Consider the following 72,089-nt stretch of genomic DNA (forward strand, 5'->3'; position numbering starts at 1 on the left):
TGAACAACATTGATTATATTGTTACAGTGACACTGATCAAGGATGTAATCAATGTTGTTCACTTCACATCTCAGTGCTTTTATAGTTCACCATTTCAAATCCCGCAAAGCAGCCATTCTCCAGTAAAGGACTTGTCGTTTCTATTATATCATTACAATGATGCCTATCAAGGGGGCAGCACAGTGGTGTAGTGGTTATCACTGTCACCTCACAGCAAGAAGGTTCTGGGTTCAAGCCCAGTGGCTGACGGGGGCCTTTCTGTGGGGAGTTTGCATGTTCTCCCTGAGTCTGTGTGGGTTTCCTCCATAGCATAAAACTATGCTCCAATTACTATGACATGTGAATCATTAGGGTCCACATGGACCCCAACCTGGTGATAGTGCTGGACAAGGAGGATGAAGGGAAAAAATAGAAAGACACCTATCAAGAGGTTGGATATATTAGGCAGTATGTGAACAGTCAGTTTGAACAGTCAGTTGTTGGCAGCAGAAAAATGGGCAAGCATAAGGATCTTAGCATCTTTGACAAGGGCCAAATTGCAATGACTAAATGACTGGGTCAACACATCTCCAAAATTGTAGATCATGGGGGTGTTCCTGGTATGCAGTGATTATTATCTATCCAAGCTCACCCTATCAGGGAGTTCTCTACAGATTTAGAGAGGTTGAGAAGCCTGGATATAAAGGAGTGTCCCTTCCATTGCATAATTAAGATGCCCAAGCACAGAAGCAATTCCCTTTTTGAAATTTCTTTTATCTCCGGCACTTCTCATGACCTCTCTGACTGCAATTAGATTTATTTCTGAGAGGCGGTGAAGCTTGCATCAGGTTGTGGTCGAAGGTGATGCCTAGAAATTCTATAGTCTGGAGAGGGCCTGATGTTTTCTCTTCAGATAGAGAAATACTCACATTTGTAAATGTATGTTTGAGTGCTGAGATACATTGGTCTGGCTTTGAATTGGTTTTGAAAACAGACCTACTGTTGCCGAGAAATGCAAAGTTGTAGAGGGAGCTGAACTGGAATCCAGGGCTTAGATTCTGGAGTTCATGGTCAATTCAAGTTTATTTTGTATAGCACTTTTAAAAACATTGTTGCAAAGCAGCTTTACAGAAAATTAAAGACTTTAAACAATAACTAATTTTATCCCTAATTTATCCCTGATGAGCAAGCCTGCAGTGACAATGGCAAGGAAAAACTCCCTCAGACGAACATGAGGAAGAAACCTTGAGAGGAATCAGACTCAAAAGGGAACCCATCCTTATTTGGATAATAACAGATAACATGATTATAAATAATTTGCTTCTATAACTGTGTCCTGTATAGTCACAAAGTACAACTGTGTAACCAGGAAATTCATTATTATTTTAGCATGAAATCTATTTTGTTGAAATTATTGACTGTTCATTGATGGAGACTTGAGTGCAAAACTGTTCATGACAACGGCAGTCCTAAGTTTGTCATGTCAACTGTAGTCCTCACCTATCATAGCAAAACTGTTAGTGTCCAGAGCCATCTTCGAAGTGCAACTTTCGACTGTCCCTATGGGGTCATCCTCCACAGGAGCAATGTGGTGAGACTCCAGCCAGACATAGGGCATCAGGATGGATCAGGCAAGTCCGAGAAGTAGATGAGGTCAGCATCATTGGTGTCTCAGGATCGACATGTAACTCAACAGAGAGAGCCAAACAGAGAGAGAGAGAGAGAGAGAGAGAGAGAGAGAGAGAGAGAGAGAGAGAAAGACAGGTTGTTAGGTATGCCCAGTGCCATCTAATGGTTAAGAATAGTATACACTTATGCATATTCAGTATGTAGTATCATGGTGGCAAGTGATACTAGATGCTGGACAAGGGTGACAAGGAGTCATTTGGGTCTGCAGGTGCGGCTACTGGGCTGAGACTCATGCTTTCTTGGGCAGCAGAGCAGCTGGGACTGCTTGGAGGTGTGGGCAGTGTTTTCATTTTCAGCGGCTTCCCTAGGAGCAGAGGAGCTGAAAAGATATGCTGCTGGGGGCTTGATGCAGATGCCCCCCACAACAATGCATGTAGCTCCTTGAGGGAAGCTCCAACTGCAGCCATGATGCTATTTTTTAACAAGATCTCCAGAAGCCTGGGCAGAGGCCATTCCTTAATCCTGGGAGCAGAGACTTCTACTTGCCAAATGAGAGCTCCAGCGAATGGAAATGGTACTCTCTTGCAAAATGGCTTCCAGAGGAAGCAGCAAAGGTAGGCAGGTTAAAGCAGCTTAAATAAGGTGCCCTATGAGAGATATGTCAATAGAAAGAAGGAAAGCACAACTTTATTCATCACACACTTGTGAAATTCCTCTCTGCATTTAACCCATCTGAAGCAGTGAACACACACATGCACACATGTGTGAGCAATAAGCACACACACAAAGCAGTGGGCAGTCATGCTAACAGCTGGGGAGCAGTTGGGAGTTAGGTGCCTTGCTCAAGGGCACCTCAGCCCAAGGCTGTCCCATATTAACCTAACCACGTCTTTGAACTGTGGGGAAAACTGGAGCACCTGGAGGAACCCCACGCAGACATGGGGAGAACATGCAAACTCCACACAGAAAGGCTCCCACCGGCCACAAGCCTCAAACCCAGAACCTTCTTGCTGTGAGGCAACCATGCTAACCACTTATACCACCATGCCGCCCATGAATGTATAGAAAGGAATGCATAGAAACGAATCAGCTGATGTGGGCTGGCTTGAGATCAGTTATAGTCAACTGATGTAGCTGGGATTGAGGACTAAGCTTGACTTTGTGGCCTGCCAGAACTACACTATGCTCAATTTATGAACATTTAATGAATTTACTTTTTATTAATTTATTTTCAATTTATTCAATCAAAACTTGTATTCCCCATGAAAACAAGTATAATAATTTATTTACAAAACTACTTAAAATGTAATGGAATAGCACATTACTACCCACCTCTGCTTCTCTTCGGCTTTTTACACCCTAGGGAATTATGCGTTGGAGTGATTTATGAGAAGCACTAGCATGCATTGCAGCCTAATTAAGGCATTTTCAGGACACTTTCAACATGTATGCTTTGATCTATTATATATGCAAATGACAGCACCCACGACTGGCATCGGCAATAATGTAAACACGCCCACCTCACCTGCCATAATTTCAAGCACAGTAGAGGATCCAATTCCTATCCACTCAACACTTTGCAAGCTGAAAGGAATTAAGAAGAATGAAGACATCATGTATCATCTATTAGGATTTCTGCCTGCAGTCAGGGTGTCTTAATATTTCTAATTTCAATTATCCAATAATTATCTAAGAGAAAGGGGGTTTCTCTATTTCAGATTAGACTGTCTTTTCACATTAATTTCACAACCAAAACATCCAATATTTAAATCCAGTATAAACACAAATTTCAATATCAACTGAACTATTTTGATCTTGGTAGTCCTCATTGCTTCCCATTATTCACACTAATTAGCTGAGTCAACCAAGAACTGCAGAGATAATCAGCTTTTATAAATGTTTTCCCCCTTAACATTCATTAATTTAATTTCATGACAAAATCTTTGATATCTTTATTTTTTTCCCCTCAGTGGAGCTAAGGTATCATTCTTTGTATCCAACATTCATTGTTATATAAAAGTAATGAATTGAGTTCCTGGAGTGTATTTTTTGAACAGGAAATTATTTCTCTTCACTTGTGTTTGATAAACTACTGAACTTTAGTTGTCCACAACTGGACAGTTGAAGACAGTGGAAAACATTACCTGGTCTTTTTCCCGTCTTCAGCTGTCCAGTTTTGGAGGATCTGTGTCTACTATATCCTCCAATTCCTGTTTTATCTGACCAAATTAGAACCCAATGCCTCAAGATTCAATGTGTTGTGTGTTCCAAAATGCTCTCTGCTCACTAAAATTGTTAGGAGTGGTTATTTGAGTTGCTATAGCCTTCCTGTCAGCTCAACCTAGTCTGGCCATTCTCCTCTGACCTCTCTCAACAAGGCATTTCTGCCCTCATAAGAGCTCATTGAATGATGTGTAAACTCTAAAGAAAAATGTGTGAAAAATTCCAGGAGGTCAGCAGTTTCTGAAATACTCAAACCAGTCCATCTGGGGCCAACAACCATGCCATGGTGAAAATCATCGAGATTTCCCCCCATTCACAAGCCACTGCCTTATTGAGTCTCAGCCAATTGGAGTAGTGTGACAGAAGCTGGTCAATTGGGTTTTCTTTGTCTCGGATATCGGTACCATATGCGACAACATTCCTTTTTACCACTTGGTTATCAAGTGGGTTAAACTGAAAATCAATGGGGTTAACTGGCCATTCGTCCTCTGCTTTGCTGAGAAAGGTTGGACCCTGTATCCATCACTTACATTCAACAAATTTATTGGTGCTTAATCCTCTGGATACATCATCGGCTGGATTTGACTTTGTGCCTACAAACCTCCATTGTGACATGCTGGTGTTCTCCTGGATCACAGCTATTCTACAAAGGTATGGAACAATGCATGTTCATTGGCAATATATTTCAGCACTGTCTGACTTATCAGTACAAAAGGCTGGTTTTTCAAGTTACATTTGCAGCTCTACCTTCAACATTTTGTCTACTCTCACTGACAACACTTAAGCTGTGAGCTCCATCCTGGGGACTGTGACCTATTTCAAGGGGGCCAGTCTACCTTTTCCCATTCTGAAGGAAACCGAAATTTCACCTCAGTCATTCTTCATCTGCAGGTAGCTCACAGTGCCATACTCATACTCAGTGGAGTCTGAGAAGTGATGCAGTTGGGCAAATGTTCGTTCTCCAGAATGTTTTTGTTTAGTGCAGCAGGGCACACTGAAGTCATTCAGCCTTTCAAGACTGGATGTCCACTCTGTCCATTTCTGAGATGTTGTGTGTGGAATTTTCTCATCCCAGCCATGCTTTTTTTGTACAGCTCTTGAAGTATATGCTTGACTGGTAGAGTGAGTTGGGCCAAGAATCCAAGTAGATCATTGTGGCAGCGGGGGTGTGGTCAAGCATCAGTCTGTGACCGGAGGGCAGAGTCAGGGAAGGTAAGTGGCAGAATCACTGCACCTGATGTGAGTTAACGTGTGTTTGTGTGTCTTCCCCAGTGACCGCGCCCTATATAAGGAGAGAGAGAGAGAGAGAGAGAGAGAGAGCAAGCAGAGCAGGGAGCTCTCTCCCCAACCAGATGACAAATGTGTGTGCACGTGTCTGTGTGGCTGGGAGAGTGTAACACTGAAAAGTGTCAAAATAAAGAGTTTTTGTAACTCAGTTCTGGCCTGCCATACTTCTGTGCTCCACCCACCCGCTCAAAGCGTTACAGTGGTGCTGAAACCTGGGATCGGAGCACAGAGAAGAACAGCCCCATGGAGTCCTCCCCCTTCGCGGACCTGGTCCACGCCCTCTCCATGGCCCAGCAGAGCCAGGAGCAGGCGCTAGTCGCCCTCCGGAAGGAGCAGAAGCCAACGTTCGAGGCCCTGGTGCTGGCGCAGCAGGAAGATCGTCAGGCATTCCGGCACCTCCTTGTGTCGGTGGGGTCCACCACCTCCACCGCCGCGGGCCCTCCCCACCTCACCCTAACAAAGATGGGCCTGCACGACGACCCTGAGGCCTTCCTCGCGCTCTTTGAACAAGCAGCAGAGGCCTCGGGCTGGCCGGTGGAACAGCGCGCAGTGAGCCTCCTCCCCCTGCTAATGGGCAAGGCGCAGCTGGCCACGCTACAGCTCCCCGCCGACAGCTGGCTGGTCTATACAGACCTCCACCAGGCCGTCCTCCAGCGTGTGGGGCGCACTCCAGAACAACATCGACAGCGCTTCTGCACTCTACGCCTGGAGGAGGTCGGCCAGCCATTTGCATTTGGCCAGCAACTCCGGGACGCCTGCCGGCGGTGGCTGAGGGCTGACGACCGCGACGCCAAGGGAATCGTCGATCTGGTGGTACTAAAAAAGGTCATCACCCGACTACCCAAAGGGACCGCAGAGTGGGTCCAGTGCCATCGCCCGGCGTCACTGGATCAGGCCATTGAGCTGGCAGAGGACCATTTGGCAGCTGTTCCGACGGCAGGACAGCAGATCTCCTCTTCTCCCCTCTCTCTCTCTCTCTCTCTCTCTCCCCCTCCCCTTCTGTGTCTCATCCTCGCCCTATTCCCCCACCACAGAGGCGGGGGCCGGTTCCACCCCAGCTGGCCCGCTGCACTTGCAGTGCCCTCCCGTTTCCCACTTCCATGTCTGTCTCTTCCCCCCCTCAGGTGAGTGAGCCCCAGAGTGCCGGTGCAGAGAGAAAGCCCGGGCCGGTTTGCTGGTGCTGCGGGGAGCCAGGCCACCTCCAGCAGCAGTGCTCAGCAATGGAGGTGGGCGTGGTGGTTTGGATCCCCGATGTGCCAGGAGCCGCCCTCGATCGGGCCGGAGCGTATCGCATACCAGTGAGTGTCCAAGGGGATACGTATCAGGCTTTGGTGGACTCTGGCTGTAATCACACCTCAATCCACCAAAGCCTGGTGCAAGACGAGGCATTGGAGGGAGCACAATTGGTGAAGGTGTTGTGTGTGCATGGGGATGTTCACGACTACCCTTTAGTGACGGTCCACATTCTATTTCAAGGGGAAAAATTTAGTGTAAAGGCAGCGGTTAATTCTTGCCTTACCCACTTGATAATTTTGGGGATGGATTGGCCGGGATTTCAGGAATTAGTGACTCATTTAGTTAAGAGTGGGTCCTGCCATAGTTCAGCAGGGGGAGGTCCCGGTGTGGCATTGGCGGGAGCAGCTGTCACAGAGCCATCTATGTCATCACCGCATCAGGTCGAGGAGCCACAGGCTCCTCCTCCTCCTCTCGGGGAATCCCTCATGGATTTCACATTAGAACAGTTGCGAAATGAGACTCTGCGGCATGCATTTGACCAAGTGAGAGTAATTGATGGTCAAACGCTCCAGCCAAATGCCAGCCCATCCTTCCCCTATTTCTCCATTATGAAGGATAGGTTATACCAAGTGATGCAGGACACTCAGACTAAGGAGCCGATTACACAACTTTTGATTCCAAAGAGCCGCCGGGAATTGGTATTCCAGGCGGCTCACTTTAATCCCATGGCTGGACACTTGGGGCAGGATAAGACACTAGCCCGAATAATGGCCTGGTTCTTGGGCCAGGGTTTCGCAGCGATGTCCGTAGGTGGTGTACGGCATGCCGCGAATGGCAGTTAGTAAATCCAGTGGCCATTCCAAAAGCACCTTTGCGCCCTCTACCATTGATCAAGATCCCGTTCGAAAGAATTGGGATGGATCTCGTCGGGCCATTAGATCGGTCAACACGAGGGTATCGCTTTATTTTAGTTCTGGTGGACTATGCAACGCGATACCCGGAAGCAGTGCCTCTTTGCAATATCTCAGCGCATAGTATTGCGGAAGCGTTCTTCCACGTCATCTCCCGAGTCGGAATCCCCAAAGAGATTCTGACTGATCAAGGCACCTCATTTATGTCACGCACACTGAGCGAACTGTATGGGTTATTGGGAATTAAGCCAATCCGCACCAGCGTTTATCACCCACAAATGGCCAGTTTAGTCGAACGGTTCAATCACACGCTCAAGAACATAATAAAAAAATTTGTTCGCGAGGATGCATGCAATTGGGATAAATGGCTCGAACCCCTGTTATTCGCAGTGCGAGAGGTCCCACAAGCCTCCATGGGGTTCTCCCCCTTCGAATTATTATATGGGCATAAGCCGCGCAGCATCCTAGATGTACTGCGGGAAAATTGGGAGGAGGGACCTTCCCCGAGCAAAAATGAATTCAATACGTTATTGACCTGCGCGCAAAACTCCACACACTCACACATCTAACCCAGGAGAATTTACAGCAGGCCCAAGAACGGCAAACCCGCCTGTACGACAGGGGTACGTGCCTTAGGGAGTTCGCACCAAGAGATAAAGTACTCATACTGTTGCCCACGTCGAGCTCCAAATTGGTCGCCAAGTGGCAAGGACCTTTTGAGGTCACACGGCGAGTCAGGGATGTTGACTATGAGGTGAGGCGAATGGACAGGGGTGGGGTGCTACAGATTTACCACCTCAATCTGCTCAAACTCTGGAACGAGGAGGTCCCCGTGGCGTTGATGACGTTGGTTCTGGAGAAGGCGGAGCTGGGGCCGGAGGTTCAAAAAGGGACATTGACATCGCTTACCTCTCTGATCCCCTGTGGAGACCACCTCTCCCCAACCCAACTCACGGAGGTTGCCCAGTTGTAGACCGAATTTTCGGACATGTTCTCGCCCCTGCCTGGCCACACCTGCCTCATAGAACACCACATTGAGATGCCCCCTGGGGTGGTAGTGCACAGCCGCCCTTACAGGCTACCCGAACACAAGAAAAAAGTGGTTCAGGAAGAACTTGCGGCCCTGCTCAAAATGGGCATCGTCGAGGAGTCCCACAGTGACTGGAGCAGCCCGGTGGTCTTGGTTCCCAAGGCTGATGGGTCGGTCCAGTTCTGTGTGGACTATAGAAAAGTCACCATGGTGTCTAAATTCGATGCCTACCCAATGCCTCATATTGACGAGTTGCTGGATCGACTAGGCATGGCTCGCTTTTATTCGACACTGGATTTAACAAAGGGATATTGGCAGATCCCCTTGACTCCACTATCCTGAGAAAAAATGGCCTTTTCCACACCGTTTGGCTTACACCAATTTGTCACACTTCCTTTTGGATTGTTTGGGGCGCCCGCTACGTTCCAGCGGCTTATGGACAGGGTCCTCTGCCCCCATGCCACCTATGCGGTTGCATACTTAGATGATATTATAATCTATAGTAATGACTGGCCGCAGCATCTACAACACCTGAGGGCCATCCTTGTGTCACTGAGGCGAGCGGGTCTCATGGCCAACCCGAAGAAGTGTGCGATTGGGCAGGTGGAAGTATGGTATCTGGGCTTCCACTTGGGCAATGGGCAGGTGCATCCCCAAATTAATAAGACAGCAGCGATTGTGGCCTGCCTGAGGCCCAAGACCAAAAAGGGGGTGAGACAGTTCCTGGGGCTGGCTGGCTACTATTGTAGGTTCATTCCTAATTATTCGGACGTCACCAGCCTGCTGACTGATCTCACTAAAAAGGGGGCACCAGATCCAGTCCAGTGGACGGAGCAATGCCAGCGGGCTTTCTCTGAGGTGAAGGCTGCACTGTGTGGGGGGCCACTGTTATACTCCCCTGACTTTTCTCTCCCCTTTATGTTGCAGACGGATGTGTAGGACAGAGGGCTGGGGGCTGTTCTGTCCCAGGAGGTGGAGGATCTCCCTGTGCTGTACATCAGCAGAAAGCTGTCGGTGTGTGAGGGGTGCTACAGCACAATAGAAAAAGAGTGCTTAGCCATCAAGTGGGTGGTCCTTGCCCTCCGCTACTACCTGCTGGGACGCCCTTTCACCCTCTGTTCGGACCACACGCCCCTCCAGTGGCTCCACTGCATGAAGGATGCCAACGCGCAGATCACCCGTTGGTATCTGGCACTCCAGCCCTTTAACTTCAAGGTGATCCACAGGCCGGGGGCGCAGATGGTCATGTCGGACTTCCTCCCCTGTCAAGGGGGGGGGGGGGGAGTCAGCTGCAGGCCAAATGGCTGCCCGGCCTGAGTCGGGCGGTGGGGGTATGTATGTGGCAGCGGGGGCGTGGTCAAGCGTCAGTCTGTGACCGGAGGGTGGAGTCAGGGAAGGTAAGTGGCAGAATCACTGCACCTGATGTGAGTTAACGTATGTTTGTGTGTCTTCCCCAGTGACCATGCCCTATATAAGGAGAGAGAGAGAGCAGAGGAGGGAGCTTTCTCCCCAACCAGACGACGAATGTGTGTGCGCATGTCTGTGTGGCTGGGAGAGTGTAACACTGAAAAGTGTCAAAATAAAGAGTTTTTGTAACTCAGTTCTGGCCTGCCGTACTTCTGTACTCCACCCACCCGCTCAAAGTGTTACAATCATATACTCAGCTTACCACAGACAATATTCCTCTTTGAGTGTGTGGTCTTTGTTTCACTATGATCTTGAACATGAACACATCATTTGCAACACATCATTGCAATCCAAGTGCCCTTTAAAGAGGCAGTTTCTTTTTGTTCAAATCCAACATTTTGACTTCTTTGGCTTCAACTTCCTCACGAATAGCAGAAAGCACAGTGCAGCTGTTACTCACCCATTTAGTGAGCTGAAATCCTCCCATGAGACAGGCAGTTGATAAGTCCTTAACCAGTTGTATGGCATCTGGATCTGAAGGCATGAACTTTAGATAATCATCAACGTAGATGTTGTTCTTAATAGTATCTATGACCTCTGGGTGAAAATGCCCATTGTTGTCTTTGGCTGTTCTCATCTCATTCTCATTATCTCTAGCCGCTTTATCCTTCTACAGGGTCGCAGGCAAGCTGGAGCCTATCCCAGCTGACTACGGGCGAAAGGCGGGGTACACCCTGGACAAGTCGCCAGGTCATCACAGGGCTGACACATAGACACAGACAACCATTCACACTCACATTCACACCTACAGTCAATTTAGAGTCACCAGTTAACCTAACCTGCATGTCTTTGGACTGTGGGGGAAACCGGAGCACCCGGAGGAAACCCACGCGGACACGGGGAGAACATGCAAACTCCGCACAGAAAGGCCCTCGCCGGCCACGGGGCTCGAACCCGGACCTTCTTGCTGTGAGGCGACAGTGCTAACCACTACACCACCGTGCCGCCCTTTTGCTGTTCTTTTTAATGTAAAGCTTGCACAGCCTTGTGAAGACACTGCCCCAAGCAAGTGAACAATCATGCAGTATTTAAGTATGCTTTGACTTACATCACCTTTAGGACACCGCAGAAATCTTAAAATTGCCATTTTTGATGACACCCTCACTTGGTGGAACATTGACTGGATTTGCCATTACAGCCACTGGCTCCTGCTTGAACCTTAAAAGCATTCTGACTAGTTTGCTCATTAAATCAGAGCCTTGTAGCAGCTAAGAGTTGAGTGACTTTCCTTGGTAGGATGTGCCACAATCGAAAATCACTCTTAAGATTTGTTTCTTGGGGTGATGTTGTAATGGAAACTTCTAATAAACACTTCAGAAGACTTAGCAGTTGTCTTTTCAGTTATTTATTATAGTAGATCATATAAAAGATATATAAAATAGGAAAGGAAAGAGAATTTGAGAAGAAGAAGACACCACTTCAGTGATGCCGAGAGTACGCGCGCACTCTGAGTTGTGTTTTAGTGGCTGTTATCTATATACTCTAAAGGCATTCGCTTACTGCTTGTGTCTTCACGTGATTGGCTCAAGATTTTCTATGAAGCTTTGTTAAAGCGTGCACCTGGCATGCTCTGCTATGTGCAGGAACTCAGACACCCTGCTTATCACCAGCCAAGGCCACAGAAAGGCGATTACATCATGTGGAAAACATCTCTTCTCAGTACACTAAGCCACTTGAGCTCAACATACAGAAACACAGAGAATAATAATGTTCGTCCATTAAATTTCCCTCACATTTCCCCCCTTTTTATCCTACAGGATAATAATTGCTAAAAGAAAGAAATGTACACAATTTCAGTGATAAGAGTTCCCAGAGAGATTCACCTTAACATGTCTTTGAGTGTACAGGGATAATGCTAAGGCTGTTTTGTAAGACATAGATGGCTTAAGTTAATGCTAGCAAGCTATATACATAGATCAGGAATAATAGAACAGGAAACAACCATAAATGAAAGTGTTTTAAGTTAGGGCTAATTTCATGTCAACTGTGCTGATGTCATCGAACGGTGGGTTATAGTCTTCATGTGGGTTTGGAGGCCAGTCAGGCAAGTCATCGGAGTCTATTTTCACCATCTGGTAACCAATATTTGTCAGCTGCCTCTGAAACACAGACATACAACATTGACAGAAAACAGGGAGCAAACATAGCATCACAATCACTAAACCTAGGACCAGTATGGTGGATAGAATCAGAGTCTTCCATCCACTAAACCAACTGTCTTCGACTCTGTCAGCCTGGGTTCCCTGTATCGACCACCACATGAATCCTCCCATGAGCCCCAGCAGGATCAGGATGCTCAGGCCCACGACTGGACCTAGCTTATAATGATTTACCCCCTTCATTTTATGTTAACTATGTCTCCAAGTTAACCCTTGCCCTTCTTGACGTTTGTTGGTGCTCAGAGGGCGGGCATGCCCTATCAGCCCTCGTCCCACCTCACCAAGACTTGGAGGAAACTCAAAACCCTAAGACTTATCTATTGGCTAGACACTAAAATACTCTTCCCTATTGAGGGTGCGTGCGTGATTGATGTGATACTCGCACTGTTCCATGTAGTGATGCCTTTCTTCCTCACGAGCTTTAGTCAGCGTCTGGGTCACTCAGGCCTCCTTTTTCCTCCTGCTCAGCTGGTTCAGGAACCCTCCTGCAGTGGCTAGCGTGGATCCACGTCACTCTGTGACCTTCACTGGTGTTGGGGTTGCGAGCAAGACCTGGAATGGGCCATTCCACCGTGGCTTGTTCCACTTGGTTCGTCGGAAGTCCTTCACCACTATCCAATCCCCTGGTTGTAGATCGTGCAGAGGTCCCTCAGTGGGTTTGGGAAGTGCTTCTTTTACCTGTTTGTGGATAGATTTCAAAGCAGAGGACAATGTTGCACAGTAATTCAACATTGCATCATCACACAGTCTGGTGTCCGGCAGTGTTCCTTGGGCTGGCCCTATCCCTGTGTTGGGTACTCGTCCAAACAGAATTTCGAATGGGCTTAACCCATGTTTAGGCCTAGTTTGCATCCTCATTTGTGTGAGTACTACAGGGAGGACCTTTGTCCATCCTAGCCCTGTTTCTGCACAAGCTTTGCTTAGTTTATTTTTAAGTGACCCATTTTCCCTCTCTACTGCTCCCACACTGGCAGGATGGTAGGCACAATGTTGTTTCAGGTCTATCCCTAGGAATGCTCCTATTTTCTTTAGGGCTGCATTAACAAAGGGTGTTCCATTGTCACTTGAGATTTTGCTAGGTATACCCCACCTAGGAATTATATCTCTCAGGAGTGCTTTGACTACCGCCTCTGAGACTTGTTTAGCTGTGGGAAATACTTCAACCCATTTTGAAAACATGTCAACTATTACCAGGCAATACCTTTTCCCTTCACTAGGTATCAGTTCAATGAAGTCCATTTGGAGAAGACCAAACGGTTTGTCTGGTATTGGGTGTGCTGCTTGAGTTAGTTTGATACCTTGACCTGCATTATGTTGTGCGCATATCAAGCATTGCTTGCAAAATTTCACAGTGTAATTTGAAACCCCCTTTGTGAACCATCTCTTTGTTACTTCTGCTACCATCCCCCCTTTTGACACATGGGTGAGCCCATGGGCCAATTTTGCATAGAAAGGGAACATGTGTTTTGGTAGACAGGGACAGTCCGAGGGACAAACCTAGACCAAGTTATTAAAGACACAACCGGCCTGTTTCCAGACTCGTCTCTCGTCCTGGGTGGCAGTGCCCTGAAGGTCCACTAGCTGTAAACAGGAGGTAGAAACCTGAGGAAAAGCAAGGTTAGAGGGTGAACTGGAAGCTGAGGCTGCACACTTAGCTGCCGCATCCACCCTGGCATTCCCTTGAGACACAAGATCAGTATTGTTAGTATGGGCAGCACACTTGCACACAGCAATGGCTCTAGGGAGTAGAATAGCATCCAACAACTCAGAGACCAGTTTATGATGTGCAGTGGGAGATCCTGTGCTAGTGAGAAAATTTCTGTGTTTCCAAATGGTGCCAAAATCGTGCACAATGCCAAATATGTACCTGCTGTCCGTAAAAACATTGACAGATTGCCCTGCAGCCAATTTGCATGCCTCAATAAGGGTACAGAGCTCTGCGGCCTCCGCCAACAGGTTTGAGGACAGACACGACGCCTTGAGGACTTTGTGATCTGACACTACGGCAAAACCTACTTTGTTCTTTCCCGTCTCTGAGTCTCTGGAGGCTGAACCATCCACATAGAGGACCATGTCTGGATTTTCCAAAGGGTCACTCTTTAAGTCTGCCCTGGGGGAACAAAAATAGTTAGTGAGAGCAACACAGTCATGTGGCTCTCCATCGTCCTCTGTATGGAGAAGAGGCAGGATTCAGAACAGTACGACATTTCACAATGATGTTAGGCATATCAAGTATGACAGTGTTATACTGTACTTCAACCATCTCTGTGCTGACAAATGTGATGTCTTTTTCTCCAACAGAAGCAGGGAGACAGCATGTGGGACCAAAAGGGTGAGGTTAGAATACCCCACAATATTTCTGGAGGCAGTTACCGCCTTTTCAGCTGCAGCAACTGCACACAGGCAAACAGGAAGTCCAGCCGCCACTGGATCCAGCCTGCTGGAGAAGTAGGCTACAGGTCTCAATCTATCCCCGTGTTTCTGCAAAAGAACAGAGGTCATAAACCCTTTTTTTCATCTACAGTTTGAACAAATGGTTTATTGGGGTCAGGCAGTCCCAGAGTGGATGTGGTCTGCAGAGCGCTCTTTAGGGACATCAGGTGCATGCGGAACAACCGCAGCATTGACTGCTTGCAGATCTTGGACAAACCTCCACTCATCGGGCTGGGACGGTTTTCTTGCCTTCTTAACTGGAAAAATAGGAGTGCACACCGGAGAGTCCTGGCAAGAGACAATTACATCTGCCTTCAGCAACGAATCAAAGACCGGTCTTATATTAACGAATAAAGACCAGTCTGCAATTGCTTCTGGTTTAAGTGGGTATTGGGTCTGTTTAGGCCTGAAATCTGATTTGGGGGTGATCACCACTGGTTTAGCATTCTTTATTAGGCCTACATCATGTTTACCCTTCGCCCAAACGGAATTTGGAACTCCCGCCAATTTGGGGTGCACCTCTGCTGGAGTTATGCCTGTGGAAACAGAGACAAACAGGCCACTATGGCCGGGGTCCCCAGGATCCTGGTCATCAGTGGCTAACATTATGTTGCGCTTAACATGCACACACATAGCATGACTTTGTTTGTAGACCCCAAGCTTTGGCAAAACAACACACTAGGGTCCTCTGTTTGGGACCATTCATTGCCATTGACTGCGCACTTCTTGACCCATTTCCCCATGTCTTTCCAATGGGCGGCTCGTGGCCTTGCTAATGAGACATGGGATATAGAATTAATGATGTCAAAGAAATCATGTTGGCAGCAGCCAACCTCAGAGCCCTCTGACACGAGGCCGCGTATAACATGTTTGAGAACACTGCGATGAACACTGATGCAGCTGTTTGGACAACGAGTAAAATGGACCTGCACAGCTCAATAATGTTTAGACCAATATGTAGTTTTGAGAGTCAATCTTTCACGTGCGTGGGGGTCTGCAAACCAAGTCTTTTCAAACTCTACATCTTGCTCTTAGTGAACATCCACTGTACAATGCAAATCTTCCTCTTTCATATAATCTCTGTCAACTGATGAGGTGTTTGTGGTGAAGTGTGTGAGCTGTACAAGGTGTTTGGGAGTTTGCGCAAGTTGATCTGAGCAGAGCCACCAGAAATAGACATACAGGGGGCTTTCAAACCCATAATGCACACCACACATTTCAGTTACTTCAATAGTTAGTCCATCTGGAGTGGATGTGAGATTTACTCCTACTTTGCACATTAAATCGCATGCTAACAAATTTACTGGACATGTATGTGAGATGAGGAATGAGTGGGACGTAACTATTCCTCCCTCGCTTTTACACGGGAGGTTGACTGAGAAAGTTTCAGTTACAGGTCGTCCTGAGACCCCCATCATCTGAATTTAATTTGAGCTGAGCGGTGGGTCTACTGGAAGTACCCCATGTTGTATGACTGAGTGTCCTGCTCCAGAATCTACTAAAAAGGTTAACACATGCCCACACACAGTGAGGGGCATACAAAGGAGTTTAGAGAAGGGAGTAGTTGTGTATTTTAACAAACTTAATGCAAATTCAGGTGTATCTATTTGGACTGGTGTATCAGGCGTTTCTGTGTAGTCTTGCTGTTGCATGCAGGTGCTGCAGTTAATATGTTTAACGTTATGTGAATGCTCCTGTCTATGTGTATCATTAGGTGTGTGTGTGTTACCTCCCCTCTTCTCTGTGTGGGACCCGTTCTTGGAGTCCGCCCATCAGTCTGCTTTGCTGTACTACTCACAGGGCCTCTGGCTGCTACTGTGGAGACAATTTCAAGCAATGTGTCCCTTTTGATTGCAGTTGTAGCAGGTTGTGCCTTTTATCCAGGATGGATCATCCCAGGTCATCCTGCCTCAGGCCCCTTCCTTGACCTCTTCCTCTAGGTCCAGGCTGAGCAGTCTGGAGAAGAGTGAGAGTGGCGGCGTGTCGGTCTTGGTCTCTTTGTGTTGACTTTGTCTTCTCCTTCTCTTTCAGCAGCCTTTCTGCATGCACAGCGTACTGCTCGTTCTTGGTGAGGCTCAGGAGTGCCCTCCACTGTAGCCAGGGTCACGGGCCTGGTCAGGCCACTGTGTTTCTCATGCACGGTTGTGAGACGGGCGAGAAACGCTGACACCACTTCACCATCTTCTTGCTTACACATACTGATCTTAGTAATGTCTATGTTCAAAGGAAAAGCTTCGATCAGACGAGCACAGAGAGCAGTGATGGTATCTCTGTACTCACCATTGCCATCCACTGGTCGGTTTCTGGCCACTCTCTGGAAGCTTTGCTCCAATCTATACCCATCTTGGTCATGAGCAGGTGGCGAAGTTCATGGGTGGTCGGTTGGAATTCTCTGCAAAACATCAACAATTCATTACCAAATCTCTTTCCTCCTACCTCTCTCACGTTGGGAAGAGAAGCCATGCTTTCCTTCATGTCAGCTGTCGTCCAGGGTCTGTGGACTAGAAGCACGCTGTCAGCTCCAGCCACTTCCACCATTGGAAGATGAAGAACTTCAGACTTTAGGTTACAGCCTTGTGGACCCACTGGTGAGCATGTGGTCAGCTCCAGGAGGGTGTCTCTTCCGTCGCCATATGCAAGACCGGTTTTCGTGTGTGACGGAGAAGCGAGGAGAGGTGCTGATGCTGGAGGCGGCTGGTAGGCTGGGAGAGATTCCAGAGGCTCAATTTTTTTTTCTTTGTCTCAACTTCTCCCCCTTTCTGTGGGTGAAGCGCTTGTGGGAGTGATGCTCCGCCTTGCTGAGGAGGCAATGTGTGTCAGGGTAGTAGGGCAGACTCCAGGTCAGGGTCCATCTGAAATTTCAAACACTGAGAAGAGGGTGAGAGCCCTGCCTGTCGTTTCTCTCTTTTGTACTCTCTCTTAAGTGTTTCTTCTTTCCATGCAGAAAACACCCTCCAGTCCCCTAAGAACTTAACATTATCTGCAGACTCTTCTTTTTCCTTCTGTTTCAACTTTTCTTCTAACTGTTCTATCTGCCTGGGACTAAAACTGCCCTTTTCAGGAAATTCTAAGTCCTTTACCCATATGTCAAACTGTGCCAAACAGTCCTCGCCATACGAGGTTTTAATAAACTGGATGTTTGGGCTGTCATAGGAATATCCAATTCTTATTATAGCACATGTAGCTTCAGGCTTACTTGCTTTTTCTTTTCTTTCCCTAACTTACCATTTCTGTTCCTCATTATACACTGTTATATCAATAGGTTATGACAACAATGGCTGAGTTTTTTATTAGGATCACAAGAAGAATAAGTTGGACTATGCCCAAAAATGCGACACAATAATCATTTAGGTGTGTTCTTATTAGTAAACAATTTATCTGACATTTGCCTTAAACTAAAGTAGGTATCATTTAGCACAACAACCTCAAAGACAACTTACGTATGTGTACAAAATCTGTTTCTCTGTTTCAGAATTTGGAGGAGGACAGTACTCTGTTAATTCATCAATATTTTGTGTGCACACCGGTGTGTCTTTGCGACTTTGTGATCGAACCTCTCTATCCCGTTCCTACGATGGGCCAGTTGTTCACACAGAATAAAGGGAGCAAGATTCAATTCTTTCCCAGTTGCGAATCGCTGAATGTGAGTCTGTCGAGACATGCACCCGTACTTCCCTCTCTCAAGTAGGTGAGCCATTACCCAGTCGTCACTTAGGCGGATAATTCTCTTACACAACCCAATAAACGACTCGCGGTTTATTGTCTCAAAATTGTTTTATCCGTTTCTGCAAACATATTGATGATACCACAGCTTAGCAGTCCTCCTGGCTCGGACAAACTTCTGTCCGTCTCTTATATCAGTCTTCCTTGACTAGGACAAATTTCTGTCCATCTCTTATATCAGTCTTGATTGACTAGGAGAAATCTCTGTCCATCTCTTATATCAGTCTTTAAATACTGTTTCCACTAATTTCTTTACACAAGAATGCAAAGTTATCACTTACTGGTTCGGTGAGCCCTGACGGTCTGGTCTCTCATCCGAGTTCTCAGCTCCGCACCATAGCCTTGGGAGTGTTCCATCGTCCGAAGATCAGATGCATAGGGCCCACCCAGGGATGCCAAATTATAATGGAAACTTCTAATAAACACTTCAGAACACTTAGCAGTTGTCTTTTCAGTTATTATAGTAGATCATATAAAAGATATATAAAATAGGAAAGGAAAGAGAATTAAAGAAGAAGACACCACTTCAATGATGCTGAGAGTACGTGCGCACTCTGAGTTGTGTTTTAGTGGCTATTATCTATATACTCTAAAGGCATTTGCTTACTGCTTGTGTCTTCACATGATTGGCTCAAGATTTTCTATGAAGCTTTGTTAAAGCGTGCACCTGGCATGCTCTGCTATGTGCAGGAACTCAGACACCCTACTTATCACCAGCCAAGGCCACAGAAAGGCGATTACAGCATGTGAAAAACATCTCTTCTCAGTACACTAAGCCACTTGAGCTCAACATACAGAAACACAGAGAATAATAATGTTTGTCCATTAAATTTCCCTCACAATGCACTCCATGGCATGGAATGTACCACACTCTGCCATTGTTCTTTTCCAGCTGCTCTGGGGGTATTCTTTCTTGAAATGTTCATTTCTTTGCAATTTCATTTTTAGACTTAGGAGGCATTGTTCTGCCATAAATTGGTTATTTGGCAGGACTGACAGTCATCTCTCCTAAAAGGTAAATCCAGGTTATAGTGTTATACTGAAAGGCAGGCACTATGGTTTGCACATTTCATGAACTTCCTGTCTTTAACTGACATTTCAGGTCTGTCCTCAGATGCTTGGTCACTAAAGTCCTGGTTGTATTGACTGATCAAGAGCTCCTCTATATTGGCAATTGAGATTCTACTGCAGAAGACTGTTAGGTAATTAGTTGCGTCTGCATGATCATGACCTCTAAGGTGCCCATAGACAACCCACCCCAGATGTGTTCTTATAGCAAGGGGTCCATCCTGTTGACTGTTAATTACCTCCCAGAGTTCCATGACTTTTGGGGCATTTCATTCAATCAACGACTCTACTTTGACATCAATGGCAGGAATATAAGATAAGATAAGAAACTTTATTCATCCCTCGGTTGGGAAATTTATATGTTCCAGTAGCTCACAGTTAGAAAAAGTCAGAAATAGACAGTAACAAAAAAAGTGCAATAAAAGTATTAAAAATAATAAAAATGGAATAAAAAAAGTAAAAAAAAAAAAAAAAAAAAAAACACTGGCCATATATCTAATGTACACAACAAAATAAAAATGGAACTTAAATAAGAGTGGTACTTAACCTGAAGTAGCAATATTGCACTAATAAAATGCTGGCAAATGAAATAGAAATATTGCATCACAGGGTATGAACATAATTGTACAGAACAAATAAGAGTGAATCATGAATAAAAAATTACTTGTAAATGAAAATTATATTGTACCAAATATAATAATGTAGCACAGCATAAGTAGATGATGGCGATGAGATGAGATACGAATAACATGACAAAGTGACAAAAAAGTGATGGTGACATTAAGAAACAGTGCTACATTATGTCAGGCCATCACTGAAAAGTCTGGTAGCAGTTGGAATGAAAGACCTGTGGTAGCAATCCTTCTTGCACTGTGGATGCAGCAGTCTGCTGCTGAAGGAGCTGCTCAATGTGCCAACAGTCTCATGTAGGGAGTGATAGGTGTTGTCCATGATTGACATTAGCTTAGCTAACGTCCTCCTCTCACATACCACCTCAATGGAATTCAGAGGGCAGTCCAGAACAGAGCTGGCCCTTTTCACCAGCTTGTTCAGCCTTCTCCTGTCTCTCTCAGTGCTTCCACATCCCCAACAGACCACAGCAAAGAAGATAGCAGATGCTATCACAGTGTTGTAGAATGTCCTCAACAGTGTCTTGCACACTCTGAAGGACCTCAGTCTCCTCAACAGGTGGAAATGACTTTAGCCCTTCTTGTACAAAGCATCTGTGTTGGTAGTCCAGTCCAGTTTATTGTTAAGGTGAACACCCAGGTATTTGTATTCCCTCACGATCTCAATGTCTGTACCCAGGATGTTCACTGGTGTACTCTGTGGTGCTGTCCTGTGGAAATCAATCACCAACTCCCTTGTCTTCCTAGCATTGATGTGGAGGTTATTTCCACACCACTTGACAAAGTCATTGATTACCCCCCTGTATTCCTGTTCATTCCCCTCTGACACACATCCAACAATGGCTGTATTGTCGGAGAACTTCTGGAGATGGCAAGTGTGTATGTGTGTGTGTTATCTGAAGTCTGAGGTGTACAGGGTAAAGAGGAATGGGGAGAGTATTGTATCCTGGAGGGCTCCTGTGCTGCAGACTACTACATCAGACACACAGTCGGAATGTATGCTTTATTTAAGTATGGCCATTTGGAAAGAGCTTCCTTTCTGATGATATCTTTCCTCACAGGGATCACCTTCTGTGTGTATACATCTTGTAAAGCATGAAATTAGAGTTATCCAATCCAGTGATTTCAATACCTGTGACAAGATGAGAAGGGACACATTTTTCTTGATTTAAAGTACGCAACATAATACTAGTTTTTCTGCCTTTGATGTTCAATCTTGTCATTAATTGTTCTGTGCAAAACTGCTAGCATCAAGAAGGGCATGTCTTAATGATCTGATTATTATTATTATTATTATTATTATTATTATTATTATTTGGACAGGAGCAATAGAAAGTGCAGAATTATTCTTACTGGTCCCACTATGTCCACAAGATTTTAAGGTGACAGGTTGACTGCCTGTGTCTGCTGGCGGTTGCCCTGTACTTGTGTTTGTCATCTTTTCCTTGTATTCTATATGCAAAACTCCTGGATGTGATTTGATACACATCAGGTGCCTTTTGCAATCCTTGCTCATATGTCCTTTTGCAAGACATGCAAAACATTCAATTTTTTCCTCAAAAAAAGTTCTTGTCTTTTTTTTTTACCTTTTTCTAAAATCAGAATGCAATGCAAATGCATGCTTACTAGTGCAGAATGCATAGTGGAATGGTGAAAATAATGGATCAGTTTGTGTGGCAAAACTCCTGGTTGATATGGGCCTGGACTGAGATTTGAATCCGTCCTTTCTTTGCCTTGATTTACAGTGTCTTGCAAAAGTATTCATCCACCTTGGTGTTTGTCCTGTTTTGTCAGATTATGAGCTGGAATTAAAATGGATTGTTGGGGGGTTAGCACCATTTGATTTACAAAACATGCCTACCACATTAACACCTTCGGACACAAGGAAAAATGCTATGGAACTTCATGTGTACAATTTTACACATTATGTCCGAAGGGGTTAAAGGTGCAATCTTTTTTTAATTGTGATACAAACAATAAGATGAAGAAAAAAGTCTGGAGTGTGCATAGGTATTTACCCCTTTTCATATGAAACCCCTAAATAAGAGTCGGTCCAACCAGTTAATTTCATAAATCACAATTAGTTGATTAAGATCCACTTGTGTGCAATCAAAGTATCACATAACCTGTCTGTATGAATCAACCTGTTCTGGAAGGACCCTAACTCAGCAGCACTACGAAGCAAGTAACATGAAAACCAAGGAGCACTCCAAACAGGTCAGAGAAAAAAAATTGTGGAAAAAGTATAGATCAAGGTTGCATTATAAAAAAAATATCCCAAACTTTGAATATCCCACAGAGCATCATTACATTCTTTATAGCAAAACAGAAAGAATAAATGGCACCACTACAAACCTGACAAGGCCCCACCCACCAAAACTCACAGACTGGGCAAGGAGGGTATTAATCAAAGATGCAACAAAGACACCAAAGATAACACTGAAAAAGCTGCAAAGATCCACAGCGGAGATGGGAATGTCTATCCATAGGACCACTTTAAGCCATACACTCCACAGAGTGGGGTTTATGGAAGAGTGGCCAGAAAAAAAAGCCATTGCTTTAAAGGTCCCATGGCATGAAATTTTCACTTTCTGAGGTTTTTTAACGTTAAAATGAGTTCCTCTGACCTTCTTAAGTCACCCCAGTGGCTAGAAATGTCATAATGTGTAAACCAAACTATGCCCACCTTTTGTCAACATTTGAGAATGGCGCGTCAAAATGGCGCGTTGATAGGCTCTTCCCTTTACTACGTCAGCAAGGGAGATGATCCCCACGCCCCCCGGATTCCCACCCACTGTATGGATTGCCCGCCCAGCTCAAAAGTTGCCACCGTAGATACGTCACTTCACTTTAGTAGTGAGGAGACCATAGAGGACACAACAACATGGCACCACCTAAGCGAGCAAAACATGGAAATTGTGCTGTACATGGATGTGACAACACAGAAAGGAGTCTGTTTTTACTGCCGACGGGAGAGCCCCTGAAGACGCAGTGGCTTAATTTTATTTACTCCAATAATACGCCTTCGAGTCTACCTAAGACGGTGTATGTTTGTCGGAAGCATTTTCCTGATGAATGTTTCCACAACTTGGGACAGTACAGGGCAGGTTTTGCACATCAACTGTCACTGAAGCCTGGGTCCGTACCAAGCATCCCTGCCGCATCAGCCACAAACACAGAACAAGTAAGTGTATAACTGTTAAGTCGTTTTGCTGTGTTTTAAAATCAGTGCATTAGCCTTGCAATGGCTACATTAGCTGTGCAGCTAACCGCTTCCTGCAGTTAGCCAGGTACTCTGCGCTACAAAACCAAAAAGCATGCAGCATGCTCTGTTAAACTGAGTTTAGTCTGGAAATTGACTGTAACTTATGAGCTTATGTTTGACTATTGCTCCACAATGCATGTCTTCTGTTGGATAAGCGATATGTTGCTGTAGTTGCTGCTTCTATCCTCTTTGGTTATGGAGTGCGTGTTCAAGCCTAGGGTATTATACGTTCGTAAACTACCACTCCGAACACTCTCACTCATGCCCGCAGCTTGGTCAAGCCCCTCCCCCCATGGCCCGCCCCCACCCTCTACCCTTCCCCGCCTCCATGCTTCTCATTAGCAAAACGACACACTGGGAAAAGGGCTGAAATGGGGCTTTCTCCCAGGAGGCTATATCTACGTGCCGAGGGTTCATTTCGAGAAAGGCTGCGGATATAACATCCGGAAACCTCCACGAGCCCGTTTAAAGCATCAACAAACCACCATGCCATGGGTCCTTTAATAAAACACATTTGGAGTTGCCCAACAGCATGTGGCAGACTCCCCATATGCATGGAAGAAGATTCTCTGGTCAGATGAAACTAAAATTGAACTTTTTGGATATCATGGGAAACGCCATATGTGGCACAAACCCAACACTTCACATCACCCTGAGAACACCATTCCTACATTGAAAGCATGGTAGTGGCAGCATCATGCTGTGGGGATGTTTTTTTTTTTCTCTGCAGGGACAGGAAAGCTGGTCAGGATTGAAGGAAAGATAGATGGCACTAAATACAGGGCAGTTCTGGAGGAAAACCTGTTTGAGTCAGTCAGAGGTTTGAGACTGGGATGAAGGTTCACATTCCAGCAGGACAAGGACCCTAAACATACTGCTAAAGCTACACTGGAGTGATTTAAAGGGAAACATATTTAAATGTCTTAGAATGGCCTAGTCAAAGCCCAGACCTCAATCCAACTGAGAATCTGTGGCATAACTTGGAGATTGCTGTATACCAACACAACCCATCTAACTTGAAGGAGTTGGAGCAGTTTTGCCTTGAGGAATGGGCAAAAATCCCAGAGACTTGCAGCTGTAATTGCAGCAAAAGGTGGTTCTACACAGTATTGTAGAATTTTTATTTTTATTTTATTTTTTTTTTTGGAGGGGGGTGAATACCTATGCACACTTCAGATGTTTTCCCCCATCTTAATTATTGTTTGTGTCACAATTAAAAAAAAAGCCCCTTTAAAGTGGTATTCATATTGTGTAAATCAAATGGTGCTTAATCCCCCCCCCCCAAAAAAAAAAAAAAATCCATTTAAATTCCAGCTTGTACTGTGACAAAACAGGACAAACACTAAGGGGGATGAATACTTTTGCAAGACACTATACTGTACATCTAGGATATTGCCAAACACTGGATCAGAGCCAATCTGAACTTGTTTATCAAGGAACTGTACAAGATCCTTTCACATCATTCTGGTGTTTCACTGTATTTGCAGGTCACAGGCAACTGATCTCCATTTTTCACAGATTTTGTAAAGAAGTTTAAATTCTATTGCTTTAAGGTTGGATGCCAGATTTAGTTCATCCATATGTGACACATCTTCCACTGAATTGCAGCAGCCTCTGAGAAACGGTGTGTTTGCTTGTAAAGCCTTTGGATCTTCTGCTTTGATTGATGGCCAGGAAAGAGCCTTTTCTATACAGGTACTTGCAACTTTATATTCATTGGCATAATTGTCTTTTAATAGACTTTTGGCATTTTCAAAACCTCTGACAGGAGCCATGTGACAGCAACTCTTAACAAGGACTTGAGCTGGCTGCTTGTGTATTGTTCAAGGAAATACAATCTCTCCAGCACTTTCTACTTTAGACTCAATCACTTGTTCAAAAGACTGAATGGTACTGCAATATATCTCCATCAAAAACCTCAATATCTCTTTTTTTCAGAGAAGCAAATTGTTTTCTTACAAGATAATTTGTGATACCATTTTACCTATGAAGGATTGTGTAGAGTTGATCAGGCCCTACACTCTCCTGTGGAACTGACTGGGTTTGTGCTGCCATTTGGGTTCTGGGTGGAGGATTTGGTGTTTCACTGATCTGAGCAGTTTGCAGACTTGGTCTAGGTGCAGTAGTTTGGCCTACTGGTGTATTTTGAGAGAAATTGATTTTAGTCCTGTGTTGGCATAGAAGCAGTAACATCATGAAGTAATTCCAGTCTTTGGTTTTACACTTGGTGTTTCAGGTATGGCAATCTCTTTGAAATCCAAAGATGCATAATTCTCCATCTCACTATTAAGGTTCATGCCATCCACAGAGGTTGAATTGGGATTGTCCTCAGCACATTTCAGGACAGAGATATTGGCTGTTGTTGCTGTCAGTTTTGTATGCAGACCTAATATTTATTTTTTCCTTAGTTCTTCCCTTTGTTCATTTAGTCACGCCTCATTTTCCTACAAATCATGCTTTTCTTTCAGTGCAGCTGCCTTTACCGTAAGCATTGCCCTTTAAGCTTCAGCCTGGATTCATGCAGATAACATGGATAATACAGATGATGAACGACTGCTCCTCTTTGACTTGAGACTGCAAACACACTGTCATTAGGTTTAACATCATCAATAACAACAACAGGCTGTCCAGGGTCCTGTCTTCCCTTCAGTTTCCTTAATGCTGGAAGGCCATTTTGAAAGAGAAGAAAGGAACTCCGATATGCATGCCCACTTGGGTTCAAACCATGCTTTGTTATCTTCCTCATATTCATCGTTTTACAGCTATTGATACTGTGTGTGAGCACATTTAAACTTCTCCAATTTTGTATTATACATCATTAGCTTTTAGTTTCTCAAGAAAAGTGGCATCTTTCATTAATTCCTTATTAATATTCATACACCAAGTAAGTTGGCCAAGTTTAGCTTTTCCATTTGTGTGCATTTCTTTCAAACTTCCCTCATTCATTACACCCTTTTCTGGGACAATACAATCAGATTCAAGAGGCATTCCTTCTGCCATTTCAGTGACCATTTTTCATAAATAAATGAAATCCACTTTAGAAAAGAGTAATATACTGTTTGCAGTATTCTAAGTTTTTTTCTTAAAGTAATCCAGTTCACTAGGCCATCTCTTTTCTCATTCATATGCCATAGTCCATTTCATTAAATCAACAAGTTAATTTCAAACTTTCATTTTCCCATAGGCAGCAATGTTCATTTCCCCTGACAAGCAGCAAGGCCTTTTCTGACTTGCCTCTGAATGTTCCTCCATTCTCCAAGACAACTGTGTCCTTTGTTAGTTGCCACGTGGCCAAACAAACAGCCCAACTCCAACAAAATCCAAATCTCCAAGTCTTGTACTCCAGAAAAAGCCAGTTTCTTACTATTTGTAGTGCCCTTTTACCACCACTTTGATGACTGACTGACAGTACTAGTTCCTTTGACTGACTGTCCTTGCCATGCAGCAAATAAATGAATGAATGTCCAGAAGTAGATATAAGCTAAACACCAAAAGTAAAAGGTTTATTCCAAGCTTCTGGTTTACATCCAATATAGATAAGACAAATTCTTCTTCTTCTTTAAGGTTTTATGGCGGTTGGCAGACCAACTTAAAGGTGCGTTACCGCCACTGACTGGGCTGGAATGTGGAACAGGGGATATAAGGGAGGGAACAAACAAACAAACAAACAAACAAACAAACAAAAAGACCCTTATATTATTTTAGCTAATTCTGAATCTTTCAGAAATTTGATAACAATACATCTGACTTGATGCTCTCCTTAATAAACCAGATAAAGTGAAATTGTGATGATTAACCATTCTGAGAGCTCTATAAAGCTAATTTCTTTCACATTTATATTTCTTACAGTGAAGCATTACATGCTCTACTGATTCCGGATGGCTACAGTATTCACAATTTCCGGTTGAGTGTTTGCCTATTTTGTTAAGAGAATAGTTAAGTCCTGTATGTCCAATTCTTAATCGGGTGATCTCTCTGACTCCTGCCCCCTATCCTTCCACTATTCACCAGTTTTTCAATGTAGTATAGATGTCTTCCTGTTTCACTGCCATCCTAATACTCCTGCCAGACTGATTTTGTGTAGGACATGATGTAAATCTTAGCCTCTGCCTTACTGATTGGGATTTGCAATTCTATATCTGTATTATTGCTTAGCCAGCTTGTCCACCTGTTCATTTCTCTCCACGCCAACATGCGCAGGTACCCAAAGAAAACTAGTTGAAATGCCCTTTGAATCTATTTTACACAAAGTTATAAAGATTTCATTGATTATATCTATTCTAAATGATTTGCCTGATTGGAATGTATTCAGTACTGAATAACTATCTGAGATTATGACTGTTTTGTTTATTGCATTTTCTTTAACCCATTTCAGGGCCAATAATATTGCCACCAATTCCGTTGTATACACTGTCACATTGTTGGTCACTCTTTTCTTAATATTTACTCCTTTCTTTGGAATATATACTGCTGATCCAGCACACCCTTTTCTGGGGTCTTTAGAACCACCTGTAAATATACATGTATATTTAGAAAAATAAAAATCCAAATAATTTTGTACAAGTTCCTTTACTGATATATCCTTTGATTTCTTTCATATTTCCTAATGAATACTTACAGTGGTGCTTGAAATTTTGTGAACCCTTTAGAATTTTCTATATTTCTGCATAAATATGACCTAAAACATCATCAGATTTTCACACAAGTCCTAAAAGTAGATAAAGAGAACCAAATTAAACAAATGAGACAAAAATATTCAACTTGGTCATTTATTTATTGAGGAAAATGATCCAATATTACATATCTGTGAGTGGCAAAAGTATGTGAACCTTTGCTTTCAGTATCTCGTGTGACCCCCTTGTGCAGCAATAACTGCAACTAAACGTTTCCGGTAACTGTTGATCAGTCCTGCACACCGGCTTGGAGGGATTTTAGCTCATTCCTCTGTACAGCCTCAACTCTGGGATGTTGGTGGGTTTCCTCACATGAACTGCTTGCTTCAGGTCCTTCTACAACATTTTGACTGGATTAAGGTCAGGATTTAGACTTGGCCATTCCAAAACATTAACTTTATTCTTCTTTAACCATTCTTTGGTAGAATGACTTGTGTGCTTAGGGTCGTTGTCTTGCTGCATAACTCACCTTCTCTTGAGATTCAGTTCATGGACAGATGTCCTGACATTTTTCTTTAGAATTTGCTGGTATAATTCAGAATTCATTGTTCCATCAATGATGACAATGCGTCCTGGCCCAGATGCAGCAAAACAGGTCCAAGCTATGATAGTACCACCACCATGTTTCACAGATGGGATAAGGTTCTTATGCTGGAATGCAGTGTTTTCCTTTCTCCAAACATAACGCTTCTCATTTAAACCAAAAAAGTTCTATTTTGGTCTCATCCATCCACAAAACATTTTGTCAGTAGCCTTCTAGCTTGTCCACATGATCTTTAGCAAACTGCAGATGAGCAGCAATGTTCTTTTTGGAGAGCAGTGGCTTTCTCCTTCAACCCTGCCATGCACACCATTGTTGTTCGGTGTTCTCCTGATGGTGGACTCATGAACATTGGCTAATGTGAGAGAGGCCTTCAGTTGCTTAGAAGTTACCCTGGGGTCTTTTGTGACCTCACCGACTATTACACACCTTGCTCTTGTAGTGATCTTTGTTGGACGACCACTCCTGGGAAGGGTAACAATGGTCTTGAATTTCCTCCATTTGTACATGTAGAGCTCTTTGAAGTGTGGGTGGAGCACAGAGGACGGCAGGACAACGCTTCAGATGGAAAAAGGCTTTTTATTTACGGACTTTTCAGTTTACTCGCCAGTTCTTAATCTGGTAGCGTCACAGTCAAACACACACACACACACTGTGTTCTTGTCCCGGGATGAGCTCTCCTCTGCTCTCCCTCTGCCTCCTTAAATAGGGCGCGGTTACTGGGAAAACACACAAAACACAGGTTAATTACCATCAGGTGTAGTGATTCTGCCACTCACCTTCCCTGGCTCCGCCCTCCTGTCACAGACCGGCGCTTGACCATGCCCCCGCTGCCACATACCCCCACCGCCCGATTCAGGCCGGGCGCCCGTCCAGTCCACAGCCGACTCCCCCCCCCCCCCCCCCTTGACGGGAGAGGAAGTCCGCCATGACCATCTGCGCCCCCGGCCTGTGGACCACCTTGAAATTGAAGGGTTGGAGTGCCAGATACCAACAGGTGATCCGCGCGTTGGCATCTTTAGTGCGGTGGAGCCACTGGAGGGGTGCGTGGTCCGAACAGAGGGTGAAAGGGCGCCCCAGCAGGTAGTAACGGAGGGCGAGGACCGCCCACTTGATCGCCAGGCATTCCTTTTCAATAGTGCTGTAGCGCCCCTCACGCACCGACAGCTTTCTACTAATGTACAGGACGGGGCAATCCTCCCCCTCCACCTGCTGGGACAAAACGGCCCCCAGCCCTCTGTCCGACACATCCGTCTGCAACATAAAAGGGAGAGAGAAGTCAGGGGAGTGTAAAAGTGGCCCCCCACACAGTGCAGCCATTACCTCAGAGAAAGCCCGCTGGCACTGCTCAGTCCACTGGACCGGATCTGGCGCCCCCTTTTTAGTGAGGTCAGTCAGCGGGCTGGTGACGTCCGAATAATTAGGTATAAACCTACGATAGTAGCCAGCCAGCCCCAGGAACTGTCTCACCCCCTTTCTGGTCTTGGGCCTCAGGCAGGCCGCAATCGCTGCGGTCTTATTAATTTGGGGACGCACCTGCCCATTGCCCAAGTGGAAGCCCAGATACCATACTTCCACCCGCCCAATCGCACACTTCTTCGGGTTGGCAGTGAGACCCGCGCGCCTCAGCGACCTAAGGACGGCCCTCAGGTGTTGCAGGTGCCGCTGCCAGTCATTACTATAAATGATAATATCGTCCAGATATGCGGCCGCATAGGTGGCGTGGGGCCGGAGGCAGCGCTCGAAACTAACGGTGTCCCGATGTCCCGGGGACCATAAAAAATGTCATCGGGACACAAAATTATCATATCTGGGACAATCCCGGGACAATGGAAAAAAAATAGATCTAGAAAAAAAGTTCTACATTAAAGGTGCAGTACAAGATTTTGGAATAACGGTTCCCGCAAGCCATATTTTGAAAAGAAACACTCCCACCCCCGCGTCTCCACCCCTCCTCCCCCTTATAAAGCCTGAGAAAGTCCGGCTTTATAATGGGTGTCTATTGCGTTACACACTAGTGGAGCTCGTTAAGTTAGAGTGTAGAGAGCTTGGAAAAATAGCTCAAACTTTCTCATTTAAACTGTGTTTTCAGCCCCAATTTTCACTCCACACACACAATTTTCTCAAAAGTAGTAGCCACACTTGTCCTGATTCACACAATGTGTCTACCTGAGCGATAGGATTTACTGTTTTTGAATGAGAAGCCTGAAAGTAACGAGAGCACAGCCGCGCAGCCTCATAGACTCCTATTATAAACGTGGCAGAAAAGTCACTCGTTTTTAACTCGCTCTAGTGACCTCATTTTTTACACTACAGACAAAAAAATTACATCCGTGTGTTCAGGAGATCCTTGTGGCGCTCACTGTGAAAGAATTTTGTGAATATCTCCTTCCGTTTTCGTGTAAATCCCCGTTGTTTGGAAGGAGCGCACTGAGAGAATCCTGCGCTCTGTGTGACACTCTGCTCGCTCTCTCACACACACACACACACACACAGAAGCGCCGGGCTGCTCGCGGGCTTCAGTCTGATTGACGTGTCAGTATCCAATCATTTTGAGGTGGTACCTCGATATGATTGGATGGCGTTTTTCCTTTATTTTACACTGTTGACTGGATTAAAATATTTCGTTTTTTGGGTCAAACCTTCTATTGTACTGCTTGCAACATGGGTGTGCATTTCATCCATTGATGGTATGGCTGATGGCTTTCAAAACATCTCTGAATGGGGCAACAGGTATATTACATAAAAATGGATAACGGTAATGGTGAAAATGATAAGTTGGCCTTATATATGCCAACAGATATTCAAGGTATAAGTCAGGGGTGTCAAACCTGATCCATAAAGGGCCGTGTGGCTGCAGGTTTTCATTCCAGCCATGCAGCAGCACCCTGATTTGGCTTATTCAATCAACTGACACACCCACCCTTTAATCAAGGGTGGGTGTGGCTGCAAGTATTTGACTGTGTGAAGACAGTTCAGTTGATTGAATGAGCCAAGTCAGGTGTGCTGCTGCATGGCTGGAATGAAAACCTGCAGCCACAAGGCCCTTTATGGATCAGGTTTGACACCCCTGGTATAAGTAGATGAAACAAACATAAAAGGGGTCTTATTTTCAACTAAAGTGTACTACAGATGTAGGGAGTTGAAACATTTTCTGAATGAGCTAGTTGGCCCCTTTTAAATAAACGGGTATCTATTCATACAGTGAGATCGCCAAAGTTTAATAAACTGAAAATGCAATAACTGTAATTTTGAAGTAGATGATGTATTGGACATGTGTCACTTGTGTCTTGTGACTTATTGTAAAAATGATATAAAGGGTTCAAAATCGCATAGTTACAAATATAATAGTAACTTCATATGATAATATTAACCACTGGTTATTTCAGAGAGGAAAAAAATGGGGACACTATTGCTTCCATTCGGGACAATACAACACAGAATTCGGGACCACTGGGGGACACAAAGAAAAAAAGTTAATTTCGAGCCCTGGCCGGAGGACCCTGTCCATCAGCCGCTGAAACGTAGCGGGCGCCCCAAACAGCCCAAACGGAAGTGTGACAAATTGGTGTAAGCCGAACAGTGTGGAAAAGGTCGTTTTCTCCCGGGATAATGGAGTCAAGGGGATCTGCCAATATCCCTTCGTCAAATCCAGTGTCGAGTAAAAGCGAGCCGTGCCTAGTCGATCGAGCAGCTCATCAATACGAGGCATTGGGTACGCATCGAATTTAGACACCGCGTTGACTTTTCTATAGTCCACACAGAACCAGACCGACCCGTCGGCCTTGGGTACCAAGACCACCGGGCTGCTCCAGTCACTGTGGGACTCCTCGACGATGCCCATTTCGAGCATGGCCTGAAGTTCTTCCCGAACCACCTTTTTTTTGTGTTCGGGTAGCCTGTAAGGGTGGCTACGCAATACCACCCCCAGGGGCGTCTCTATGTGGTGTTCTATGAGGTTAGTGCGACCGGGCAGGGGCGAGAACACATCCGAAAACTCGGCCTGCAACTGGGCGACCTCCGTGAGTTGGGTCGGGGAGAGGTGGTCTCCACAGGGGACCGGAGAGGTATGTGATGCCAATGTCCCTTTTTGAACCTCCGGCCCCAGCTCCGCCTTCTCCGGAACTACCGACACCAATGCCACGGGGACCTCCTCGTTCCAGAGTTTCAGCAGATTGAGATGGTAGATCTGTAGCGACCCACCCCTGTCTGTTCGCCTCACCTCATAGTCGACGTCCCCGACTCGCCGTGTGACCTCAAAGGGCCCTTGCCACTTGGCGATCAATTTGGAGCTCGACGTGGGCAACAGTACGAGTACCTCATCTCCCGGAGTGAACTCTCTAAGGCGCGTGCCCTTGTTGTACAGGCGGGCTTGCCGTTCCTGGGCCTGCCGCAAATTCTCCTGAGTTAGGTGGGTGAGCGTGTGGAGTTTTGCGCACAGGTCCATAACGTGCTGAATTTCGTTTTTACTCTGTGAAGGTCCCTCCTCCCAATTTTCCCACAGCACATCTAAGATGCCGCACGGCTTACGCCCGTATAATAATTCAAATGGGGAGAACCCCGTGGAGGCTTGGGGGACCTCTCGCACTGCAAATAACAAGGGTTCGAGCCATTTATCCCAGTTACGTGCATCCTCACTTACGAATTTTTTAATTATATTCTTGAGGGTGCGATTGAACCGTTCAACTAAACTGTCCGTTTGCGGGTGATAAACGCTGGTGCGGATCGGCTTAATACCCAATAGCCCATACAGTTCGCTCAGTGTTAGTGACATAAACGAGGTGCCTTGGTCAGTCAGAATCTCTCTTTCGGGATTCCAACCCGGGAGATGACGTGGAAGAGGGCCTCTGCAATACTGCGTGCTGAGATATTGCGAAGAGGCACCGCTTCCGGGTATCATGTTGCATAGTCCACCAGAACCAATATAAAGCGGTACCCTCGTGTTGACCGATCTAATGGCCCGACGAGATCCATCCCAATTCTTTCGAACGGGGTCTCGATTAATGGTAGGGGGTGCAAAGGCGCTTTTGGAATGGCCGCTGGATTTACTAACTGGCATTCGCGGCACGCCGTACACCACTTACGGACGTCGCCGCGAATCCCTGGCCAATAGAATCGAGCCATTATCCGGGCTAGTGTCTTATCCTGCCCTAGGTGTCCAGCCATGGGATTAAAGTGAGCCGCCTGAAATACCAATTCCCGGCGGCTCTTTGGAATTAATAACTGTGTTACTCGCTCTTTCGTCTGAGTGTCCTGCGTCACTCGGTATAATCTATCCTTCATAATAGAAAAATAGGGGAAGGACGGGGTGGCATTCAGCTGGAGCGTTTGACCTTCGATTACTCTCACTTGGTCAAACGCATGTCGCAGAGTCTCGTCTCATGATTGTTCTAATGGGAAATCCGCGAGGGATTCCCCAACAGAAAGAGGAGGGGCCGGCGGCTCCTCACTCTGTCGCGGAGATGACGTAGACGGCTCTGCGACAGCAGCTCCAGCCAAAGCGACACTGGGACCTCCCCCTGTCAAATGGCAGGACCCACTCTTTACTAGGCACGTCATTAAACCCCGAAATCCCGGCCAATCAGTCCCCAAAATTAAAGAGTGGGTAAGGCGAGGATTAACCGCCGCCTTCATTATGGATTTTTCCCCTCTGAAATATATGTGGACCGACACCAAAGGGTAGCTGTGAACATCCCCGTGCACACACAACACCTTCACCCCCTGTGCTCCCCCCAATGCCTCGTCTTGCACCAGGCTTTGGCGGATCGAGGTCTGATTGCAACCAGAATCCACCAACGCCTGATATGTAGCCCCTTGTACACTCACCGGTATGCGATACGCTCCGGCCCGATCGAGGGCAGCTTCTGGCGCATCGGGGATCCGTACCACCGCGCCCACCTCCATTGCTGCGCACTGTTGTTGCAGGTGGCCAGGCTCCCCGCAGCGCCAGCAAACCGGCCCGGGCCTTACCTCTGCACCTGTGCTCTGGGGCTCACTCACCTGAGGGGGGGGAGAGACAGACACAGAAGGGAGAAACGGGAGGGCACCACGGGTGCGGCGGGCCGGCTGGGGTGGAGCCGGCCCCCGCCTCCGTGGTGGGGGAATGGGGTGAGGACGGGACACAGAAGGGAGGGGAGAAAGAGAGAGAGAAGAGGAGAGAAGAGAAGACGTCGTCGGCCGTCCTGCCGCCGGAACAGCCACCAAATGATCCTCCACCAGTCCTACTGCCTGATCCAGCGACACCGGGCAGTGGCACTGGACCCACTCCGCGGTTCCGGCTGGTAAGCATGCGATGAATTGCTCCAGCGCCACCTGATCGATGATTCCCTCGGCGTCGCGATCGTCGGCCCTCAGCCACCGCCAGCAGGCGTCCCGGAACTGCTGGCCGAACGCGAACGGCCGGCTGACTTCCTCCAACCACAGCACGCGGAAGCGCTGGCGCTGTTGTTCTGGCATGCGCCCCACGAGCTGGAGGACGGCCCGGCGAAGGTCCGCGTAGGCCAGCCGGCGGTCGGCGGGGAGCTGCCTCTCCCGTCAGCCATCAGCCACCCCGAGGCTTCGGCGACCTGCTCGAACAAAGTGAGAAACGCCTCGGAGTCGTCCTGTGGGCCCATCTTGGTCACGGTGAGGGGAGATGGGCCTGCGGCTGGGGCGCTGGTGGACCCCGCCGACGCGAGGAGATGCCGGAACACCTCGAGATCTTCCTGCTGGGCCAGCACCAGGGCTTCGAAGCGCCGCTCTTGCTCCTTTCGGAGCGTGACGAGCGCCTGGTGCTGGCTTTGCTGAGCCGTGGCGAGGGCGTGGACCAGGTCCGAGAACGGGGAGGATTCCATGGGGCTGCAAGGTTGGTGCTCCACCTGTCCCGGGTTTCGGCACCACTGTAGAGCTCTTTGAAGTGTGGGTGGAGCACAGAGGACGGCAGGACAACGCTTCAGATGGAAAAAGGCTTTTTATTTCCGGACTTTTCAGTTTACTCACCAGTTCTTAATCTGGTAGCGTCACAGTCACACACACACGCGCACACACTGTGTTCTTGTCCCGGGATGAGCTCTCCTCTGCTCTCCCTCTGCCTCCTTAAATAGGGCGTGGTTACTGGGAAAACACACAAAACACAGGTTAATTACCGTCAGGTGTAGTGATTCTGCCACTCACCTTCCCTGGCTCCGCCCTCCTGTCACAGACCGGCGCTTGACCACACCCCCGCTGCCACAGTACACAATCTGTCTGACTGTGGATTGGTGGAATCCAAACTCTTTAGAGATGGTTTTGTAACCTTTTCCAGCCTGATGAGCATCAACAACGCTTTTTCTGAGGTCCTCAGAAATCTCCTTTGTTCATGCCATGATACACTTCCACAAACATGTGTTGTGAAGATCATACTTTGATAGATACCTGTTCTTTAAATAAAACAGGGTGCCCACTCACACCTGATTGTCATCCCATTGATGGAAAACACCTGACTCTAATTTCACCTTCAAATTAACTGCTAATCCTAGAGGTTCACATACTTTTGCCACTCACAGATATGTAATATTGGATCATTTTTCTTAATAAATAAAATGACCAAGTATAATAATTTTGTCTCATTTGTTTAACTGGGTTATCTTTATCTACTTTTAGGACTTGTGTGAAAATCTGATGTTGTTTTAGGTCATATTTATGAAATATAGAAGATTCTAAAGGGTTCACAAACTTTCAAGCACCACTGTAATCTACAACTGGTAATGGGAATAACCATGGTGGGACTGGTGATAATGGGACTGTTGGGCAGTACTGTAGCTGATGTAAACCGATACTTTCTGCTTTAGCATCATTTATCCATCCAAAACTTAGGGAATTAGATTCATAGTGTTCCCAACAATCTTTTGTAATACTTTTAGCAGGATGGTTGTCATGATGCCCCTGAAGACTGACCCAATATGTCATCATCAATTGTAGCCTTCTGATCCTTCATGGCATCTCCCCCATTTCCACCTGCATTGAAGACACTGGGGATGTTTTAAAAGACCCACTGCAAATTCTTAAAGCCTGAGCTTGTACTACATCTAATGTTTTAATGTTTGATTCTGCTGCAGACATATAAGCTAAACATCCATAATCAAACACAGACCTCATAAGAGCCCAATATATGTTTTTTAAGGATGCTTTACTTGCTCCCCAAGTTTGTCCTGTCAAACACCGGAGAATATTGAGTATCTTTTTGCATTTATTTTTTATCTTATCTAAGTGAATCTTCCATGTTAGCTTTTCATCAAACCAAACTCCTAAAAATCTTACTACCTTGACTTGCTCAAGAGGGTGACAATATAATTTTATAGAAATGGGTGAGATTTTAGGGGCGTCACGGTGATGTAGTGGTTAGCGTTGTTGCCTCACAGCAAGAAGGTCCGGGTTCGAGCCCTGTGGCTGACGAGGGCCTTTCTGTGTGGAGTTTGCATGTTGTCCATGTGGGTTTCCTCCGGGTGCTCCGGTTTCCCCCACAGTCCAAAGGCATACAGGTTAGGTTAACTGGTGACTCTAAATTGACTGTGAATGTGAATGGTTGTCTGTGTCTATGTGTCAGCCCTGTGATGACCTGGCGACTTGCCCAGGGTGTACCCCGCCTTTCGCCCATAGTCAGCTGGGATAGGGTCCAGCTTGCCTGTGACCCTGTAGAACAGGATAAAGCGGCTAGAGATAATGAGATGAGATGGGTGAGATTTTATGCCTTCTTGTGAAACATATTACTTGTGTTTTGGAAACTGATAATCTAAATCCCCAGTTATTTGCCCATTTTTCTACTTCATTTATTGCGGTTTGCATTTTTGTTTTGACACAAGATGTATTGCAGCCTCTAATCCATAAGGCCCCGTCATCTGCATATAGAGATTTACCTATACCTTGTTCAGTTGTAGCGTAGATATCATTAGTTGTAATCTTAAATAATAGTGGGCTACACACACTACTTTGAGGAGTTCCATTTTCTATTGTGCATATTTTGGAATATTCCACACCTACCCTTACCTGTATCCTTTTTTCAAAAAAAAAAAAATCCAGAATCCAATTATATGCCCTGCCACCTATTCCCAAATTATCAAATTTAATTAATAAACTCTCTTTCCAAAGCACATCATAGGCTTTCTCTATATAAAAAAATACCGCTACTACTACCCTATTAGTCTGTGCTTTTCTGATATCTGACTCTAAACATTATACTGAATCCACTCTGATGTGGAGAAAAGAGATCATTGATTTTGAGAAAGCGATTTAATCTTACTGTGATTATTCATTCCATGGTTTTGTATAATTGTGAAGTTAACACAACTGGTCTATAACTAACAGAGTCTGATGAATCTTTCCCTGGTTTTAGTACAGGCACTATTGTTACATGTTTCCATGCAGATAAGAAAAATGGATTAAATAAACTTTCAAATAGCAAGGTGGTAAACTAGAGCAGAGCAGGAGACAAACATAAAAAACTCCAATCAGCCACACCTGGTCCTTTCCTAGACAAGTATTTATCATTCCCTGGACACAATGCCCTCCAGGCCTGTAGAGGGTGCACACACACTAACAAAAGGGTTAATACTGGCTCCAACAACATCCAAACATCAAGTAAATGCAACAATAAAACACATAGCAAGGCAGCTAATGTAATATTACTCACTATTTCAACACAAAGAAGGCCAGCTTGGCATCTGTCATGCAGCCTTTTGTCTCTCTTAGCTCTCTTAGCCAACAAGTAGAAGCCAGTCCAATATTTACTCTTGTCCATTCTCTTGCTTGATCACTCTCTTTTTTTCTCTTTCTGGCTTCCGCTGACAGCGTCTTTTTTGGGCTTTTCACCTCGACTGCCATGGTGTCCATACTGAGAATACTGATTTTAGCTTCTTCTTATAGACCTTGTGCATGTGACGTCATGGTCACATGATTATCTGTTTACACCGCCATATTGGGGATCACGTTTTAGCAAGTTTGTAAGTGATATCCACTGTCGCGATGTCGTCTTCTCAAGTCTGCCTCTCGACTTATGCCGAATCCCTGGATGTCACAGCAAAAAAATCGCTATAGAGATAAGATTGCTGTCTTAGGGGTCGACCCATATATCATTAGTAAGAGTGAAACCAAATCTGCGCTTGATTGTTCAAGTAATGAGCTGCCAGACGTAAGTTACCCCGATGTATATCACTATCTAATCAACATGCCAGGGGGTTACAGTGGTCAGTCACTAAAAGCCTACAAGTCACTAGAAGTTTACAGATATTTCTCCTCAGGATGGGTACGGAACGTGCTAGTTCATATGCGTGAAAAGCGTTTTGTTATTTCTTCACAGGTGCGTACCATACATTGACTTTTCAGAATAGATCTTATTTGCATATCGCTGTTATCGATGTTGAAACGAAACATAATCCTGTTTGAACAAAAATAAGAACTTATAGTAATACAAATAGTACCAGAGTCTAGGAATACTGTAATAGTAATATAAATAATTAATGACATTCATTATTATATACTCGTGTCCCAGTCTAATCTCCATGTTTATAATCATAAAGGTGTTACACTCTCAACGGCTCATCAACAAACCACTCGATGTGTGGATTATGCGAGCAGGATGGTGTTATTGTGAGTGGCCACTGCACATGTATGGTAGGTCTGGGAGAAGTCTGCTCACACATAGCAGCAACACTTTTTGCTGTTGAAACTTGTAAGCTATTTCCTTTTGAGTATGGCACAGCTTTAGTGTTTCTAATATTAATTTTCAACTATTTAAATCAAATTTTGAGTAATTATATTTCATGTAATTGGATCATGAAATACAAAGCGAGTGTTCGCTTGGTTCCCAGTCAACATGTTTAATGGCAGCAATCCACTTCTTCCTCCGCTCTTGATCAGCGGGGAACCGGTAAAACGATAAACCCTTCGTGCTTTTTCTGTTAGAGCACCCTACTGCCACACAACAAGCCATTCTGACTGAAAATGTTAATCACTCTCCAAAAATTTCCACGTGTGAAGTGAGCTGCGACTGGATACCCAATATGGCGGATAAACAAACTTGACCTCTGACCTATGATGTAGGTGCACAAGGTCTATAGACTTATAATATATATGGGCTTCTTCTTATAGAGGAGCCATAAAGTGTTATGCAATTCTCACAGCGCTGTAAAGTGTTACACAGTTCTCATGACAAGTTTCAGGGATTGCCCCCCCCACCCCATGAGTTAAATAGTGCTATAACTGGCAAACCAGGCACAGACTAGGAATGGAAGATAAGCCATTCTCCCTATTACAAGTCAGTATACCATCAAAATGATTTTGAAAATGGTGTATATATATATATATATATATATATATATATATATATATATATATATATATATATATTTATTACACACACCATTTTCAAAATCATTTTGAAGTAATTTGTAAGTCAATTCCCTATGGCAGGAAAATCTAACTCAATCATTCAAACCTGAGCTCAGGTTACCATTCCTGCAGAGTTGTGCATGTTCTCCCTGTGGGTTTCTCATGGGTTTCCACCCCCAAAACATTTTAGCATGAGGAAGAAATCTTTAGAGGAACAAGACTCCCCTTCTGGATGACACTAGTGGGATTATAAATAATTATTCTTCTCTAACTATATACTATAAAAATCAAACAGTACTTTGTTTGTTGAAAGAATGTTAAGTGTGAGTCCTTGGATAAGCACAGAAAAATATTTATGATTACAGCAGAAGTTATTAGAAGGTACAAATCTACACTGTCCATGTGGTTATACACTGAAGGCAGAGTGAGACTTGGGCATGAATTGTTTTTGGGAGGTGCAAATTTTTAGGGTATCCATGTGGGACTATCCACAGCAGCAGAAAAAGAGTCACAAATGCAGAAAGCTCCGAGCAGAAGTACGGATGAATCAGGCAGATCTGGAGGGCAAGGGGATCCAAGATGAAATTATATTATAGAAATTATGCCTTACACTTTTTAAAAGCTAAAATATTGCAAATTACTTGAAATATGGTATGACACACTGTGCAAATTAATTGAGTATCCCAAAAGGTCCAATCACATACATAAGGATAATGAGGCTGAGGAAAATAAATGCACACAGCTATGTATGTATCACTTTCACAAATTGATGGGCTTATTTAAAAAAAAAAAACTGTTAAGTCTATTTACATTCATGGACTTTGGAAATAATATTTTGCAAATTAGTCTTCTTCTTAGGCATCAGTTTTAAAGTTTTGCTGCTTGCTTATACATATATTTGAGAGAGACTCTTATGAAATATTTAAATATTCCTAACTGCTGTGTCAATGAATGGGTAAAAAGACATGAATGGAATGCCCTAATGGAGTTTATTGCTTATAGGTTTGTTAGTGCCAGTTTAGAACACACACCACAACCTCTGTCTCATCACATAAATCAAGTTAATTAGCAGAGTGCTGTTCTCCCATTGTATTTCTGATTTTGCAAGGTTGTGAAGCTGGAACAGGCTCTGGTACTGAGAGATAGCCCACTCAATTAGCATTCTCCATTGGAGAAATGGGCCTTTCATCAGAAGAAATCCCTCCTGACAGAATCAAGCCTGTGGCATTGAAGAGGAGAGACTTATGTACGCTGGGCACTAACAAGACTGACTGTTGTGTGCACAATGAGCCTTGGTAGCATTGCTGTTTTGATGAGTTCATTCATAGGATCATGACATATGCCACTCCCCTGGCTTGCTCCACTCTCAGCTGTTTGATTTTCCAGTTTGATACAGAGGTTTCTACAACCTACAGTATAATAAACCAGATTCTTGTCTCTGCCACATTAATTCAAATGAAAAATTACTAATGCTTTCTCCTCACTTAAACATTTGCTCTCTGTAGTTTTGTGGGTCACTGGAATGGTAATCTAATTGAAATGTGTAATTGTTGGTGCCTGAAAATCTGAAAGTTTTTTCTAATAAATAAATAAATACCCCAGATGCCCCCAGGCATTCCTCTCCTATGCCATTCAGATAGAACTTTTAACTACCACTTCCCATGTTGTGTTGACTCTCCAGGGCACTAAAGCCTGAGCGAGGACTATGGAGAGCTTGAGCTGCCCAAACAAGATCCCCTTCTCAGAACTGCTGGTAGGAGCCAAAGGAAAGGGTGAAACAATGCAGTTTGGTTCCAGTGCAGCTGCAGGAGTTGATGGAAAGTGGCATGATGTGCCATCCAACCATCTTAGGGACTCCATACTGGATTTCTGTAGGGTTTACTCCCTTAGACTTCTCTTCTCCCAAAGATAACCGTGAGGCAGTGGTATTATTTAATCCATAGCTGGGCCATAGCTGACCAGTCCCCAGGGTGTATCCACACAACAATGGGTCTGGAGGATTAGATCATCAGGGAGTGACAGTCTTCCCTCACCAGAGCCTCATTAGCACCAGTTAAACAACTGGCGGTCCCAGAGTGTGCTGCAAGAAGGTGCAGATGGCTTGGTGCAGAGCAAGTCAGGGTACTTTTATTACCCTTTTTGGCTCTACTGGCATAGAACCTAGACCAGGTATGGCAGTCCGCACTGTGACACGCTGTGAATGAGGGGTGAGAATCAAAACCACAGCTACCACTACAGTCGCAACAGGCTGTATAGAAAGCAATTAATACTACAGGGTATACACTAGGGTTGGGCGGTATTACGGTAAGAAGGTATCCCGAGGTATCCAAAAGTACCAACGGTATCGGTCTCATTACCGTCATTTAAAAAATATATATAATATCTAAATAAATATGGAGTACATGAGGTCATAATATAAAATAATAAATTGAAGATCATCCCGAATAACTGTGTGATCGTATTTTCACTAATTCTATCAATTTCCTAAAGAAGTTCTCATCGCGTGCAGGGTTGTTTATGTTGTTACCATGGCAACCCTGCGTGACATTTGGAGTCTGACAGAAAGCTTCGCAAGAGACTGAGACCGCGGTTGAAAGATGGCAAGTCAAGATAAAGAGTTAGTGGCAAAAAAAAAATAAAAATACAACATCGGCAGTGTGGCAGTATTTTGGTTTCAAACCAAATGAAAAGGAAGAGCCAGCAATAATGTAAATGACTGCGCAAAATCGAAAAAAATCTAATATGTCCCCTAAGGCACACCATAGCCTGGGGTACTCCACTTCCACGAGATCTCTCCAATGAGTTGTGTTTTGAGTAGGTTACATGAGTAACAACAAGGTAAAATAATATAACGTATGACATTTGGGATGTGGGTAATAAACGTTTGAAATGTCATCTACTGAAGAAACGGAAGAAAACATCATAGCGTAAACTGTTAGGTTTCTGGTGGGAATTAGCAATGCGCTTGCTATCTTCGTTGGGTGTGTTAAACCGTATGGATTTAAGTGGAATAATTGTAAGGAGTTATGTGATCAAGACAAGGTTTTAAGCAAGGTAAGGCCATTTGATTATTAATTTCCCCGCCATGGCATGACGTGGGCCCATATGATTTTGCCTTGTGCAGCTATCACGCATTTGAATTGGGTTCGCCTCATTTGCGCTGAAGAATATGGTTTATCGCGCAGTCTAAACGGACTTGGGTGTTGGTTGATTCTTTTTCTTTTCTTTTTTTATTTCCCATGCTTGAAATGGTATGATCCTGCTCATCGTATACTTTTTTTTGATGGAGTAGGTGAAATAGTGCTGCAAATGGCGTTTCAACGCAGACATGTGTAAACGACAGTTGAATGCTATTTTCAAGATGAAGGAAGAGTTGCGTGATGCTTTGAAATATCTCTTAATCCATTCATCAATGCACAAAATTCGCTTTGCTGCTTAATCCATACCACAATGCACATAATTCGCTATGCTGCTTTTAAATAGTACATTTGAGGCATAGGCGCAGGTCTGGACAAGGTCCGCCGGTATAGGCGCACGTTACACAGTAGGCCGAAACAAAATATTTTTTTCTCGGTAATACCGTATACCCCGGGAAAACACAGAGACAGTTTAAAGGTGTCAAAATTTGGATACCGCCCAACCCTAGTATACACAATGCAACACAAACATGTACAGGCATTCCACCATACAATACTTACACCCTTATGCCTGGGGTCACTTCTAATGGTGGGAGAGACCATCACATCTCACTGGACAGCTACCACCCACCTCAAGCTGGGCAGCCCCCAGACAGTAAGGTGCCATCCTTCCACAACTTACCTGCTCCACTGGGTGTGTGGGGTTTAAGAGCTCTTCTAACAAGCAAGCTGTAATTCTGTACCAAGCAGACAGAAGAAAACTTTGAAGACTCCAACTCTTTGTTTTGCAAGTTGGAATGTTTACACGGTGTGCCCTGGCCTCACTGATGATCTACATCAAATTAATGATGCACACAAGACTACAATCATCAAAAAAAAGACTGACAAGGTTGAATATAGCTATTGCATGCTTCATGAGACTCACCTTGCCGACAATGGCTTAATCCAGGGGTGGCCAACCAGTTGGAGACCAAGAGCCACATTTTTTACTGTATTACCGCAAAGAGCCACATCATACACATGGGCATACGAACATCACCCATCTCTTCCTCTCTCTCTCTCACACACACACACACACACACACACACACACACACACACACCTCTGCTCAGCCAGATTAATAGTAAATGTCACACACCAACATATTTACTCCTACAGTACTAAGACCACAGGCTGAGGCCAGTCATTTTTAACAATGAACATTGTGTGCACTTACTATGCATGCTGCTTAGTGGGACTCATGGCATTACCAAAAAAAGGCCACACCATACACATGACCGCACATGAACATCGCCCCCCCCCCCCCTCGCTCTCTCTCTCACAGACACACACGCACACCTGCTCAGCCAGATTAATAGTAAATGTCACACGCCAACATGAGAGAAATTTACTCCTTCAGTCAGTACTAATACCACAGGCCAGTCATTTACAGCAATCAATATTGTGTGCACTTACTATGCATGTTGCTTAGTGGGACTTCTGACATTCCTTGCCTTGAACAATCCTCTTCAAATCTGGCTTGTATTCCGTCGTTGCCACTTGAAGCAGTTCTTTCACATGGGTTTCAGTCAGAACAGAACGATGCTTTGACTTCACATGTTTCATGGTAGAGAACACAGACTCGCAGACGTATGTTGACCCAAACATTGACAGTATCTTAAGCGCAGCCCGTTTCACATTCGGGTATTTTTCCAATGGCACACTTTTCCAAAACTCAATGGTGCCTTCCCTCAAAACAGGTTTCAGTTGGTCTTCCTCATGAAGATCGATCATCTCCAACTCAGCCGCAGCCTCATCTGTGACAAGCAGGGCTTTCAAACAGTCCATCTCTGCATTGAATGGGTCGACGAGGGACGTAATCTGTGGCCTTTTCAGTTGTATATCACGGAACCGGGTTACAAAGCTTTCGTGCAGGTTTTCAATTAGTGTTGCATATCTGGCTCCTTGCTTATTCAGGGAGGCGGGAAGCTTTGAAATGAGCTAATGACAACTGACATATAAGGCAGAATGGCTTGCCATTATGTTCAACAAAAAAGTATAAACTCTCCCACTCTGTTAAAAATGTCCTATGTTCGTCTTCATATTTTCATTTTGCTGTGCATTTTTTCATTGCCATTTTGAGAGGCTACTTGACACAAGATACACCTTGCCCAAAAACTTAGCGATTATCTCACGCACATGCGCATTTGACATGACCTGAAAATACCGTAATATACCCAAGCAAAGCGAAGATGCATTTGACGAAAATACCATACTGAACTCAAGCAAAGCGCACAAGCACATAAAAAAAAAACACAAACACAAACTTCGATATGAAAGTAAGAGCCGCATGACACCGGGCAAAGAGCCGCATGCGGCTCGCGAGCCGCGGGTTGGCCACCCAAGGCTTAATCAGAGGGTCAAACTACATCTTTTTTTGGCAAGGTCTGTCAAAGGATGATATAAAGCAGTATGGTGTTGGTTTTGCTGTCAAAAAATCATTGGTTGCATCTGTCGTAACCCCATCAGGTGAGTCACAGAGAATTCTTGCTATCCATCTGTCAACCTTATTAGGGTTCATTCATATCTTTAGCATCTATGTGTCAACTATCAATTCCACTCTAGAGGCCAAAGATCAAGTCTACCAGGCACTGGATGAAGCATTATCTGGAATATCCAACAACGAAGGACTGTACCTATTGGGAGACTTCAATGTGCGAGTGGGAGCTGAGCATGAAGCCAGGCCCTCCTGATTAAGACACAATGGCACTGGCAGGATGAATGAGAATGGACAGAGACTGTTAGAATTATGCTGTCATTTCAGTTTGTGCATCACAAACACTTATTTTAAGTGCAAGGAGCTCCACAAAGTCTCCTGGAGACATCCACAGTCTCGCCACTGGCACCAGCTAGATCTTGTCATCACCAGGCGCAAGGACCTGAGTAGCATTTTCCACACTCACAGTTATCACAGTGCTGACTGTGACATAGATCACTCCCTTGTCTGTAGCAAAGTTAGACTGACACCAAAGAAAATCCATCATGCTAAAACCAAAGGTCTCCCATGAATCAACACCTGCTATGCCGCTGACCCTGAAAGGTCTCAAATGTTTAAAGACTCACTCCAAAAGAAAATTGAGACTTCCACTCTAAGAGGAAGCCATGTCGACCCCAAATGACCCCAAATTCAAGATGCCATTTACTCCTCAGTCATTTCAGCATTTATTAGAATAGGATATAAAAACACAGACTGGTTCAAAGCTCACTGGAAGGAGATACAAACCAGTTACAGAATACAAGAGGAAAGCATTACTAGCCTACAAACAGAATCCCTCCCCCGCTACATAAAATGCCCTCTGAGTCACATGCAATAAAGCCAAGAAGACTGCTTGTAGACATGCAAATAAGTACTGGTTGAGCCTGTGTAGTAGGATCCAATCAGCTGCAGACACTGGGAATGCTAGGGCAATGTATGATGGCATCAAAACAGCCATGGGCCCTGCTACCACCAAGAGTGCACCACTTAAGACCAAGCTTGAGGAGGTCATAACAGACCCAAGCAAACAGCTTGAATGCTGGGTGGAACACTACATGGAACTATGTGGAACCCAGACTGTCATAACCAGTGCAGCTTTGAATGCCTTGCCCAGTCTCTCAGTCATGGAAGAACTCAACAACCAGCTCACTTTAGAGGAAGTCAACAAAGCTATAGTTTGCCTAGCTTATGGAAAAGCCCCTAGAAAAGATGGCATCCCACCAGAAATCAGGAAGCCAGTACTTCTAAAGCACCTACACGGACTTCTGTGTCTTTGTTGAGAGGAAGGCTATGTTCCACAAGACATGCATGATGCCAGTATTTTCAACCTATAGAAAAACAAAAGTGATCAGGGGGATTGCAACAATTATTGTGGCATTTATTTGGCAATTATTTGCCAAATGACATGGGCAAAGTTTTTGCCCATGTCATTTTGGTGTGTCTGCAGAGCCTCACCTCGAGAGTCTACCCAGAGTCAAAGTGTGGTTTCAGAGCTGGCAGATCTACTGTACAGTGGATATGAATTTCTCATTACGCCAGCTCCAAGAGAAGTGGCAAGAGCGGCAGAACCCATTGTACCTTACATTCATTGACCTGATGAAGGCCTTCAACCTAGTCAGCAGAAGTGTGATTTTTAGTCTCGTGCAAGATTGGTTGTCCTTCAAAGCTCCTAACACGGGCGATTGCTCTAAGACAACGAGGGAGGCTCAGCCTCCTCTACAAATGACGAATATCATGTAGGATGAATTGCGCTAGGCTTATGTTATAGCCAACCTTATAACATTGCTATTTCAGATCCAGAATCATAGAAATATATGTGCTCAACCCAACTACAGTGTGAAATAATTCCGTTATAACTTTCCCCAGTTTGCCTAATGTGTGCGTGAGTTTTTCCCCCTCGTGACAGCGTGATGCAGCCCAGCCTCAGTGGACTTCAGTGGCATTTGGGAGCTATGCACTTTCAATGTCAAAATGCAAGACGATTATTGGACAAATACTGTGAAAACGCCCGCCCACAGACTCCCACGGACTCCCAGCCTCAGTGGACTTCAATGGCATTTGGGAGCTATGCGCTTTTCAATATCAAAATGCAAGATGGTTATTGGACAAATACTGCGAAAACGCCCGCCCACGGACTCCGAGCCTCACAGTAGGAGGGACATGGCAGTTTCCGTGAGGAGACTGATGATTGGTGAAAGCGGCCGGATATTTTCTTTGATTGACAGCTCGTTTCAAATATAGACAGGCAGCGGTGAATTTCAGTTCAGTCCCATGCGGATTCGCAAGTGCTGTGGTGTGTTGTAAGAGATCAGCTTACATTTCGATTTCATTCATTAAATACGGTTTCTACCAGCTTTTTTAGTTTGTATATATTTTCATTGTAAATAAAGTGTAAATATAGTGTTGTCAAGTTTGCTATCTTAGTTTCAGAAATTTCATTTATTTGAGTGACTGAACTTGAACTTGAGGGGGCTAGTCAGCTAGCAAGAAAGCTGCGCACAGATGCCAAGCATTACTGATTTAATTTTGGCGAAGCCATTTGCCAGTCTTCCTTTCGAGGAAAAAATTAAAATTAAAGAGCAGGGTAGACCAACACCTCAAATTGACTTGGTGAAAAAGGTAGGGAATAATACTCATTCCTTTCAGCTCTCCTGGTACGAGAAAGTGAATTGGCTAACAGCAAGTGACCCACATCAACAACAGTAAATAGGCTACTTTAGTAATATGTCATGGATGGACCAAAAATATAGAATCTATTTAAAAATGTTTATGCTGAGTATATTATATTGGAATATATATTTTTCTGGATATGAATTAAACAGGGCGGCACGGTGGTGTAGTGGTTAGCGCTGTCGCCTCACAGCAAGAAGGTCCTGGGTTCGAGCCCCGGGGCCGGCGAGGGCCTTTCTGTGTGGAGTTTGCATGTTCTCCCCGTGTCCGCGTGGGTTTCCTCCGGGTGCTCCGGTTTCCCCCACAGTCCAAAGACATGCAGGTTAGGTTAACTGGTGACTCTAAATTGACCGTAGGTGTGAATGTGAGTGTGAATGGTTGTCTGTGTCTATGTGTCAGCCCTGTGATGACCTGGCGACTTGTCCAGGGTGTACCCCGCCTTTCGCCCATAGTCAGCTGGGATAGGCTCCAGCTTGCCTGCGACCCTGTAGAAGGATAAAGCGGCTAGAGATAATGAGATGAGATGAGATGAATTAAACACAGCTACAATTTGGAAAACATTTTTTAAACAAAAACACAGCCAAGAACATTTCACACTACAGACCTGGGTTAAAAGTGAAGGGGTATCAAAATTGTCAATAAAACATTTCTCAGTCAAAATAAGTAAAATACAGGGAAAGTGTCATTGAATGAAATGTGTGGCACCCAGCTCTATGTTTGGCTCCCCAAGGTCAGTGCTTGTGCCTATTCCAGAACACTCTGCTGTTACTGCTGAGGTTCCTGACAAAGAGCTGCTTTCAATAATGATCAATTTTTAAACAACATGACACAATTTTAAAATATAAAATGTTAAAATATACCCCCCCCAACCATCATGTATATTGGACAGTAGGCTAATGGGCCAAAAGAACCTGTTATTTCACAGTTTGTGACCCTGCCAACAATCAGCCAGATCAGAGGCAAGAGTATGGGCAAAATTGATGCGTTTTTTCTTTTAAAATCTGGAAATATCGTAACCGACCAGCCTCCCCTGTTTGAAAGACTACCAGCCGCCACTGGCTCCTAAGTATGATTACTTCATTCCATGAGGACAAGCATGGCACTGTTTGCTTCAATAGTGCAATCTCTGATGCCTTTCCTGTGAACAATGGTGTGAAGCAAGGTTGCATCTTGGCACTAACCCTATTCGGAATTTTCTTCTCCATGCCCCTCCAGTACACTTTTGCAGACTGCAATGAGGGAATTTTCCTTTGCACAAGAGACGATGGGAAACTATAATATTGCCCAATTCCACTCCAAAACAAAGGTCAGGGAAGTCCTCATACATGAGTTGCTATTTGCAGATGATGCAGCACTGGTGTCACACAGTGAAGTTGGATTGCAACAGTTAGTTGACCATTTGTCTCAGGCCTATAAAGAGTTTGGGCTGACCATCAGCCTGAAATAGACAAACATCTTAGCCTAGAATACTGTCACCGCACCAGAGATTACCATCAACAATACCCATCTTGAAGTACTGGACTGATTTACCTCACGGGTCTAACATCTCAAGCTCCCTTTGTTATTATTATATCATTATCTTAATGATAATGTTATCATTAAGATTATTAATGATAATATTATTATATAAATTTATCTTCAGTAACCAATTTTTCTTAGTCAGCATCAAAGGTAATCCAGAGCCTATCCCAGCAAAACTGAGTAAGGGGTGGGAATATACCCTGGATTTATTCACCAGTCCCTTGCAGGACTCCATGAATACACATAATCACATATTCATTCACACCTGGGGCTGTTTAGTGAAACCAATGTACCTACTAGCATGTTTTTAGGATGTGGAAGGAAACTAGAGAACTTGGAGGAAAACCATGAGGGCATGGGGAACATGTACAGAATCTCTACACAGACAGTAAATTGAGGTTAGGTTACGTGGCACTTGTGGCTGCAGTGGGAGAAAAAGGATGTACAGTAGTGCTTGAAAGTTTTTGAACCCTTTAGAATTTTCTATATTTCTGCATAAATATGACCTAAAACATCATCAGATTTTCACACAAGTCCTAAAAGTAGATAAACAGAACCCAGTTAAACAAATGAGACAAAAATATTATACTTGGTCATTTATTTTTTGAGGAAAATGATCCAATATTACATATCTGTGAGTGGCAAAAGTATGTGAACCTCTAGGATTAGCAGTTAATTTGAAGGTGAAATTAGAGTCAGATGTTTTCAATCAATGGGATGACAATCAGGTGTGAGTGGGAACCCTGTTTTATTTAAAGAACAGGGACCTATCAAAGTCTGATCTTCAAAACAGTGTATCATGGCACAGAAGTGTATCATGGCATGAACAAAGATTTCTGAGGATCTCAGAAAAAGCGTTGTTGATGCTCCTCAGGCTGGAAAAGGTTACAAAACCATCTCTAAAAGTTTGGACTCCACCAATTCACAGTCAGACAGATTGTGTACAAATTGAGAAAATTCAAGACCATTGTTCCCCTCCCCAGGAGTGGTTGACCAACAAATCACTCCAAGAGCAAAGCGTGTAATAGTCAGCGAGGTCACAAAGGACCCCAGGGTAACTTCTAAGCAACTGAAGGCCTCTCTCACATTGGTCAATGTTCATGAGTCCACCATCAGGAGAACATTGAACATCAATGGTGTGCATGGCTGGGTTGCAAGAAGAAGGCCACTGCTCTCCAAAAAGGACATTGCCACTCGTTTGCAGTTTGCTAAAGATCACATGGGCAAGCCAGAAGGCTATTGGAAAAATGTTTTGTGGATGGATGAGACCAAAATAGAACTTTTTGGTTTAAATGAGAAGCATTATGTTTGGAGAAAGGAAAACACTGCATTCCAGCATAAGAACCTTATCCAATCTGTGAAACATGGTGGTGGTAGTATCGCGGTTTGGGCCTGTTTTGCTGCATCTGGGCCAGGACGGCTTGCCATCATTGATGGAATGATGAATTCTGAATTATACCAGCAAATTCTAAAGGAAAATGTCAGGACATCTGTCCATGAACTGAATCTCAAGAGAAGGTGGGTCATGCAGCAAGACAACGGCCCTAAGCACACAAGTCGTTCTACCAAAGAACAGTTAATGAAGAATAAAGTTAATGTTTTGGAATGGCCAAGTCAACTAACAGACAATCGGGTCAGCCAAGATCAGATGGACCTTATAGGTTCCAAAATAACAAAAAACCCAAGGTTACCCAAAATGGTCAAAACTGTGATATTATGGGCTTGAACATATTGGGGTCCCATACCTAAAATTTCATGTAGCATTCGCTTTCCGTTTTGAAAATATACCTCATTTTATACATGCCCCATTCTGCTAGGTTGTTGATGTTATGGACACTACATTAAAAGATATAATGGGATAGATCCACTTAAAACACCTCAAAAGCAAATGTTGATGGGGCAATGAACTGTTATGCCATAAAGTGCCCTGTCGAATGTTACAATTGAGTATAGTTACATATATTTGCTGGGTCTTCTAGTTATGTGACACGTTATCAGGGACCCCGATATTAGACAGAGAAACACAAAATTTCACAACACTTTATTAAAGCTCCAATTATTGGGCTCACAAAACATCATTTTATGCATAGTATCAGCTTATTATACTAGTTCCTTAATTAATTGACAGTTGGTTGTCCTTTCCATCAAATATTACATAGCTTATATACTTGTTGAACATTGTTACACATAACATTACGGACACTACACAATGTGTCTTGGGTTATTCCCAAAGTCACAACATGGGACGTGTTTCAGAGAAATGTTTTTAGTACAATTAGTCATGACACACTGCATCTACTACACATTACACCTTAACGAATTATTAAAAAACAAGGGTGACTACTCGAACATTGCATCATGCAGCAGGGCGAAACCTACCGGGTAATACTAGTATATCAATATCAACACAGGATCAACACCACATATTATACATACTTAAACACGCTTTTGGAAAATACTAGTAATTGTAATACCTCTCTAGAGAGGTCACTTATGTGAGCAGCCACCTCTTATGAAAGGCCATATTTGGCTGTCTCACGGATGCATTTGGACCTTTCGTGAACAACCACCTCATTTATAAGGCCACTTTTGGCCGGCAATAGGGGAGGCCACTCAAACGAGGTTCAACTGTACATGAATAGCCGTCTCAAAAGCAAAAGTGTTAAAAAGCACATTATGTAAAAAAATATGTTATTAACAAGCCAGGGCTGTATCTTGAATGGTCAAAACATGTCTTGGTAACATCTTGATTATAATAATTTAGTGTTCAAATAGTTGGCCTGTGGGGTCTTAATTCAATCAATTACAACTTTGAGAGAAGAATATGATTAATTTGCATCATTCTCACATGAAGGTTTCATTTAAATTTGTCAAGAAGTCTCAATTAACTGGCTTTACCAAAATATCAATTTGGCGTTACGGACACTACACCCATTACAGACACTACATATTGCAAATATATCTATTAATATAACAACTAAAGACGTATGAATATGTAACTAGAGCCCTACATGAGGCCAACAGGACCAATGCATGTCATAATCACCAAAAATGGTAAAAAATTCTGCAGCATTCTGTTACAGCAAGACCGTTACGGACACTACAGAAAACAACGGAAATGACACGTAAAATCTTTGGCATGTGAATTTTGCAAACATATGCCCCCAGCAACAAGGTTTTTGTATCAAATCATATCACATACTACATAAAATGTCTGTATTTAATTTAAAGTGTTTATTAAAATGCATTAAATAAGATTTCTCAGGCCATTTTCAACTTTGCAGTGACAAAGAAAACAAATTAGGTTCAGCACCCCCCATTGACAAAACTATTGTTAAAGATTTCATTTTTATCGGAATTCCGTGATTCAGCTGTCAATTTGTTCCTCAAAAATCTGCTGATTTACTAAAACAGTTAGTGTTTGACAAATTATTGCCAAGTTTAAGCAGCAATGATGCATTCTGGGGTATTAAATCAAATGAACATGCGTTACATGGTGAAAATGTGCAATATGAAGAGTTTGTCTGATAAAAAAAACTGAAACATGGATTCAGTGGTGGTAAATTATGATCTGGCTTTGAAACGTCATACATTGGCAACGATAGTCTACCATTACAACATATGAAATAGTTTAATAAACATAAATAGAAGGCTATTACATAGTGTTACATGATCTCAAACAAGTAGGTACATCTGATTGTGGCTGACCCGAATACGTGATTGGTCCTGACCTTAATCCAATTGAAATGTTGTGGAAGGACCTGAAGCGAGCAGGTCATGTGAGGAAACCCACCAACATCCCAGAGTTGAAGCTGTTCTGTATGGAGGAATGGGCTAAAATTCCTCCAAGCCAGTGTGCAGGACTGATCAACAGTTACCAGAAATGTTTATTTGCAGTTATTGCTGCACAAGGGTGTCACACCAGGTACTGAAAGCAAATGTTCACATATTTTTCCCACTCACAGATATGTAATATTGAATCATTTTCCTCAATTAATAAATGACCAAGCATAATATTTTTGTCTCATTTGTTTAACTGGATTCTCTTTATCTACTTTTAGGATTTGTGTGAAAATCTGATGATGATTTTGGTCATATTTATGCAGAAATATAGAAAATTCTAAAGGGTTCACAAACTTTCAAGCACCACTGTATGCGACCCATGGATTGATTCCAAAAAAGGTGAAGGTTTAATGAGAAAAGATTGGGGAAGTGAAGCATGCAGTCAGTGAAGATGCTGGAGGGCCCGAGCTGGCCTGCAGTGAGGTCACAGGTGGGGGCTGGCTGTGTCTGGGTCTTTTGGCAATCGTCCAGAGGAATTAAAGGAGGCTGGATCCAGCAGTGGTAAAGGGAAAGCTCTCTATAGTCTTCAGTGTCATCCTCAGTGCTGATGAGGTGCCCTGAATGAAGAGAGGGAGCAAGAATCAGTGTGTGTGTACTGAGTGAGCTTCACTATGTCATGCTCCGCCCCAGACATCCACTCTGGAGATTATGGATCTCTCACACCAGCGCCGATCCGGATCCGGGACAGGAATTCCTTCTCACCTGCATTCACTTCCTGGTTTTTACCACTGCTTATAAATACGCCGTTCTCAGACTCAGACCTTGCCAGAACGTCTCGTTTGCTTCTCTAGCCATTTCTGCACCTCTCTTACTTCTCATGGTTTTTCTCTCTAGCGATTTTCTCTTGTTCATGGTTTTTGCACTAGGGTTTTTCTGATTCATGGTTTCTTGCACTAAGGGTCTTTTCTTGTTCAGGGTTTTTTTTTGCGCTAGCATTTTTGTCTTTGCCTGTCTCATGTTTTTGTCAAGTTGTTTGTTCTCATTTTGCCCAGGCTATTTTTGCCATTTGTTTGTTGTCCTGTTTGTTTACCTTTTGCCATGCCCTTTCTTTCCTGTATTAAACCATCTTATTTATTGGATTACTGTCTGTGTTCTGCGTTTGGATCCGAACTTCACCATACCTCCACCCACCCTGAAAGTACGTTCTGGCCAACATGGATACAGCAGAACTCATCCATCTGAGAATGGCCATCCAGTAGCAAGGGACTCTCCTTGGGACCCACCAACAAGACCTACAACAAATTACCCGAACCTCGCCACCCTGTCCAACACACTCAACCTTCTCACCACACAGATGCAGTGCCTACCCCTGCTCAGCTGTCTCCTACTTCAGCTCCTGCCACTGCCTTTCTCCATGAACCGAGACTTCCAGCGCCTCAGCCCTACAAGGGAGAACCAGGTACTTGCAGATCATTTCTGTCTCAATGTTCATTGATCCTAGAGCTGCAACCTCTGTCTTTCTCCACAGAATGCTCCCAGGTAGCATATACAATAACACTCCTCACCGGCAAGGCCAGAGAGTGGGGGACAGTGGTGCCAGTGCACCCTTTTGTTCCAGTTTCAAGGATTTCTCCGAAGAGATGAAGTGAACTGCTCTTTGTCCGGCCGGGAGGCGGCCAGAGAGCTCATGGAGCTGTGGCAGGGGTCCCGGTCTACCTCAGATTACACCATTGAGTTCCGGACATTGGCGGCTTCGTGCGGTTGGAACAAGAACGCCCAGATCGAAGCGTTCCTGCACGGCTTGTCTGACACCATTAAGGATGAATTGGTATCATGGGAACTGCCATCAGACCTCTCCAGCCTCATGGACCTCGCCAACTGCATCAACGCTCGGATCCAGCAATAGAGAAGAGAGAAGAACTGCCCCAGCTTCACCTCCTCTCCACCTCCTGCCACGTCCGTCGAACCCATGCAGGTAGACCAGGTTTGGGTGTCAGCAGAGGAACAACATCACCAGTGGAGCACAGGGGCCTGCTTCTACTGCGGCCAGCTGGGACACATCTGCCAAGCCTGCCCACTAAAAGGACGAGCCCACCAGTGAATCAAGGGGCCCTGGTGGGCAACGCTCGGAACCAGTCCCCCACTAATTGTCCGTTAATTCCTGTCATCATTATCCATGACAACCAGCATCACCACCTCCAGGCCCTCATCAATTCAGGGGCAGACAGGAACCTGATCTGCTCTGCCACTGCCAAGCATCTGGGAATCCCACTACTTGCTCTCGATGTCCCTCTCACTGTCCTAACACTCAATGGCACCGGCTTGACCAGCATTACCCACCTTACTGCCCTGCTCACCCTAAGGATTTCCGGTAACCACTCAGAAACCATCCAGCTTCACATCATGAACAACCCCCACGCACCCATCGTCCTAGGATTACCATGGTTAATGCAGCACAACCCCCACCTTAACTGGGCTGACAACACCATCCTAGGCTGGAGCCAGTCCTGCCTAGCTTCCTGTCTGAACTCCACTCTGCCTCCTGCCAAACCACCGCAGCCTTCAGCCAACGAGTTCCCGACCTCGCTCACGTGCCTTTGGAATATCTGGATCTCAAACTCATTTTCAGCAAGACCCGAGCAGTGTCCCTCCCTCCTCACAGACCCTATGACTGTGGAATCGACCTCCTACCTGGGACAGTGCCACCCAAAGGACGACTCTACTCTCTCCCATCGAAAGGCAATCCATGGAGAAGTACATCTCTGAATCTTTGGCAGCTGGGATCATCCGCCCTTCCTCCTCCCCAGCAGGGGCGGGATTCTTCTTCGTGGAAAAGAAGGACAAGTCACTCCGCCCCTGCATCGACTATCGGGATCTCAATGCCATCACTTTCAAGAACCGCTACCCACTACCACTCATGACCACGGCCTTTGAATTACTCCAGAGAGCCAAGGCTAGAGCTACGCAATGCATATCATCTCATCAGGATCAGGGAGGGGGATGAGTGGAAGATGGCCTTTAACACCGCCACTGGTCACTACGAATACCTTGTGGTCCCTTTCGGCCTGACCAACACGCCTACAATCTTCCAGGCACTCGTTAACGATGTCTTAAGGAACTTCCTAAACATCTTTGTTTTCGTGTACCTGGATGACATCCTGATCTTCTCCTGCTCCCTGGAGGAACATCGGGGTCACGTCTGGCAGGTCCTCCAGCGGCTGCTAGAGAACAAGTTGTTCATCAAGGCGGAAAAGAGTGAGTTCCACCAAGGCTCTGTCTCGTTCCTGGGGTTCATCATCTCTCCCGCAAAGATCCAGATGGACCCCCTCAAGCTGGAGGCAGTCGCTGACTGGCCCACCCCATCTTCGAGACGAGAGCTCCAGTGTTTCCTGGGGTTCGCCAACTTCTACAGGCGCTTCATCCGTGACTTCAGCAAGGTGGCCGGACCTCTCTCAGCCCTGACCTCAACCAAGACCAAGTTCAAGTGGGGCGAGGAAGCAGATAAAGCCTTTTCCAGTCTGAAGCGCAAGTTTACCACAGCACCCATTCTCACCATACCCGTTTCAACCAAGCAGTTTATCGTCGAGGTCGACACCTCTGAGTCAGGGGTCGGAGCCATCCTATCCCAGAGGGCCAATGACAACAAGGTCCACCCATGCTCCTTCTTCTCCTGTCGGCTATCCCCAACCAAACAGAACTACGACATCTGCGACTGAGAACTACTGGCCATGAAACTAGCCTTGGAGGAGTGGAGGCACTGGCTTGAGGGGTCTGATCTCCCTTTCCTAGTCTGGACCGACCATAAAAACCTGGAATACCTCAAGTCCGCCAAACGTCTCAATTCCCGTCAAGCCTGTTGGTCTCTCTTTTTCTCCCGGTTCAACTTCACGCTCTCCTACCGCCCAGGCTCCAAGAACGGCAAACCCGACGCCCTGTCCAGGATGTTCTCTTCCCACCAAGAGGAGTCCAAGCCACCTGAGACCATCCTTCCTCCATGCTGCCTGGTGGGAGCCGCTATTCTAGAGGTTGCTCATGCAGAAGGCCCTGGAGCAGGACCCTGGTGAAGGTAACTCCAACAATATTCCTTGTAACCATCTGTTTGTTTCCTGTCCTGTGTGAACTCAGGTGCTGCAGTGGGGTCATGGCTCCAAGCTGGCCTGTCATCCAGGAGCTGCCCAAACCCTGACTCATATCCAGCAGCACTTTTGGTGGCCATCCATCAAGGAGGACATCCAGGAGTTCGTGGCAGCCTGTGAAACATGCTCCCAGAACAAGACAGCCAATCAACCCCCTGCCGGCTTACTAAGACTCCTTCCAACTCCACATTGACCTTGGTCTCACATTGCCCTGGACTTCATCACAGGACTCCCCAACTCAGGTGGCAACACATGCATCCTAACTGTTATTGACTGTTTTTTCTAAGACCGTCCATTTCATTCCTCTGCCCAAGCTCCCCTCAGCCAAAGAGACCGCAGAACTACTCATCCACCACGTTTTTTGTGCTAGTGTTTTTGTCTTTGCCTGTCTCATGTTTTTGTCAAGTTGTTTGTTCTCATTTTGCCCAGACTATTTTTGCCATTTGTTTTTTGTCCTGTTTGTTTACCTTTTGCCACGTCCTTTCTTCCCTGTATTAAATCATCACCATATCTCCACCCACCCTAACAGACTATCCTCTGAATGTGACAGTGCCTCTTTATACTCTTCTGTCTACAAGGAGGGTGAATTGAGGTGCCAATTATACTGCTCCAGCCATGTCTGATCAGCTGGCCCGGCCCTGTAGCCATGCTGTTTTCAGCTGTCCAAAACAGTAGTGCTGAAATGCAGTCGTCTGTTCAGCACCATGTGAGCAATAGAGCAAGGAGCGATGTGCTGCTTATATGGTGGTTTTCCCCTGCTGCTGTCAAACCCCCCCCCCCCATCTCTGAGTGTACTGTCCTCCAAGGCTTGGCCCAGAGGCTGTAACTCCTGGAAAGGCCATCGAAGTTCCTGTGCTGGGTCCCAGATCTGTGCTGGACCTGCAGAAAGAAGTCCTGAAGAGATAAGAACCAGCTAGTAACATGAGCATTGGTATTTTTGGCTGCTGCAATCCACTGGAGTGGGGCATGGTCAGTGACCAATGTGAAATGATGACCAGACAGATAATACCTCAACTTGGTTATTGCCCATTTCATGGCCAGGACTTCTCTCTCCACAGCTGCATAGTTCCTCTCAGCTGGGAGTAGCTTGCAGCTGATGTACACCACTGGATACTCTTCACCCTCTGCAACCTGCAAGAGCAAGGCACCCAGGTCTACCTCCAAAGCATTCGTATGCACAACAAATGGGAGGTCAAAGTCTGGGTTTCAGAGGATGGAGCAGTGACAAGGGCAGTCCTGAATGTCTGCTCTGCCTGGTTGGTCCATCTCACCTTCTCTGGCTTGCTGTTCTTAGTGAGATTTGAGAGGGTAGAGAGAAGTTAGGCACAAATCTGTGATAATACCCTGCCAGTCCCAAGAGCACACGTACCTGGTGCTTGGTGTTGGGCTGGATGTAATTCTGCATGGCCTTGACTTTCTTCTCCTGTAACTTCAGCAGCCCCCAACTGATGTGGTAGCCCAGGTTCTGTGCCTCAGGCTGCCCAAGATGGCACATTCAGGGGTTGGCAGTAAGCCCTGCCTTCTTCAGCTATGACTTTAGGAAGCTCAACATGGTCTCAGACTTCAACAGCTATTCCCTGCCTGGAGTGGACCAACTTGTCGACAGGCTTGGGAGCACCTGTTTCATCATACCCTAGGATGGATTTTAAGTGGTGCTGGTGATCGGCCCAGGTGGATGAATGGATGATATCATTCAGGTAAGCAGCAGTGAACTCTTGGTGGGGGTGCAACACAATGTCCATGAGCTGTTGGAAGGTCGCTGGTGGCCCGAGGAATCCAAAAGGGAGGACCTGGTACTGCCAATGGCCTGACATGGTGTTGAAGGTGGTTTTGGGGCAGTCCTGGGGTGTCAAGACCACTTTCCAGGGGCCTTTGTTCAGGTCCAGGGTGGAGATGAAACAGGTGCTCCCAAGCCTGTCGACAAGTTGGTCCACTCCAGGCAGGGGATAGCTGTTGAAGTCTGAGACCATGTTGAGCTTCTTAAAGTCATTGCATAGTCTCAGGCTTCCATTGGGCTTGGGTACTGCCATGATGGGGTTTGAGCAGGGGCTGGTGAACTCCTTGATGATGCCACCTCATCCTCAAATTGTACAACAGAAGGCCTCTGGGACATGATGGGGGCATTGACAGATTACCACCTGGGGGGGTCCAGATGTCACGCTGGATCAGGTGGGTCTGACCTGGTTCTGCTGCAAATACATCTGTGTACTGGTCCAGCAGCTCTTCCAGCTCTTGGTGTTGTCAGCCAGAGAGGTCTTCTCCCAGCCGAACCCTGTAGGATCTGGGGACACAAGGATGTGGGCTGAGAGCAGTGGAATGGGCTCAATTCAGCACTTTAACAAATTGACATGGTATTGACTACTTTTGCATTAACCATAATGCTTTGCACCTTGGAGGGTAACCAGGCACTATATTTGTTTACTAAGTCAGATAACCTCAGTCATTTCTTTGAATTCACATCAGGGAAAATGACTTTTCCTGATTTAAAGCTTGATACAATACCTAAAGAGGCTAAGTGTCAAAAAGCATGGTTAGACAGAATTTGCCATCAAAATTTTACACCGACAGAAAACACATGACTGTGTTCTGCACACTTAAGTGGTGGAGTAAAGTCTGATGATCCAAGTCACGAAGCCTACAACCCCTCTGTCTTTGTGTTTAGTCATAAAGTGCAAAAACCAAAAAAACAAGGACAAGTCAAAGAACTAAAAAGGACAACTTTGTCAAAGGATCAACTCCCAAAACAAAGTGCAAACAATGCAATGTAAGTAAGCTTACATGTACTTCCCTGTTTAGTCTTTATGTAGGTAGATCAAATGTAGTATTTGACCCTATAATAATAATAATAATAATAATAATAATAAGTTAAATTTATATAGCGCCTTTCAAGAGACCCAAGGACGCTTTACAATTATAGACAAGGAAAAAAATAAATAAATAAAAAGTAAAAAGTCCACCAAGTAGGGGTCAGGATGTAATTCCCGTGGTGTAGCAGCCACAGTCCCACCAAAAGGCGCACAAAAATGAGTCCCACATCTCCTGCACCGCCGCCGTCAGCAACATCGCTCGAACACCACGCCATGGATCCACAAAGCGAGCAGAGAAGCTCCGCCATGCAGAGCGCTGGTATGTCCAAACCGCCTGCACAGCCGCCGCGACACCACCTAGCAACATCACTCAGAACATCACGCCAAGCATTACAGCACAGAGCAGTCCTAACAGTTTCCTCTAACAGCCCAAAGACTGTCGTAATCTGGTAGCGTATGAGCTCCAGGAAAATCAGAGTGAAGGAAATCAAAATCAACTTAAAAAATAAATTTGACAATTTTGTTGTGTTTATAGTACTTACTTGACTGAGTGAATTCCTTGCTTGTGTTCCTATGCATGAAGCATTTTGTATTTTTTCACGGCTTTCTCGTTGTAACCAGCAGCCAGCAAAAACAATTTCACTGTGGATTCTTCTATTATCAGTGTTGATCTTTCAAAGCTCTTCTGCCAATCCCTTAACTTCTGTAGGTAAGTAATTGTTGGAACACCCATGTTGATGGATGAAGAAGGCTGCTGACTGTCACTGAAGTAGAGAGTGTTCAATACAATATTTACAACCGCTTTTTTACCAATTGATTTCTCAAAGTCCACAGAAAATGCTTTGCAGCTTTCTTTAAGCTCTGGTTTAGTTAGTTTTGACACTTATTTAAAGGTTTTAGGGAGATTTAAATTCAAAAGATTATAGTCAGTGTGTGATGCCATGCTGTTTTAGTTTGTTTATATTTTGGTTACCCCTCAAGGCACAAAGCATTATGGGTAATGTGAAAGTAATCAATAGTTGAGTGTCTTTGTGCTTACTTGGCTGTTGCAGGCAGTAGTTCACTGGCCCAACACACTTGGCCACCATGAAGGGACCCCGCCACCACATGAGGAACTCGCAGTTGATGGTGGGGATGAGTAATATCACTTGAGCACTGGGCTGGAACTCCTGGGGTGGGGCAGAGTGGTTGTAGTAGTAGCTCTGCTCAACCTAGGTGGCAAGCATATGCGAGCACACAATTGGGTCCACTTTGTCAGTGCACTCCTGCATCTCTCTCACATGCTCGATTGTCCTGAAAGGTGAGGGCTGTTCCTTCCAGGCCTCCTTGGCCACATCCAGGAGGCCCTGAGGCCTTCTCCCAAACAACAGCTTGAAGGTGGTGAAGCCGCTGGATGTTTGGGGCATTTCCTGGATGACAAACAGGACATAGGGGAGAAGGAGGTCCCAGTTCCAGCCATCTTTGTCCACTACTCACCTGAGCATCCTCTTCAGGGTCTGGTTGAATCTCTCAGTCAGCCTGTCAGTTTGTGGATGGTACACTGATATATGAATCTGCCTGACCTGCAACAACTGACACACATCTGCCATTAATTTTGAGATGAAGGGGATACCTTGATCGGTGAGATTGTCTTTGGGGAGGCCCATATGGGAAAACAGCAGAACCAGTTCCTGAGTGATGTTCTTGGAGGTGGCCTTCCAGGACTGCCTTGGAGTATTGGGTGGTGTTATCCACAATGACAAGGATATACTCATGGTCTAGGGCAGACTTGGGAAGGGGACCAACCAGATCCAATTCCACTCAAAGGGAATGCTGATGATTGGGAGACGCATGAGTAGGGCAGGAGAAGGTCTTCAGGGGGCAGTGCACAAACATTGGGGGTACCACTGGTGGAAATTTCTGACTGCTGTATTGATCCCTGGCCAGAGGAACAAGTCCTTGATTTTCTAGAGGGTGCTCTGGCTAGCCAGGTGGCCACCCAAGGGGTGGGAGTGGACCATGTGCATCACCACATCCACCTTGGTCCGGGGAAGCACCAGCAGGTCCATGCCTTGGCCTTGCCATTCCGTGTGCTGGTAGAGTAAGCCCTAGCGGTCCAGGAAGTAAAAGCTGGGGATTGGCTGCCCCAGCTGCTGGTCTTCACCCTTAATAAAGTGCACCTGCCTCCAGCAGTTTTCAGCTGCTTATCCTGCTTCTATTCCTTCCTGAAGTTCCCTTTGCATGTCACCTGCTTAAACACACGAGAGTGGGTCAGAGGTGGTGTGTGTCTCACCTTCAGTAGTGCAGTCCTCGGCTTCTTTGTGTTCCACAGCCAGGCACACATAATGGTACAGTGAAGTGTGGTCCAGAGCTCTCCACAGGACCCAACATCTTGTCTTCCTGGTGGCAGGCAGCTCCCTTGGGAATTCACACCAGCCTTGACTTGAGAGGAGAATAACAGGGAGATAAGGTACCACGCCTAGAGATGAGTGGAACGTATCTCTCTCATCCTCAGTGCGGATATAGGCAGTGGCCACCTCGTGTCCGTCCCCATGCACACAGGTGACCTGGATGGTGCCGCAGTGCCCTGCAGCCTTGGGCAAGATGGAGGGATGGGTCAGTGTGATAATGCTCTCTGAATCCAGGAGGGCTTGTACTGGCCACCCCTTGACCTGATGAGGGTGCTTGGAAGATGAGGGCTGGCAGGTGAGTGCATGATGCAGCCAGTGAGCCATGGTTTTCAAGCCAGGGTAGGTGAGCGTAGCCTAGGTGCAGTTGGCATGGGCTCATCAGCAGGAGAGGGAGGGCAAGCAGCCTGCTGAGCAGTGTTGTTTTCGTTAACGATGACTATGATGAAATTATTTTGTTAACGCACCTTTTTTCATGACTAAAATGAGACAGTGATGAGCTAAACATAATTCTTTGATCATGAAAATATGACGAGACGCATCTGTTGTTTTCACTGACGAGATGAGACAAAAATGTTAGTGGGTTGGCGATAGGACTATCAAAATGCATGGTGTTTCCTCCAACGGTGCGTGCAACCTGTCTGCCAAATGCTGAAAATATCAGCAATGCACCTGCATCCTGTCCTTGTTTGGTCATGCCCACCATCAGGCACGTCCGGGCACAGTGCATACCGGGGCAGCCACACAGTTCATGGACCATCGGCAACGCCAGCACAAGGGCTTGGTGGGCGGAAAAGACGCGATGATTTATGGACATACTTTACACATAATCCAGCAGAAAATAAAACAAAATGCCTTGTAGTGGGAGACAGAGGTACACACTGTGGCTATAAACTACGTGGCAAGAATACGACCAACCTCAAGAGGCATCTAAAGGCTCATCATGCTGCTATTTCTGCGACGGTAAGTTAACGTTACAAGAAGTCCTTAACAGATCATATATACGTTTGCTAGCTTTGGTTAATGTCACTCAACAATCGGGCTGTGATGAATTTCCTATGAAGTTTTCCAAAACACCGTGACCTGGCGAAAATGAATGGGACCGCTAACTTCATGCTAAAGTTGGCTTGGTGAAGCTAACTTAAATTCAATTAACATGTCATGAATAAAACTTGTCCTGCAGGGATTTTTGGTGGGACAGCAACTGAATGCTTTGTCATATATTCACCCATATGTGAGTGACATATGGGGGGAAAATGTAGCTTTTCAGACCTGTTGCTGTGCCTTAATATGTCTAAATGAGCAGCAGCACACCTGGCTACTGTAACGTTAGCAGCATGTTTAGCCATCATATTTACATTAACAGACAGCGTGGTCATCTTCTAGTTGTGTGTTCATCATGATATGTTTGTGCTCTAACAGCGCATTGCTACATGTTAAACGGAGGCAGAAACACGAGTCTGTGAACAATGGAGTATACACACTAGCAGACATCCCAACCTGCAGAAACTCATTTCAGGGAGGTGTCGTGATGCATGACTTTTGTCCCATCAGCGGAGGGGGGTGTCACGACACCTCCCTGAAATGAGTTTGAATGTCTGTAAACCAATCAGGATGCTCTTTGTCTAGCATGCGATACATGAACAGGCACACACGCAGTCTCTCTCGCTCTCCCTCGCACACTCTGTCATATGCGTGATGCAGACATTAATGTTTCGTGGGCACGCTCTTGCTCACTTGCTCTATATTCCAGGAGATATTATCCAATTTGCAGGCATCAGGGAGCCACTATTGATATGCGGGAGACTCCCGGAACTTCCAGGAGACTTGGGATGTCTGCACGAGACAGCGTTTATGTAGAGAGCATACACACTAGACAGCGTTTATGTAGAGAGCATTAGGGTTGGGCGGTATCCAAATTTTGACACCTTTAAACTGTCTCTGTGTTTTCCCGGGGTATACGGTATTACCGAGAAAAAAATAATATTTTGTTTCGGCCTACTGTGTAACGTGCGCCTATGCCTCAAATGTACTATTTAAAAGCAGCATAGCGAATTGTGTGCATTGTGGTATGGATTAAGCAGCAAAGCGAATTTTGTGCATTGATGAATGGATTAAGAGATATTTCAAAGCATCACGCAACTCTTCCTTCATCTTGAAAATAGCATTCAACTGTCGTTTACACATGTCTGCGTTGAAACGCCATTTGCAGCACTATTTCACCTACTCCATCAAAAAAAAGTACACGATGAGCAGGATCATACCCTTTCAAGCATGGGAAATAAAAAAAAGAAAAAGAATCAACCAACACCCAAGTCCATTTAGACTGCGCGATAAACCATATTCTTCAGCGCAAATGAGGCGAACCTAATTCAAATGCGTGATAGCTGCACAAGGCAAAATCATATGGGCCCACGTCATGCCATGGCGGGGAAATTAATAATCAAATGGCCTTACCTTGCTTAAAACGTTGTCTTGATCACATAACTCCTTACAATTATTCCACTTAAATCCATACGGTTTAACACACCCAACAAAGATAGCAAGCGCATTGCTAATTCCCACCAGAAACCTAACAGTTTACGCTATGATGTTTTCTTCCGTTTCTTCAGTAGATGACATTTCAAACGTTTATTACCCACATCCCAAATGTCATACGTTATATTATTTTACCTTGTTGTTACTCATGTAACCTACTCAAAACACAACTCATTGGAGAGATCTCGTGGAAGTGGAGTACCCCAGGCTATGGTGTGCCTTAGGGGACATATTAGATTTTTCATTTGGTTTGAAACCAAAATACTGCCACACTGCCGATGTTGTATTTTTTTTTTTGCCACTAACTCGTTATCTTGACTTACCATCTTTCAACCGCGGTCTCAGTCTCTTTTTTTTTTTTAGATAGGACAGTATAGAGAGACAGGAAATGAGCGGGGGAGAGAGAGACAGGATCGGGAAATAACCTCGGGTCGGAATCGAACCCGGGTCCCCGGATTTATGGTACAGTGCCTTAGCCATCTGAGCCATGAGACCCCCGGTCTCAGTCTCTTGCGAAGCTTTCAGTCAGACTCCAAATGTCACGCAGGGTTGCCATGGTAACGACATAAACAACCCTGCACGCGATGAGAACTTCTTTAGGAAATTGATAGAATTAGTGAAAATACGATCACACAGTTATTCGGGATGAGCTTCAATTTATTATTTTATATTATGACCTCAAGTACTCCATATTTATTTAGATATTATATATTTTTTTAAAATGACGGTAATGAGACCGGTACCGTTGGTACTTCTGGATACCTCGGGATACCTTCTTACCGTAATACCGCCCAACCCTAGAGAGCATGCACACTAGACAGCGGTTATGTAGAGAGCATGCACACTAGACAGCGTTTATGTAGAGAGCATGCACACTAGACAGCGTTTATGTAGAGAGCATGCACACTAGACAGCGGTTATGTAGAGAGCATGCACACTAGACAGCGGTTATGTAGAGAGCATGCACACTAGACAGCGGTTATGTAGAGAGCATGCACACTAGACAGCGGTTATGTAGAGAGCATGCACACGAGACAGCGTTTATGTAGAGAGCATGCACACTAGACAGCATTCATGTAGAGAGCATGCACACTAGACAGCATTCATGTAGAGAGCATGCACACTAGACATCGTTTCTGTAGAGAGCATGCAGACTAGGCAGCATTTATGTAGAGAGCATGCACACTACACAGCGTTTATGTAGAGAGCATACACACGAGACAGCGTTTATGTAGAGAGCATGCACACTAGACAGCATTCATGTAGAGAGCATGCACACTAGACAGCATTCATGTAGAGAGCATGCACACTAGACAGCATTCATGTAGAGAGCATGCACACTAGACAGCATTCATGTAGAGAGCATGCAGACTAGGCAGCATTCATGTAGAGAGCATACACACTAGACACTGTTTATGTAGAGAGCATGCACACTAGACAGCGTTTATGAAGAGAGCATGCACACAAGACAGCGTTTATGTAGAGAGTATACACACTAGACAGCATTCATGTAGAGAGCATGCACACTAGACATTGTTTATGTAGAGAGCATGCACACTAGACAGCGTTTATGAAGACAGCATGCACACTAGACAACGTTTATGTAGAGACTATACAAACTAGACACCGTTTATGGAGAGAACGTGCACACTAGACAGCGTTTATGTAGAGAGCATGCACACTAGACAGCGTTTATGTAGAGAGCACGCACACTAGACACCGTTTCTGTAGAGAGCATGCACACTAGACAACGTTTATGTAGAGACTATACAAACTAGACACCGTTTATGGAGAGAACGTGCACACTAGACAGCATTTATGTAGAGAGCATGCACACTAGACAGCGTTTATGAAGAGAGGATACACACTAGACAGCGTTTATGTAGAGAGCATGCACACTAGACAGCGTTTATGAAGAGAGGATACACACTAGACAGCGTTTATGTAGAGAGCATGCACACTAGACAGCGTTTATGAAGAGAGGATACACACTAGACAGCGTTTATGTAGAGAGTACACACACTAGACACTGTTTATGTAGAGAGCATGCACACGACACCATTTCTGTAGAGAGCATGCAGACTAGGCAGCATTTATGTAGAGAGCATGCAGACTAGGCAGCATTTATGTAGAGAGCATGCACACTAGACAGCACTTATGTCGAGAGTATACACACGAGACAGCGTTTATGTAGAGAGTATACACATGAGACAGCGTTTATGTAGAGAGTATACACACTAGACAGCATTTATGTAGAGAGTATACACACTAGACAGCGTTTATGTAGACAGTATGCACATGAGTAGGGTGACCAGACGTCCCGGTTTTACCGGGACAGTCCCGATTTTACCGGGACAGTCCCGATTTGGGGCTGTGTGTCCCGAGTCCCGACAAAAGTCTGTCGGGACACGGATATGCCCCAGTTTTCGCCACTCATGACGTTTGCGACTGAGCAGTGTGGGAATCATTAGCGGAGAAATGTCTGCATTTACTATTTTGATAAATTGACAGGAATCGTTAACTTTCCTCGTTACTGCCCCCTGGCCCTGTGGCATGGGTGTTTATTTACGTAGCCACATTATTCCAGACAACAGAACGTGTTGCCATGCAACAATAAAATAAACATTAACTGGCGCAAATGTTCTTTGTCTAGCAGCTAGCAGCAGTAATGTCACAGCAATTATGCTGAAAAGAAAATGTACCTTTTCCAAAGATTTACAGGGCACCTACCCCTTCCTCCGAGAGGTGCAGAACAATGCGCATGAAGCCTAATGCACACACTAAGTGTTTTGTCCTTGTACTGAGTTGGGTAGCCTATGTTGCAAATGCTGTGTGCTCCTGTGGGGGCTTTCCTCGGGCTGTCGCCCCTCTCCTCCTTTATTGCTGTTTTGTTTGAGTGAATATTTACGGAAGCCGCGAGAGGCCCTTCATATAATCCTTTTTTTTATTCACCTTATCCCGAGATAACGACATAATTAATTCAGGATCTCGAGAAAACAAAACCGTTATTCTGTGATCTCGAGAAAACAAAACCGTTATTCCGCGATCTCGAGAAAACAAAACAATTATTCCTTGAGCTCGAGAAAACAAAACAATTATTTCATGATCTCAGCTGGATCACTGTATCTCCGTCGATAGAGAGGAAGCCGGGCCAGTCTTCTGCGGAGGTGCCGCGGACTAATTTTGAAATTATCCCTTATTAAAAGACTTAATGCAATCTCTCCCTGTGTCAACCCCTGATCAAAATATTGCCTTATTAGGTGATCGAGTATTCCAGACATTCTAATGACCAAAGTTGCGTCTATACAGAATGAGAAATAGCCCCAAAGTCAGCATATCACAAGTCTCTTGTAGAGAGCATGCACACTACACAGCGTTTATGTAGAGAGTATACACACGAGACACCGTTTATGTAGAGAGCATGCATACTAGACACCGTTTACGTAGAGAGCATGCACAATAGACAGCGTTTATGTAGAGAGCATGCACACTAGAGAGCGTGTATGGAGAGTGTATACACACTACACAGCGTTTATGTAGAGAGCATGCACACTAGACACCATTTATGTAGAGAGCATGCACACGAGACAGCGTTTATGTAGAGAGCATGCACACGAGACAGCGTTCATGTAGAGAGCATGCACACGAGACAGCGTTTATGTAGAGAGCATGCACACTAGACAGCGTTTATGTAGAGAACATGCACAATAGACAGCTTTTCTGTAGAGAGCATACACAGTAGAGAGCGTTTATGTCGAGAGTATACACACCAGACACCCTTTATGTAGAGAGCATGCACACGAGACAGCGTTTCTGTAGAGAGCATGCACACTAGACAGTGTTTCTGTAGACAGCATACGCACTAGACACCGTTTATGTCGAGAGGATGCACACTAAACACCATTTATGTAGAGGGCATACACACTACCCACAGAGGTAGCAGTAGGGGACTGGTGCAGTGTGGATTGGGTGGCAGTCGAAGGCAGGGGCCTCGACGACCTGATCCACGGACACAGCGGCTAGCTGTTGGGACATGGAATGTCACTTCGCTGGGGGGGAAAGAGCCTGAGCTTGTGCGGGAGGTTGAGAGGTACCAGCTAGAGATAGTCAGGCTCACCTCCACGCACAGCTTGGGCTCTGGAACCCAGCTTCTCGAGAGGGGCTGGACTCTCCACTTCTCTGGAATCGCCCGTGGTGAGCGGCAGCGGGCTGGTGTGGGCTTGCTTATAGCTCCCCAGCTCAGCCGCCATGTGTTGGAGTTTACTCCAGTGAACGAGAGGGTCGCCTCTCTGCGCCTTCGGATTGGGGAGAGGGCTCTTGCTGTTGTTTGTGCCTATGGCCCAAATAGCAGTATAGAGTATCCGGCCTTCTTGGAGTCCCTGGGAGAGGTACTGAGGGGTGCTCAGACTGGGGACTCCATTGTGCTACTGGGGGACTTCAATGCTCACGTGGGCGACGACAGTGACACCTGGAGGGGCGTGGTTGGGAGGAACGGCCTCCCTGATCTGAACCCGAGTGGTTTTTTGTTATTGGACTTCTGTGCTTGTCACGGTTTGTCCATAACGAACACCAAGTTCGAGCATAGGGGTGTCCATAAGTGCACGTGGCACCAGGACACCTTAGGTCGGAGGTCGATGATCGACTTTGTAGTCGTTTCATCTGATCTCCGGCCCTATGTCTTGGACACTCGGGTGAAAAGAGGGGCTGAGCTGTCAACTGATCACCACCTGGTGGAGAGTTGGATCCGCTGGCGGAGGAGCAAGCTGGACCGACCTGGCAAGCCCAAACGTATGGTGAGGGTCTGCTGGGAACATCTGGCCGAGCAATCTGTTGGGGAGGTCTTTAACCTCCACCTCCGGGAGAGCTTTTCCCAGCTTCCAAGGGAGGCGGGGGACATTGAGTCTGAGTGGACCATGTTCTCTACCTCTATTGTGGACGCAGCTGTTCGGAGCTGTGGCTGCAAGGTCTCCGGTGCCTGTCGTGGCGGCAATCCCCGAACCCGGTGGTGGACACCAGAAGTAAGGGATGCCGTCAAGCTGAAGAAGGAGTCCTATCGGGCCATGTTGACATTCAGGACTCCTGAGGCAGCTGATGGGTATCAGCAGGCCAGGCGTGCTGCAGCTCAGGCAGTTGCGGAGGCAAAACTCGGAACTGGGAGGAGTTTGGGGAGGCCATGGAGAAGGACTATTGGTCGGCCTCGAAGAAATTCTGGCAAACCGTCTGGCACCTCAGGAGGGGGAAGCAGTACTCTGCCAACACTGTTTACAGTGCGGGTGGGGAGCTGTTGACCTCGACTGGGGACATTGTCGGGCGGTGGAAGGAATACTTTGAGGATCTCCTCAATCCCACCATCATGTCTTCCACTGAGGAGACTGAGGCTGATGACTCAGAGGTGGACTCGTCCATTACACAAGTCGAAGTCACTGAGGTGGTTTGCAAGCTCCTCGGTGGCAAGGCACCGGGGGTGGATGAGATCCGCCCTGAGTATCTCAAGTCTCTGGATGTTGTGGGGCTGTCTTGGTTGACACGCCTCTGCAACATCGCGTGGCGGTCGGGGACAGTGCCTCTGGAGTGGCAGACTGGGGTGGTGGTCCCTCTTTTTAAGAAAGGGGACCGGAGAGTGTGCTCGAATTATAGGGGAATCACACTTCTCAGCCTCCCAGGGAAGGTTTACTCCAGGGTATTGGAGAGGAGAATTCGACCAATAGTCGAACCTCAGATCCAGGAGGAACAATGCGGTTTTCGTCCTGGTCGCAGAACACTGGACCAGCTCTATACCCTTCATAGGGTGCTCGAGGGTTCATGGGAGTTTGCCCAACCAGTCCACATGTGCTTTGTGGATCTGGAGAAGGCATTTGACTGTGTCCCCTGTGGTATTCTGTGGGGGGTGCTTTGGGAATATGGGGTTCGGGGCTCTTTGCTAAGGGCTGTCCGGTCCCTGTACGAACGGAGCAGGAGTCTGGTTCACATTGCCGGCAGTAAGTCAGACCTGTTCCCAGTGCATGATGGACTGCGGCAGGGCTGCCCTTTGTCACCGGTTCTGTTCATAATTTTTATGGACAGAATTTCTAGGCGCAGCCAGGGGCCGGAAGGAATCCTGTTTGGGAACCACAGGATTTCATCTCTGCTTTTTGCGGATGATGTTGTCCTGTTGGCTTCTTCAAACCAGGACCTTCAGCATGCACTGGGGCGGTTTGCAGTTGAGTGTGAAGCGGCTGGGATGAGAATCAGCACCTCCAAGTCCGAGGCCATGGTTCTCGACCGGAAAAGGGTGGCTTGTCCTCTCCAGGTTGGTGGAGAAGTCCTGCCTCAAGTCGAGGAGTTTAAGTATCTCGGGATCTTGTTCACAAGTGAGGGAAGGATGGAGCACGAGATTGACAGGCGGATTGGTGCAGCCTCCGCAGTGATGCGGTCGCTTTACCGGTCTGTCGTGGTGAAGGAGCTGAGCCAAAAGGAGAAGCTCTCAATTTACCGGTCGATCTACGTTCCGACTCTCACCTATGGTCATGAGCTTTGGCTAATGACCGAAAGAACAAGATCGCTGATACAAGCTGCCGAAATGAGTTTCCTTCGCAGGATTGGCTGGGCGCTCCCTTAGAGAGGGTGAGAAGCACAGTCACTCGGGAGGAGCTTGGAGTAGAGCTGCTGCTCCTCCACATCGAGAGGAATCAGCTGAGGTGGCTCGGGCATATTTTTCGGATGCCTCCTGGACGCCTCCCTGGGGAGGTGTTCCAGGCATGTCCCCCCCGGGGGGAGGCCCCGGGTAAAACCCAGGACACGCTGGAGGGACTATGTCTCTCGGCTGGCCTGGGAACGCCTCGGTGTTCTTCCCGAGGAGCTGGCCGAGGTATCTGGGGAAAGGGAAGTTTGGGCTTCCCTGCTTAGACTGCTGCCTCGGCGACACGGTCCCGGATAAAGCAGAAGAAGACGAGACGAGACGAGGCATACACACTAGAGAGCGTTTATGTAGAGAGCATGCACACTAGACAGTGTTTATGT

This window comes from Neoarius graeffei, chromosome 26, assembly GCF_027579695.1.
Source record: "Neoarius graeffei isolate fNeoGra1 chromosome 26, fNeoGra1.pri, whole genome shotgun sequence".
NCBI lineage: Eukaryota > Metazoa > Chordata > Actinopteri > Siluriformes > Ariidae > Neoarius > Neoarius graeffei.